The following is a 72,089-nucleotide window of genomic DNA, read 5'->3' on the forward strand; positions in this document are numbered from 1 at the left end:
ATATATATATATATATATATAATATATATAATATATAAGCAATAAACAAGCTCCAGTTTGTTTCTTCAGCGGAATTCAGGCACCACAAGATTTGCGGTTTCGTAACTTGAGATAAATACGTCAATCCATCAGCACTTGCTTCGAACGCACGTGGTCCAATTACAAAACCGTCTTATTAATATTATGACCTGTTTAATTAACTGACCAGTGACACGCATTTTATATGACCTCGACCTTTTCTAGTAATTAATCACGTGATGTACATGTCAGCCAATCTGGAAAGAATCGCCATTAGTGATGACGTCATTATTGACATTTAGAAATTTCTTGTCTGTAAACCTTATTATTAAACTTTAATACTAAAACTTTCAATTGGGTGCTGGCTAACATTTTACATCGGGCTTTTTTTAAAAGGAAACTTGGAAATTAAAAAAATTGATTTGTTATAATATAGAAAAGGATGTTATTTGTATATTCTGGAAATGATAATATATTGCGTTTGAAACGATAAAAATGCAAAGTCGAGATAACTTACTGGGGGAGCATGCACATCAACACAACGCTTTTATCATAAGCAACCACATAAACAACATAAACAAGCAATTATATATTTCATGCTGCTGATTGATGTCACAGTGTAGAACATTCAACTCAGTTTCATCGAATAACATCAGAAGATGAACAATAACATAACATTCTTACAACAACAACAATCCAACAACATAACATCCCAACAACAACATTCCAACAACAAAAACATTCCAACAACAACAACATTTCAACATAAACAATTTTCCAATAACAACATTCTAACAATAACAACATTTCAACAATAACAACATTCCAACAACAACAACAATATTCCAACAACAACAACAATATTCCAACAACAACGATTCTGCATTGGATGTATATAGAGCTGGATGAATTAACTATCCATTTAATTTTATTTTTGCACTTCAACTAATTTGTACATTTAATAATCTTCTGAGCCAATAAAATCTTTACACATTTGACAACTGTATGCATCGTACCATATATGTGTGTATATTGTTTCTAGATATGCATTTGTTCTAGTAATTAACTCAGAAATTTGTAGTGAAAAAACAACTAAACAGACTTGAAAGTTTTTTAATTTGCTACTTTACAACAACAGTCATGAAATGAAAGAGAAGGGTCATGCAAATTTATTCATTTTTTAATTTAGAATTTTTGGGAATTAGAAGATTCTAACGCTAAACGCTAAAATAATATCAATAATAACAAATATTCAAATAATAATATCAACAGTTCAATATTAAATTGAATAACATTTTGCTATAATAAGAGCAATAGGAGGAGCTATAATAATAATAATAACAACAACAACAATAATAATAACAATAATAATAACAATGATAATAATAAAGAAGATGATGAAATTTATTATATGAAAGAATGTTTTCAATAGCGGTTTCGATAAATTTGAAATTCAAAATAGTTATTTACTTTGATTTTTTCATTGTTTGAGCAGCCGTATACTGCTAACTGGTTCTGCAACTAGACTAGTCCAAGTCTAATCTCAGGTATCTCAACAGTGGGAATGAAAATTATTTCAAAATGTCGACAACGCTGTATGCAGTTAACCTCTTGGTTGATGTGGTTGATGATGTTGCGCTCGTGTTTGTGGATGTAGCGTGCGATGTGTGGTCTGAGGTGGCTTTAGTTGCTGACGAGGTTGTAGCAGTAGTATCAGTAGTATTTGGTTCGTCATAATCAGCAGCCTCGCTATAGTCGCTTTTATCATCTTCGTCACATTCATTGTCATCGTCTCTATCGTCATTATCTTTCTTTGGACTGGTGAGTGGATGATGTTGCTGGTGTTGTTGGTGTTGAGACAGATTCAACATGTTGCATCGCCACCAGAGCAACATGTTGTGGAGTTGTTGTTGTTGTTTTTTCCTTCCGTCAGTGCTACAATCCTCATCATGATCATCATCGTCATCACCATTATCATTACCATCACCACGTGTGCTACGATCATCACTATCATCCTGATCAGCGTTTTTAGTCAATGTTGAAAATTTGCTGCTGATGGAATTTTGAACGGCCACCGAATTTGAAAATGGAGGCAAGTTCAAGTTGGTGATGATGAACATGCTTTTCAACTTGTTCATCGCTTCAACTGCCAGATGAAGTTGCTGCTGTTGTTGCTGCTGATGTTGTTGATGTTGCTGATGTTGTTGATGATGATGTTGTGAGTGGTGATGAGGAAGAAGATGATGAGCAAAAGGAAAAGATTTTAAAAAATGGTGCTGACGTTGCTGATTTTGTTGTTGCAGTTGAAACGTTTGCTGATTTTGTTGTTGATGATGCTGGTGTTGATGGTGTTGTTGGTGATGTTGAAATAAAAGTTCACAATGACGTATGAGCTCTTGTTTTTGTTGTCTCTGCTGCTGTTGAATATTTGAAGCTTCTAAAAGGGTCAAGTTGTTGGCGGCGAGGCCGTTGCGAACGTACGGATGATAATGAGGGTAGAATGTTTTCTTGTTTCGAAGTTCGAGATCAAATTGTGGTCCAACTTTGTAGTGGTCGGCAAGATCTTCGTTGGTTTTTTTAATCTTTTCATACGGTTGACTTGCCAGCAAGTTGTGTCGTTGTTGATACCTCAACTGTCGTTGAAATTTAACGATGTTGTTGTTGCTCGCGTGACCATCAACCGCAATGTTTTTGTTGTTGTGGCAGTTGTCGTCTTTGCATTTATTTTTATTGTGACTGTTGATCATTGTGAAGTATGCGTCATTTAAAAATTCATTATTAGATAAACAAGAATTGTGGAGCGACAATTTGCTAGAATGTTGATGTTGTTGTTTGGGCGGTTCATGTGGGAATTGTTGCTGCCCTTGAATGGGTTGCTTGGAATCGTACATCTGAGCGCTGATGACCCCTTCGCAAAAACGTTTGTGTTTGCCCAACGATGTGTTCGTTGAGAAGATCTGTCCACACTCGTAGCATTTAATTTGCTGTCTGCAATCAGCGTGCATGCGTTTGTGACGGCAGAGGTTGGAGAACTGCGTGTAAGCTTTGTGGCAGACTTCGCATTGGAATGGTTTAACGCTGCTGTGAATATGCTGATGTTGCTTCAAACCGCTGGAAGTTGCAAAAGATTTTCCACATTGTTGACATTGATGCGATCTGTTGCCGTTGCTTGGGCCACTGTTGTTGTTGTTGCTGTTGTTAATGTGAGTGTGGTTGTTTAAGTTGTGGCTGATGTTTCTAATAACGTTGGATGTGTTGTGATGGCTATCGTGCATCAGCCTCAAGTGGCGTTGCAAGTTGCTGGGGTCAGAAAAATGTTTGTCGCAACTGTTGCAGCACAGTTTTGTGAACTTTTCTTTGTTGCTGCTGTTGTTGTTGTTATGGTTGTTGCTGTTATGGTTGTTATTGTTGTTACAAGCGGTTAATGAATCGGTGGGTAATGATTCTAATCTCAATTTTTTAAAGTCTGGGTGATCGTCTGAATTTGGAGCATGAGACTTCTTGCTGGCGTGCTTGCTACTGTTCATAGCATTTGTGACGATGTTTTCGATGGAATATTCGCTATCGAAAGTTTTTTTAGAAAGAACATCCATCTTTACCTCACTCACACCTGCTCAGATTAATTTTGTGATCTAACAGTTATTTATCTATGTTTATGTTTGTGTTTGTGTAAAATGAAAAAACATTGCGCTATTAAATAACTAAATAAAAATATATCAAAAAATTTTGTAATTTTTTAATTAAACGGTTTTTATCAAATTAAAAAAATCGGTAATACAAATTTATTTTTTTTCTCTCTCTCTCTTTTTTTCTCTTTCTTTTACACACACACACACACACACGCACGCACACACTCACACACACAAACACACACACTTGTTTTTAACGCACTTATTATAAACGGAGAAACTTAGATTATTTTCATGACCACTTACGATCAGCCTTGTTTATAAATCACAGCAGAGTATTTGTACATTTAGAAAAATGGTTCAAAGATGAAAAGTACAGTTAAGAATTTAAACATTCTCAACGACAGTAGCTCGAGTTGAGTAAAAGTTGCATTACAAACTACAATCGATACAGAGATTTGAAACTATTTGAATGGGCTAAATGTTTTCGTGATATCTTTAAAAGATATTTGTATATTGACAAGAGTAGTTGAGTACTCGAGTACATGGAGGGTATGAAAAGACACGGAAGTATTGAATGAATGAATGAATGAATGAATGAATGAATGAATGAATGAATGAATGAATGAATGAATGAATGAATGAATGAATGAATGAATGAATGAATGAATGAATGAATGAATGAATGAATGAATGAATGAATGAATGAATGAATGAATGAATGAATGAATGAATGAATGAATGAATGAATGAATGAATGAATGAATCAATCAATCAATCAATCAATCAATCAATCAATCAATCAATCAATCAATCAATCAATCAATCAATCAATCAATCAATCAATCAATCAATCAATCAATCAATCAATCAATCAATCAATCAATCAATCAATCAATCAATCAATCAATGAACGAACAAACGAACGAACGAATAAATGAATGAACGAACAAATATTATCACCATAATCATTAATTTATAAACAAATGTTTAATTATTTTGTTTAGATTTTCAATTTCGAAATTGTTGATAGTTTGCATATCATATTTTATAATTATGAAAATGTCTGTTTAATAAATAGATGTGTATACATTTTAAAATAGAATGATCAGGTGGGTGAGAGAATGGTGGAAGGAGAGTGCGGTGACGCAACGAAACAAGATGGCTGACCGGTCATCGGTGACGTAACGAAACAAGATGGCTGACCAGCCAACGAGCAAGATCAAAGATTGTTAGAAATGGACAATCAAAAAATCACAATTGAAGCAAGCCAATCAAACAAAATTTTAAGCCTTCCAACTCATTCAACAACTGGCCAGCTCTACAAACAAATGCTTATTGTTATTGAAACCATCAAGAAAGGATTTTCTGCAATTAACTCAACAGAAAGATCAGCGTTTTTAGACATTCACATCACAATGAGCATCAAGGACATTCTCAATGCTATTGAATTGAAATTAATATTTGTCGCGTTGTTTTAGTTGTTAATATCAATTCTAAACATTATATTTGCGATTTTGAACAGCAGTCGTTATCATCATTATCATCATCGTACATAGCGTTATCATTATAGTTGACATAACCTTCATCATAATTACTTTAATCACGCTATAACTAACTTTCAATAAAACCATCACAACAACCAAACAAAATAACAACAACAGCAACAAATCATTAACAAAACAACAGCAAATATCCACAACGGCAAATAATTATTACACACATCAACAACAACAAAATATTCATCTATAAATAATATAATTTAGACTGCATGCACGTGCGTGTGTTGTTGTTCTTGTTTATATTCACTCCAGTGAAATTGATATGATGAAAGTGACAACAACCCTTTGATACAAACAAACATAATTATGCATCTTGAGTAAGTTTAATATCATAGTTACCTTAACACAATGGGCAAATGTCATTGTTCACAAGATACAATGATATATATTTAGATACTCAACTGAACAACGTTACTGTTTACACAATACAATGATATAAATTTAGACACAGTAGCGAGTAAATAGAATTGTTCATGTGATACAATGATACAAGTTTAGATACATTATTTCATGAACAGTCTGTGCAATGTTTTCATTTTTTTCACTTATAATACATCACACAACAAAATAGTTTTATGACTTTAAAAATTTTCTTAAAAACCTTCAACGTTGAATAAAGTACTTGCAACACCGTTTTGTTTTCATTATTATTACCATTTTTATTATTATTATAAAATATGTTGACATTTTTATTTTTCTAATAAATTTACAGAAAGCACGAAAAAAACTTCCTAACCTCACAAGCGTTTGCTTTTGAATTCAAAAATAGCAACTGGAGTTCAGTTATAAACCTCTAGTTTAAAATTCACGATATCTTTATTAATATTAGGTGCATAGATTTCTGTGATTGCTATAGAGATTTTTAATGAATAGAATTGATCGCAAAATGTTGAAAATGTCGCACTGAATGCCACACTTTTATATATTGACATGGACACCATACACCGTAGACAACAAATTCTTTGGTTGAAAATCCTTCGACCAATAACAACACGCTATCATATCTTATCCAACCAATCATCTTGCTTCTTTTACTGCGCTATCTGTTAGCAACAATTTCATTGGTTGATTTTGCGTTATTGATAATTCAGACAGCCAATCGTTCGATTCGCATTTTAAATGGAAAACAACGTTCCGTAGAAAGAATTAGGTGTGAAAATATTGTGGAAAAGTGGCGAGTACCGCTAAAAAGTACAAAGATTGATCATAAACAGATGAAAATATTTTTATATTAATGTTATCATTCAGGAAAATAATTTATTGATACTCTGTGTAGAGCACAAATGTTTATTATTTCTTGCAAGATAAATGTTAACATGTGGCTCATTTTAAACATCTGCAGTGCATTCTTTCAACGTAGCCATATCTGCATGCATTTATGATCGCAAATAGTTCATGTTCTTTAAGCCATTCTTCAAAAATCCCCACAACTTGCATACAATGATCATTTGAATGCAACAAACATTGAAAGTATCTGATGAGAGAAATTATGACAGACAGATGTTCTATCCTTCCTCCTCCTGAAACTTTCTAAAGGATCTTAAATGTTCCAACCAAGAACCGAACATGGAAACTTTGTTTCACTTGTTCACCACACAGCTTTTGACTAGTTCATAAATTTACTGTCAATTTTGTTTGAAATTAAAAGAGATGAACAAAAACAAATAAAAGGAAATGTTTGTGAACCTGCTTCTGTTTAACGCCATCAATGTGCACTCTATAAGCTACTTGTGAACCAGTGAACGAATTTCTACAAACAAATATGAATATTGACTGTTTATTTTTATGAACAATGGCCCATCAGAAGTTAATAAATAATTTGCGGGCCACATTTCATCTAGCGGATCGAGTTTCATAATTCTTATTCATACCTTCTGCAGCAAGCATACTTCTTTTATGTACAATACACTCTACAATAATATGCATGTACAACACAAAAAAACAACATACATGCAAAACACACAACAACAAACACGCACAACTCTCAACAACAACGTACATGCACATGCAATCATGAAAAGCAACAACATACGTAGGCAGGACAACATCACAACAACATTCATGCACAACATTAACATTAATATGTATCTATAACATTAACATGCATGTATAACATTAGCAAATATGCATAACATTAATATTCATGCAGATTTACAATAACAACAACATGCATGCATGCATGCACAATGCACATGGACAACGGCCAGCGGCAAATTCAGATGAAGGATGATTTACAAAATTCAAAAGTTGAGGATCTTCTTTGGCTGCAACCGTCTAATTTAGAAGAAAAAAAAACTAAATAATGACGTTCAATATTTTCTTCGTTTACACAGAACTTTCAATATTTTCTTCTTTCACCAGCAACAACAGCAACGACGACAAAAACAACAGCAACAACAACAACGACAAAGACAAGAGAATGAAGAAAACTGATGATGTGACTAAAGCAAGATGTATGTCACCCCCAAAGAACCACCACAATGTTGAAGGGCAAACAGTTGCTGGTCATCTCAACAATGTTGAAGAACAAACAGTTGCTGGTTATCTCAACAATGTTGAAAAACAAACAGTTGCTGGTCATCTCAACAAACAGACCTGCACATGATGATAGAAAATTATTGCGGCAAACATTTCGATACTATAAAAGACAGGCTCAACAGGTTAAAGGAGGGTTAAATTAAATATTGAAATGAAGCAATTTGTCGAATGAATTTATAAAACGCGATAAAAAGATGGGAATTTTAAAGAAAAAAATAATTAGGAAATTTACTTTGTTTTAAAATTAAACATCACTATAATCTGCTTCCTACATTGTTTTCTTTTCTCTCAAATACATCAGTTAATTTCAAAATTTTTGCTTCTAATGTCACTTTTCTTTCACACACACACACGCACACACATACGCACACACACACGCACACACATACGCACACACGCACACATACACAGCACATAAATAGAAACACATATGAAAGAATTGTATTATATAAGAGTGTAGTCACCTAAACACAAACAAACGATGATGATAATTGAGTACTGTGATTGGGAAGGCATGAAGCATGGACCACTATGATTAAACGTTTTGTGTATGTGTGTGCGTGTGTGCTTGTTTGTATGAGTGTGTGTTGTGTGTGTGTGTGTGTAGTGTGTGTGTAGCTATACGGGCATTTATATGTATTCGTATCTTTATTCGTGTCTCTTTATTTACAACATTGTGTCATATTATTATTGCATACTAACGCATTGTCTTATTAGTTAAAATTTCGACTGGCCTTAAATGAAATCTCACTGTGAAGTTTATTTTTATTTATTTTTCAATAAAATCTTTTCAATCTAAATGCTATTTATAAAAAACATTTAAATATTTTGTTCATAAACCCACACGCACACGCATGCACGCACGCAAATAATAAACAAACATATTGTTGTACGTGTTATTGCGAGAAATGACACACACACGCGCGCACAAGCAAACATGTAGGTGTACGTGTTATTGCGAAACACACCACACACACACACACACACACACACACACACATACACTCACACATACACACACACTCACACATACCAGTCAGTTAGTTGCTTGGTTAGTTAATAGTAATTAGCTCCACCACTGCACGGTCTGCTTGTTAGAGGCAATGCTGCGGGCTGCTAGATGGATACACATAAATGTATGACCATCAACATATTCTTCTCACACACACACACACGCACACGCACACACACATAACCCTATATATATATATATATATATATACATAAAAATATATAATATCTATAACAACAAAATTCGTGTGTATTTGACTAAGGAGAAGTAGGATATGGGTTCATTTCATTTCTTGGATGGTGTTTGTAATCTTTATATGTTAGTTTGTGTGTCGGTTTATTGCAGTTCAGTTTACAACTAATCATGTGTTGTCAGTTTGCTTGTATGCTTGTTTTTTTGTTTTGTTTGTATGTATGTATGTATGTATGCTTGTTTGTTTGTATGTATGTATACTTGTTTGTTTGTATGTATGTATGTATGTATGTATGTATGTATGTATGTATGTATGTATGTATGTATGTATGTATGTATGTATGTATGTATGTATGTATGTATGCTTGTTTGTTTGTTTGTTTGTATGTATGTATACTTGTTTATTTGTTTGTATGTATGTATGCTTGTTTGTTTGATTGTTAGTTTGTATTTTTGTTATTGACAAGTTTTATAAATATCTTCAAGAAAGAATGCATTTACAAATGCATCGGTCTGTTTATGATCATAAGAAAAAATTGGTCTGTTGAATATATGCAAGATAAGATACACGATAAGATACACGATAAGATACACGAAAAGACACACGATAAGATACATAGTAACGTACATGATAGCATGATACCATGGATACGTGCTTATAAATGATATTTGTATATGGAATAAGAGAAAAAGATGAATCTTTGAATGAAAGTTATCACCCTGTACTACACATTAACAACCCATTATTGGAAGATGAGAGTGGGAGTTGTTTGAAGTTTCATCCGAGGAATATGCCAGCAAATGTGTGGCACTGTGGTCTTGTGCTGTCTGCCTGCATTCGCAAAGATTAAACATTATGTCTCCGAGCTATTTGACGATCCGATCCATTAGCACCTCGTAAGAATCATGCAAACATCATTAGCAGATACATAGATATATTTATACATAATGACATAGATACATGGATACTAGGGATATCTAAATACATGGATGTACAAATTTGAGGGTATGGATACACAAATACCTGGTCGTATATTATTGAATATATGGTATATATATATATATATATATATATATATATATATATATATAATATTCAAACTTATATTGCGCCAATTGTAATTCAGAATTAATATTGGCACACATTAAATCATTTTCGTTAGATTACTTTGAAATAAATTCTTGGACATATACGTCTTCAACTTCTTATTAAATTCTGCAAGTGTCAAAGCAGGTTGTCTTACATCATTTGGCAAACTGTTCCAAAATGTCGGTCCAGCAGCTTCAAAATCTTTTCCAGCTGTTTCCAAATCAATCTTCTTAACATGTAGAATGTTCATGCTTGGTGGCCTTAAACTGTGATGAGACGAATCGTTGAAGCTCTCTTACATTTATTTGCTAAGTAATCAGGTGCAAGATTGTGCAAAACTAAAACCCCAAATTTGAACAAAATTCTTTCTTTGACAGGAAGCCAGTGCAGAGACTTCAAATTGGAGAAACATGATCAAATTTTATTTCACTCATGATTAGTTTAGCCGCCTGGTTTTGTACAACTTTCTTCAATGTTATTCTGAAGCCTGGACAACACCTGAAACACATTGCCTGCAAACTTACCTGCACCAACGCATCATACACGTGACATCTGATAGGCGAAAATCTCTTGTTCTCGAACCCAGCCTCTGCAACAGCAACAGCAAAATTCTTATTTTAAAATGACATGCAATGAAATGAAGCGCCACCTTCTTTCTTCAAAGTCAGCTTTCGATTCAACGACATCACTTCTGTTGATCATCCAGTTGCTGTTGAAGAACTAACTCACTGTACCCTACGTGTTTCGGCCATGAAAAATTATCCCTGGTAATTACATCAGAAGGCTTACATTCACACAGTTTGTGTTTGTGTTTGATTGTCTATGTGTGTGTGTGTGTGTGTGTGTGTGTGTGTGTGTGTGTGTGTGTGTGTGAGTGTAAATTTGTGTGTGTGTGTGCAAGTGTCTGGTTAAATAAAATTATAAAAATATGAGCAACGTTTCAGTGCAGCTACGTATTAGAGAAAGAAAATCACAGGCTGGTTTCCACTTTAAATTGCCTCGACCTTTGTGAGTCACTCCTGCCTACCGCTTTCCAGGCCAACCTGCCCAGGTGCATGAATGTAGCAGAAGGCCTGGAGGAAAGAACCGTGCGTGGTCATGAATAACATTCATGATACGCAACTTCCACTACATAGACTGCAGTTGTGTCAGCTTACATGCTAGCTGACGTCCGGTGGTCTTCCTGAAATTTTATATGCGTGAACATGCATCTATTCACTGATCGTCACATTCTTCGATGTGCGTTTCGCAATTTCACTATTGTTATTATGTGTCGGTGATATGTTAACGAAGCTGGGAAGGCTTTGAGGTGATGTTGCATCTTTGAGTTGATGTTGTGTGTTGTTGAGTTGATGTTGTGTGTTGTTGAGTTGATATTGTGTGTTGTTGAGTTGATGTTGTGTGTTGTTGAGTTGATATTGTGTGTTGTTGAGTTGATGTTGTGTGTTGTTGAGTTGATGTTGTGTCTTGTTGAGTTGATGTTGTGTCTTGTTGAGTTGATGTTGTGTCTTGTTGAGTTGATGTTGTGTGCTGTTGAGTTGATGTTGTGTCTTGTTGATGTTGTGTGTTGTTGAGTTGATGTTGCGTGCTGTTGAGTTGATGTTGCGTGTTGTTGAGTTGATGTTGCGTGCTGTTGAGTTGATGTTGCGTGCTGTTGAGTTGATGTTGCGTGTTGTTGAGTTGATGTTGCGTGCTGTTGAGTTGATGTTGCGTGTTGTTGAGTTGATGTTGCGTGCTGTTGAGTTGATGTTGTGTTGATGTTAGGTAGTTACTCATTTTTTATTATAGCCATGTTGTCGTGTTGTTATAGTTAACATTTTATTTATAAAAATTGTCTTATGCAATCTGCTGCAGAATTGTCTGGTTGATGTTTGTGGTTTGAAACTGTGCGTCTGATATTTGTTGTTTGAACACATTGTGAAGCCAACGAATGAAAGTTGATCTTATATGGTTGATTAGGTTTTATTAAAACTTTAAAATTTCACACTAGTGTTTTTTTGGTTGTTTGGACGTTTCATTGTCAATTGTCGCTATAACACCAGGCAGTTCACTCCATTGATTCACATTTTATTAAGAATGAACGTTGCAATTTCTCAATCGTGACACATTAATGCATGATCACACACACCTCCAAATCTTTGAACATGTCAACCGCTCAAATGTTTTTTTTCAAAAACTGCTACATATGATTGCATACGTAAGTACACATACTTTTTGCGTACATAAGTACATATTATGTGTTACTGCACAAGTACTCGCGTACAATCGCACAAGCAATTAAGTACGTATGTGCGTGTTGTCACACCAGCACTTTTTAATAACATGAACTGCTTGCTGGCGATGCTGTCAATCAGATTAAAGACACTACGGAAATCTTATTTTCTATAACAAATGCAATATTTATGCAGTATACATTTGTAATTATTTCATTTAAAGTTAAAAAAATGTTGCGTCTAATGTTATTTACTCCATTTATAACTACAAGTAAAAGAATTAAAAACTTGATTGAAAACCAAAATTAAATTAGAAAATGCTTGTAGAACTATAGCTGAATAACGTGCATGTGTTGTTTGAGACCCACGCCGTCACGACATCACATTACAAACAAGGATTTAATCAGAAATTAATGCGAAGTGGTTTCATTCGAAAAAGGAAGTTGACGAATTTTCTTTGCTTATTCCATGCTTCTCAGTTCGATGTTGTCTGGAGACTACAAAAAAAGTAATATAAATCTCAACCCTAACAAAACATCCGTCGGGGAGCTTCAGCCCAAAGTCTCCATGCTATCTTGCTGCTATCTCCATGCTATCTCCATGCTATCTCCATGCTATCTCGCTGCTGCAATATAAACATGAAACGTAAAATAAATTAACATCATTCAAACGATTTTTCAAAAAGGCAATAAATCTAATGTAACAACAATTGAAAAAACATTCCTTCTCATATATATATATATATATATATATATATATATTTGTTGGTAATAGACCATAATTTTTACAATATTCTATAAATTCTACCGAATGTTTGGCGTTAATATGTTTGTAGTTCGTTTTTTCGATTTTTCTCACTAAAGTTTTTTGGTGAACGTTTAGTTTATTAAAATTCAAAATAAACTTATTTTTCGAATTCATGCTGCAAATATGCATTTATAAATTCTTTCCGGCATAAGTTTAGTTTATTCTTGACAATGCAATCAACATCACAGTGATCCCATTGATTCAACAATTCAGTTAGTTGATTCGACAAGTCTTGAACTACCTTCTGTTTAACTTCTAATTCTCGAGAGAGATGAAGCAGTTGCTGCTCGCGATCTTGTTCGATTGTTAGATTACGCCGGTTGGTCGCAGAACTTCGAGTAAATATATATATTTGAGCATCCGGCCGCATACACGACGTATTAATTCTATCATTAAAAATGCTGAAAATTATTTGCCTATAAATTTGCAAGTTCATCAGCATCATTTCAAAATCAAGCTTACGTATTTTGTTTATATTTCTCAACAAAAATCAAATTAAACATTTACTCGTGTAGATTATTATTAAAAAGCAAGAGTCAGTCAGTTTTTTAGCGAGCTAGCAGGCAGGCAGGCATCGTTTATTCACATGTTAGAAAAACATCACGTATGTCGCAGCGCGTTAAAATTGGTGCAATTAAAAAAACACGAGTCATTCTTAATTGCTAATTTCTCACTATTTTTTGTTCTTCTGACCTCACGCTTCAACAGTATACAACAACAAACAGCGACAAACAACAACAATTACAAACAACACGAACACACCCAACAGCACAACAAAGAGTTTATTGATTGATATTAACTTCAGAAAGAAGTGTTACCTTCTGAAGCGCAACATCACAAAAAGCTTCAGCACTAACTACACTGTCACTACAAACAACATTTCCGTGTCGTATTTGATTGCGATTTAAACTTTCTACCAACTCAGTCAAGCTTGCTCGAATTCGCGCGTTTAATTAATGTAAAAATTGAAAACCTCAAAAGATTAACTACAGCCGTTAATTTTTATCAACGCTTGATAATTATACTTTGGTAAAATAAATATTAATTAAAATAATAATTATAGGGATGGTGCTACAAAAGAATTGTTTCAACAGGCGTGGGGACGACGCTTGAATAAATTATGTGGTAATAACTAATAATAATAATTCTTCTTTGTCACTATTTACGATGCTAGTTTTTATTACTTCTTTGTTTTCGTTGTTGGTTAAGCGCCGGGTTGAAAGTGAGGTTGTCATTTTTTGTTGTATATTTATTTTTGGTTTATTGATGTCAATTAGGACTGCTTCTGCAATTTTAAGATGCGTGTAGTTGCTGTTCTGGTATATTACTTTGGTGTTGCTGTCGAGGATTTCACGGCTAATTGTATCAATCACAAGAAGAATATGATGCTATCGATGAAGAAAAGAATACCAAAGAAGATGACCAGCCAATAAAGAAACCTGACACCTAATTCGCATCAAAGTTCAATTTTACAACACCAAAGTTAATTTTTACAACGACAAAGTCAATATTTTCCTATATATACAGCAAGTAGCACTGATGATGATTCATTCGGAATCGAAATATGGCCTTATTTGCAGCATGAATTCGAAAAATAAGTTTATTTTGAATTTTAATAAACTAAACGTTCACCAAAAAACTTCAGTGAGAAAAATCGAAAAAACGAACTACAAACATATTAACGCCAAACATTCGGTAGAATTTATAGAATATTGTAAAAATATATATATATATATATATATATATATAATTGTTGTGTGTGTGTGTTTGGTGTGGTGTGTGTTAAAAAATATGAATCTAAAATACTAGTCGTGTTTGGTGTATGTGTATGTGTTGTCCTGTCTCGTGTTTGGGTTTATTGTTTTGTGTATATTTATGCTGGGTATTTTTCGGTAAATAATTCTAAATTATTTTGTTTGCCTAAAAGTTTTTGGGCAGTATTTGTCTTTATGCTACCATTTAGGGCAAATTATTATATTGTTATTTTTGATTCAAAAGAATGTTCTCTTATTGTTTGAGAAATGCTTAGCATTTTGTTGTTGCTTGTTGGTGTGTGTTTGTGTGTTTTATATTTTGTGGTGTATGAAAATATTGTTGTTGTCATTTGTGATACCCATGTTGTGTCGTTTTAATTTCGGAATGTGTATTTGTATCAATCTTGTTGTTTTGCTTGTGTGTGTGTTTTTATATGTGCGTGTGATGTGTGTATGTGTGTGGTATGATGATATTGTATTGTTTGTGTGCATGTATGCAATGTTTTGATGCTTGTGAGTTTGTGAATTTTGAGTAGTTTATTTATTATTTATTCTTTATTATTATTAGTTATTACCACATAATTTATTCAAGCGTCGTCCTCACGCCTGTTGAAACAATTCTTTTGTAGCACCATCCCTATAATTATTATTTTAATTAATATTTATTTTACCAAAGTATAATTATCAAGCGTTGATAAAAATTAACGGCTGTAGTTAATCTTTTGAGGTTTTCAATTTTTACATTAATTAAACGCGCGAATTCGAGCAAGCTTGACTGAGTTGGTAGAAAGTTTAAATCGCAATCAAATGCGACACGGAAATGTTGTTTGTAGTGACAGTGTAGTTAGTGCTGAAGCTTTTTGTGATGTGACAAACAAACAACAACAATAGCCGGTTATAAACAACACACACCATCGAAAACGATCGTATATTCCTATCAATATCGTTGAACTCGTGTGAAAGAAAGCAATACATTTGATGCTGGGTTGTCGGGGTTGATATCAAAGGAAGGTTAAGTACATTAACAAATTTAAGGTCATTAATTAATTGCGGTATTATGTATCGCATTGTTCTTCTGATTTTAAATTGTTTCAACCGATTGTTTTAGCTGTGGAAATATTATTATTCTGCCGAGGAAATATCTGTAATAATTCAAAAATTGAAAAGGATTTATTTAAGATATTTAAATTCTAAATGAGTGAATCGCAATTAATTTTTATCAGCAGATAACACAATATATCAATAAACCAGGAAAAACACAGAAACGCATTCTCCACACCAGCCATGCAATAGGCAAGAAAATTTATAAAATACGACGTTTTCAAAAACTTTAATGAAAATAAGGATGTTTAAGTTTTCTTTTATCAATCCTTTCATGGGCATCCGGAAGTGTTAAATATTTTCTCTACTAAAATACTGAAAAACATTCAAAACTTGAGATATGCTAAAAATGTCGAAATTGGTCATTGTGATTTTTTGGAAGTTACAAAATTCTACGATGAATTGAGCAAGTCACATATTAAGATTAAGACAAGGTGCCTGTGTTACATATTTTTTAATGATCGAGAATATCGTCGCCACTTTGTTTCAACTTGATAAAAATTTACTACTATTGGCTTGCAATGCAATTGACAGAAGACACGTATTTTTGAGAAGATTCGTCAAACGTTTCTACGGAGTATAATTTGCATGTCAGTAAAATTCGTAAAGTTAAAACATCAATTAATTTATAAAAAAAAATTAAATATTTTCTTAAAAAAAGTGTTATACGAATTCAAAGCATTGGCATGCATCTCCACTCATTGAAGCGTTCTCTCGTTACTCTGCGACCATCTTTTGTTCTCCTTTCGTTTCAGCTCCTTCAATGTCAGCAACTGCTTTGTGTACTTCATGGCAGTTTCAATTTCATTGTAATCTGATAAGACAAAATGCTTTGTGCATTTTCGGAAATTAATTAAAAAGACTTGTGATTAAAAATTTTCAAAAATGTTTTTTTTACTAAATTTTCCATTTTTAGGACAGGAAATGACTTTAGCAGGTTTATACAACGTATACAAAATTATCATGCGAGATGTGTAAATTAGACGTTAATCAGCCGTAAATTAGTCGCACACAAGCAAAAACATAAACACAAAAATCCCATTCGCGCGCGCGCACACTCGTACATTCACACATGTGTGTGTGTATATATGTGTATTAATAGAATACTCAAAAAAAGCTTTGGTAACGTGTTGCGAGGAAATGTGTCTAAATGTCTAAATGGAGTTGAGTGGCCTGTTCAGGAAGTTGTTGCACTGCTGTTACGAAGATGCTTTCATGTTTATGTTGTTGTGTTGTTGCTTCATGTCCGTTACTGGTTGTGTTTTGTTTGTGTTGTTGTAATGGATTTCAAAAAGAAAAATATTTAAGGTCCAATCATTTACCATTTAATTTAATTTAATTAATTTTTACTTTGATTGATTTCGTTAAAAAATTTAGATAATATGGCAGCGATGTAACCATGGTGTCGGCCCCTCAAAAAATTCCGACTACGACTCCCGACTCGGGATTTTTTATGCAAAAGTTGAAAAATTGTTCTTGCACTCGGAACCCGGAGTCGAGAGCCGGAGTCGGATATTTTTACCCGTGCCGAAATTTTTTGGACGGTGTAAGGGTTCGTTCTTTAACTTTTATTATTAATTCAAAATCGCAACAAGAACAAGTACGTTGTAACAATTTCTCTATTACAACGTAAAATACAGTTTGTAATGTAAGGCAATTAACAATAATTAATAACCGACGTTATGAGTCAATATCTCTAATTATTTAATTATAACGTTTTAGAGTCAATATCTCTGTATATATATATATAATTCACAATTCGTCGGTTCACGAATTTACCACTTCACGAATTCGCCAATTTTTCCTTCTGTTCGCAAATTCGCCAATTAGCCTGTTCCAGCACTAATTCTGATATCACACGTAATATTACAAAGTTCGAGTCTTCACGTCTCACGTAATATACTTCCGAGACTCCACGATAACTCTCGCGACTGTACCTTCCCAGCGCTTTTATAGACGTTTGGCCGCTATCACTCCCATGGTCAGAAATTGCGACAAGTTATTAATAATTATTTGACCTTGAAGGACAGTTAAAATATTTTTAACCAATTTTTTTTAAACACTTTCTAACTTGCAATCACCACGGCCACGAGATATTATTCACTTGTTTTCTGGTTATATATTTAAATCGTTAAATCAGTTAAAAACTGAACGGTGTCCAAACACGGCGTTGCAAACTGTTCCAAACATGTCATTCGGTTCTCTAACAGCATGAATTGCTTTGTGAAGCACTGTTGTGTATTGGTGTCTATTAAATTTGTTTAAATGTTTTAAAAATATTTTTTGCTGTTGGCTCTTATGTTGCCAATTATTAATACGAAAAATTTTGTCGTATTTATAAATACAAATATGTCGTATATTCATTATTTTTATTTATTATATTCTTATGTATTTTTTTTTCATTCTTTTAATATATTTTTCATATATTTATTCACTTATTTATTTATTTCTATATACGCAGCTTAGGGAACGGAGAAAATGAGGCAATTAATAAGATGCGGACGACATCATCAACAGACACCCAGCGGTGAATGCTTGCATGCTAGATTAGATAGAAATCCTATTCGTTTACATTAACGCATTCCAGTTTACATCGAGACACAGCTTCGATGAAAATTTTTATTTTTGTTGGGTTCTGAAAAAAATGAACATGCTCTTATCACTTTTCAAACTCACACGCATGCAGGTGCGTGAATACATCCTCAGGCAATATATGTATATAATTTTTAGTAATATCTGAATATATTTTAGCTCCTAGTATTTCTTTCATTGTCACAAAAAGCCACCAAACAGCACAATTACATTCAATTGCATGCATGTTACTGAACGCATTCATCGAGTGAGATGTTTGTGCGCAATCAAAAAATAAGCACAAAGTCCTTGTCGACTCCATCTTCATTACAACTTCCTAATGAAATGCATCCATCAAAGCATCTTGTCCTCCTGCCAGACACAAGAACTGGCGCGCAAGCTATCAGTCAGTCGGGTAAGTAAATATCGAGCTTATCACAACTTCATCACTCCATTCTCTATAAATTATTATCAGCAAACTTACATCTTAAAAGTTATCATCTTAAATTACTTTATAAATTCATCCTCATCAACGCCGCAAATATAAATGATATATTTTATATTAGCTTATAAATTTACTATTGTTGACATTTTTGTTTTAAAATCACTTATCAGGGCTATGGGTGGTTTTAATTTAATTATTTTGTATTGAAATATAACTTCATCTAAAAATTTTTTGAAAACCAAAATCCATTCCACTGAAATGTTGATTATGGTAGTGATAGAAGACATAGAAGACATCAGCCAGTCAGCCATTCAGCATAGGTACATCACATCACACCCGCCACTTCTCTCCACTCACCAACTCGCCATCTTCAACAAATCGAATTAGTGTTGCGACAAAAACTAAAAAGATGCAACCACACGGAGGGTGAGCGAGAAATAATTGATTGAATTAAAATTGAAAGCAAAAATTAATCGATGACCATAGAACACTTAATAGAAAGTGGTAACTATATTAAGTGTCCACGTTCTCAAAAATTCCGCGTCCGTGATTGATCGACCGCACTCGTGCTCTTCAGGTCTTCGGATTAAATTTTTTTTTGAAACATGATTTTGAATCTGAGTGTTTGTTTAATTATCCCTTAACTGAATTGTATTCACAAACATGCGATGTATATGTACGTAAATATATTTGCGTTTAATATTTAATAGGCTATGTTGTGGTGCGCAGAGAAATAACTATATAATTATTATTTCAAAATAAATTATTACAAAATAATTCAGTAACAGTTAAAAATAACCCCCAAATTTAATTAAAGACTCGTAGTAGGAAGAAAATTTAAGTTTAATCAAGCCTCAAATTTTTCGTTTAATTGAAATATATGAAGACAAATTTTCAGTGGCAGCTGCAGTGATAACGTTTGATAAGAGTTTAATTATTTTGCTTCCTAGCTCGGATGAGCTCTTCTCAATAAGGCCTTTCTTTTAAATCTTCATATATTGCTTTTAGATCTCCGTTTCCTTAATCTAGTCTATTTTCCATTTGCAATCAAACATCATCACCAGGAACTAAGCATCATCCTCACCAACATAATGGCTGGATGTATTGCGGTAGAGTAGTAGTAATAGTTGTTGTAGTTGTTATTGTCTTAGTACTATTACTAAGTAGCAGTAATAGCTGTAGTAAAGTAATATTAGTAGTGACGACTGTAATAATAGAAATAGCATTTTAGAATTGTGGAAGCGAAATTATGGTTGTAATGTTCGCATGATGTTGTTGCACCTTCAGTGTAAATATTTGCAAATGTTGTAAATTAAGTACAAGAAAATTAGGAAATAATTATAAAAACAAGTATCACCATGCATACATTCGTGATGCATCCTCAAAGGATTCTCATTTTTAACAAATACGATTAATGTAGCCAATGGAACTTACGATTGCTTGTTCTAAGAATAGATGCAAAAATGTTATTTTATACAAGTTTGTGGATATATCTGCTAAAAATGTATATATAGAAAATATATATTAATGTATGTATTCCAAGTATATGACATTAACCATATTAACTATTGATTAAAAAAGAACGTATGTAAAAAAATTAAAATGGTTTCTCTAACATGAATTTAGTTTGGAGACTTGTTTATTTCGCCACTAAATTAGAACGATGTTTTTCGACATATGGCGGTTCGGGGATTTACTTTTCTCGTTTTTTTCCTCAGATGTGATTCCTAATTTATGATTTATTAACATTCCAGATCTCATTTAATCTCATTTCTTTTTCTTTTTAATAATTAATGTGATAATTAAATTGAAGTGCTTATTTTACGTCTTATATTTTATATTATAATAATATAAATTATAATTTAATTTTAATAATAATATATATATTTAATATATAATCATATATATATATATATATATATATATTTATTATAAATAATTTAATAATTTTTAATAATTTTTTATTTATTTTATTAAATTATACCTAAAATATAAGATAGACTGATAAAATATAAGATATATATATATATATTATAAATAATTTAATAATTTTTAATAATTTTTTATTTATTTTATTAAATTATACCTAAAATATAAGATAGACTATTTATGATGAATTGAATTCATTTTGCAAATTTTAATTGTTGATAAAAAATAAATTAAATTAATTTGTTTTTTGGTAATATTTTTAAATTAATATTTTTAAATTAATAAATAACTTTTTTTATTTAATTAAACATTCATTTTACTTTGCTAGTAAGTCTTAATCTTACTCTAATAAAATATTTTAAATTTCAATTACTTTTTTTTAATCAATAACTATTTAATTTTTTTATATTTATATTTTAATTCATTTATAAATTATAGAAATATATAGAATAGAGTGATTAAATTAAAATCTAATCATTAGATTAGTCATTATTAATGATTACTTAAATTATATTAGATTATTAGAAGATTAGTTTTAAAATTAATAATTTTTTTATTATTTATGATTATGTTAATCTGATCTGTGATTCTTAAGGTTATTTGTAATAAATTTAATTTCTTTAATTAAAATAATACTAATGTAGTTTATGAAATGAAGATTCATGATCAGATCACTTAATATATTATTATAAACTATAAAGAAATGATAATGAAACTTTTTTGCCAAATCGTAGATACAAAAAGCAACCTTTATTTGTGTGTATCAGATCAAACAAAATAAAGATTATACACCATATTTTAATAAATAAAATTATAAAATAAGTTATAAAATTGTAAGTTTTTTGAAAGCACTTGATATGTTTGTATGTGCCTTGAAATATGCTGTCACAGCATTTTTGTTACTCGGAGTTGCTCCACTCTACTCAATGATCTGGTTCCTGTTAAGAATTCTTACATATTTCATTGAGGAGAAGTACTATGATGTCACCAACAACTTCCTTTATGGAACATATCAGAAGTACCTCGTGTTTTTCTTTGAAGTTGTGGCAGGGGCCAAGGTATGTCTGCATTTAACTGGGTTGTAATGTAAATTTTTATTTTATTAATGTATAGTATCATTTGATTAGATTTGAAAATCTTAATGTGAATTTTTCATTTTTATTTAAGCTAGTTTTGTATGGAGACCACAAAGAGATTTTCAACCGTAAAGAAAATGTTGTGTATTTCAGTAATCATCAATGCCTTCGTTAGTATAAGAGATAATTTCATTCATTTTTTTAATCTTTGAAAGTGACTACTGACTTCATCGATGATTTTTAATTCATAATCTCAGTTGACTGGGTAGTGATGGCAATGCTAGCTGAAAGAGCTTCTGCTTCAAATAGAACGAGGTTCATTTTGAAAGATTCACTTAAATACATTCCAATGTATGGCTTTCATTTTAAAAAGGTTGATAATTGCTTGTTTTTTAGTTGTTTTGCTTTTGTATTCTTCTCTTCTGTTTTGGAGAATGTTATGAATCTGAAACTAATTTAAATGACGTCCATTGTATTGCCAGCTATCTATTTTTATAATGGGGGTTTGATGAACTTTCAGCACGGATACATCTATGTGAAGAGAGGAGGACAGTTTGACTCTGAACAATATGTTACTCAGCTGGATAAGTTCAACCGTCAAGATAATCCTGTCAGTAGAATTATTTGCATTTTGGCTTGGCTCATCTCAAATTTATTTTCATCTTAGTATTTGAATGTTTTTTTTATTAGTGAAGTGTCTAAGAAAAACATTATCTTTTTACAAGAAAATTTTTAAAACTTCAATTTGGCGCAGAAATACCAAGCTAGATCATTGAATTTTATTGTACTTGCATGAATAATTTTTTTCCTCATGTATCATTTTTTTTTTAATTCCACTATGTTTGTTTCCCTCTCTCTCTCTCTCTTTCTATTTCTTGATATGGCTGTAGTTGGTTTATTTTCTTGTGTTGTATCTTCAATGGACATTCATTTTTTTATCTTTTTAATATAAGTGTAACAGAAAATGCTACTAACAGTTGTCAATAGTAAATTTATTTCAATTTTTAAATGTTTATCTATAAAAATTTTTTTCACTTAATATTAAATAATTGATTAAATTCAGTTTTGGTTAGTGATATATCCAGAAGGTCACAGATTAAATCCAGGCAATCCTCAGGCTATCCGGAAAGCTCAGCAGTACACATTAGATCACAGTGAGCAGTATTTTATTTAATTATTGCTGAGCTGTTACTTTGCTAAGTTTTCTTACATTGTAACGTCCTACCTCGGGAAACCGGGTCTCTGGATGCAAAATAAAGATTGATTGATTGATTGATTCTTACATTATTAATGTTCCCAAACTTATCAAATTTCATGCATATCAGTAGCTTTTTCTTTGATACATTTAAACTTATTTCCCATTATTTTATGGTAATACTGGATGGCTTAATTTTAATTTATGATTTTGTTACCTTCTGTTTTGTAATTTTCAAATTTAAAAATTTTTCATGGATTAAAACGTTGATAAAACAGATCTTCCAGCATTTAAACATTTATTGACACCACGTTTGAAAGCTTTTTCACTTTGTGTTGATGTTTTGAAGAAAAAGATTGATGCAATTTACGACGTAACAATTGCATTTTCGTCTACTCTTTCCCATACAACAACTGAAACTCAATTCATAACCAACAGACTTCCATCTCCTTCCTATCTCGGTTACTCATTGTTTAACATTCTTTATTTGTCTGCTCAATTGGTTTATCTGATGTATTAGTATAAATGTTCTATCATTTTTTAGAAACAAGGGTCATAAAATTTATAAAATATCTATTTATAACTAAACAGATTTATTTAAAGGAGATATGACCATACACATTCATATGAAGCGCATTGAGTTCTCACAAGTCCCGGTAACTAGCGAATCCTTCAAGAACTGGATTTTTGAAAGATTTAAAATTAAAGATAGGTTTGTATATGTACAAGTTTGTCTTTGTGCTTTTTTTGTTAACTGGAGCATTATGTACATGTGCAATAAATTATTGGTTTTAATCTGCTGAGTATGTTATATTTTTGCATTACAGCTTGCTGTCCAATTTTTATTCCGATGATGAGAAAACGAGAGGAACGTTCGGGGAAGGTGGCGTGGAATCTACCCCTGGCCTCGCCTTCCTGTTACCATACGCTATTGCCTACGTATCTATCCTTACGTTGTGCTTTACTTCTTATTACATTTTCTATTTATATATTTTGTCCAGTTGTATTGATTTTTTTGTCACCCTGGCTTTGTCCTGTTTTTTGTAATTAGTTTTTAAAATCTTTTTTGTCATCCTTTCACTCTTAATTTGTTACAGCTTTCATTTCCATGCAGTGTGACTTTTTTTATGGCATGCCTCAGCAATCCATTAAGAATTTTGCTTGTTATCTACAGTACAGTTATTGTTTGCAATATCAGTTAATTTATGATTTTACTTTAGAAACGTAGCCTCAATAAACTAATGATGAATGATGGCATATTTTTCTTCAGTATTGCAATTTCAAAAACATAGTCTTCAAGCCACTTTTATGTTTGCGATGTTCAACCAAGTCTGTAATCTTTATAATATAAGTGCTTTATATATAGGCTTAAATACATTGAGTGATAATTTTGTTTGACGTAATTGATGACAGCATGTGAGCCCACCTTCCAACCATCTCACGCTTAATATGAATGCTTTTAAGATGCATTTATTACTTTATACAGTATCAAATATTTATTGAAATTCTAGATAAAAACTTAATTTATTAAGGAAAGGAAATCTGTTTAAAGCTTGTGATTTAATTGTTAACGATGTTGTTAAACTTTTAATTTCCTGTAAAAACATGTTTGAAAAATCTCGTCCTTATCTGATTTGCTTTTTCATGGCTTAGATCTTGATTTCGTTGATCATTACTTTTAAAAATCTGTTAATTGATTTTTATAGTTATCAATACAGTTTGGAAGGAAAGGAAATTTGATTTTTTTTTATGTAAAAAACCAATTGAGAATTTTCTGTAGACGCTTCTGGTACCAGCAATAAAATTTCTGGCGAAAGTCGATCGTTCGATCAAAATTCTCATGCAACGCTATTACCATGGCATTTTTACTTCCTACAGGCTCTAGCGTATAGCCCTATACAGACAAATTTTTTTAAACCGCCACTGTCCAAACCTGCAAAACGCCAAAGTTCGCAATCGGTTTAGTCCGCAACGTTCCTATCCGCTCAAGTTCGCCAGCTTTTAATCCGAATCCGCCAGCATTTTTATAAAAAACTATTTTTTACGATTTTAGCTTTGATTGTGGAATTGGATTGGAAAAATATAACACTATTAGACTATTTGCTCACCATCAATATGCAACAGTTTGCCACTCATCATCCGTCAACAATCATCAATAGAAACGTTTAAAAAGCGATTGAAGCAGCATCTGTTTGAACAGGCCTTTGGTGGCCGTGCTGACACTTGTTTATCCGGGCGCCTCTGACGCCATGCATAGGGCGCTCATAAATGGCATTATTATTATTATATTTGCAAGCGTGTCGTGCGGTTCAATCTACCCCGTTCACCGGGTATATTGATCCAAACATCTGGGCATGTTGAACCAGTATTTAATGACTGATTTAAGCAATTTTTTGCTATACAGAAATATTATAAAATAAAAAATTTATTAATTAACATTAACAATAACGGCCAGAGTGATCACGTTCTTGCAAAACAATAGCACCAACTTGAAACATTTCTGACAATCCTGCAAGGACGATGTACCATAGTAATTAATTCCTGTTTTGTCAATGTTTTGCACATATAGCCTGAGGTCCAAACTTATAACGTTCATAGACTGCTGACAAGTTATCAAAAAATGAGGACAAATTTGATCTATTGATGCTTATTGTCCGAACAGTAGGTATCGCCTCAGGTTCTCTGACTGAGAGGTTTGTCTTCATAAATCCAGAAAACCAATCAGCTTCAAGTGTTTTACCAAGCAAACATGCTTCGTCATCAGTAGAAACAATTTTTTGACTGTCTGTATGTAACCAACACTGAAACTTGTCAACGCAGAATTCTGAGCATTGTTGTATTTCTTACAATATCTAAGCAATGTCGCTCGGACAAACACTCAGACACAAACACTCATTCCACCTCTAGGGCCTTTTCTCGGCAATGGATTTAGACAACTTGACGGAGGGCCAAAATTAAGCTAGCGGCGACCTATTTTTTGCTTTTTACGTCGATTTTCGGTCGATTTTCTACTTAAGCAATGTTTTCTTGTAAAAACTGATGTTTTACTGAGTTTTATTAAAAATATCGCTCACAACGTTTTCATACAGTTTTTTGCAGTCTGACAACTGACAATTTTGATTTATCCTGCTTCAAAAATAAGCACACTTTTACATGTTGGACTTATATAAATACGGTTCAACATGTCTCAACCGTGGTCATCCTAGCATTTCAACTGTAGCCTCATTAAAATGTTATCAAGACGTGAAATGAAGTACGAACTGTTTTACTGGATAAAACTACAAAAATATGTATAGTAAAACTATTTATTCTTTTGCAATCATATTTTTGGAACAATCACGTCATCGACTGAAAATTACTCGAAAACGGCAAAATCACGTAAGCGACATTGACAATTCGCCGACATAAATATGGCAGATTAACTCAGCTAGTTCTATATGCATTAATGGTTGGAATTAGAAAACGCGAACCGATATTTTTTATGAATGAGCAAATTTACCCAATTGGTTCAACCTACCGGTCTCCACCATTATGTTAATGAAAGGAGTGTTATCAAAAAGTAGTTTTTTGATAAATTGATATTGAATGTAATGTTTTAGCAACGTTAAATTGTAAATAAAACAATTTAGAATTTAAATATGGCCAAATAAAAAAATAACTAAATTAATAAATATTCCTACCGATAGATGCGGCTTGAGATCTATGACGTTACCAGACCACCGAATAATTTTTTTATCCAAGCGTTTTTCGCGTGACGCCTTTTGAAATTCATTTCATCATTCACACCACGCCTTTTACTTAGTTTATGCAATTTAAATGAAACAGTTAATAAATGTTTAAAAAGTGATTTATTTATTTGCTGTTTATATATGAAACAATTGTAGGAATTTAGGAAATGATGTTAAATAACACTTTGCAAATGACGTCACCATAGAATAGAAGTGTCTTTTTCTTAAAAAACAGAACTTATTTAAAATAATGGCGGTAAAACGGTACGAATGCTTATTAACTATATTCCGTCATATGCTCCAGCCAGAGCCTGATAGGTCATTTTGAGTGTTAACAGGAGATGTGTACTGATTGTAAGGTTTGCGGTACTTTTTAAAACTTACAACAAACCATATATATAGAATATATCGTGTATATACTCTATATATACGCAAAAACACAAGTTTTTTGACCATTTGAATAGAATTAGGTACATTAATAAAAAAATTTAGTTTAAGGTTAAAGTTTTTAAAGTTTATGCATCTAACGCTCTAATCTCCGGTTTGACCATTTTGTACATGCATTCTGTTTTGTAATTAATTTGTTTTAATAAATCTAAACACTCTATTACTATTCCTCTTATTATCTTACTTGATTCTAAAACTCTTGATGTTTCTCACAAGTTTCGTAGTCTAGGCTTTATCTTTGATTCTACTGTCTTTATTTTATAAGATTAATGTTGCTAGAAGTTCTTACTTTCATCTACGTAGAATAAAAAATTTTTACCTTTTCTTGACGATCCTACTCTTCTCCTTCTCGTTACTTCGATTAGTCGAATCTAGGATTGATTATTTTAGCTTGCTCTACTATGGTCTTCCTGATTCTACACTCTATCCTTTAAGTAAAGCTTTTAACTCTGCTGCTCGTCTAGTCGCTCGTGCCCCTTTCTTTTCTCATTTATCTCCATATCTTGTTCTCTTGCGTTGGCTACCTATAAAATATAGAATAATTTTTAAAATTTGAAACATTTATGTCTAAGTCTCAATCTAAATTATTTCCTATGTACTTATCAGATATATTAATTGAACCAAAACGCCCCGGTTTACGATCGTCTTCTTGTTCTCACTTTTCTTAGCTTGTGTTAAACACTCTTGCTAAATCTGCATTTATTTTTTCTGGCCCTTTTCTCTGGAAATCTCTACCTCCTTCTCTGACTACTTCTTCATCACTTAAAAAATTCTCGAGACCAATCTGTTTGTAAAATTCATTAAAGAACGCTGTTGAATATTGCGGAAATAACGCTTTATAAACTAATTGTTTGATTGATTGATTGATTTTTTCTTATCCATCAATCATTTGTAAACGATATCTTATCTCGTTTTTAAACGAAATAAATAGCGCTAATAAATTTTTTATTATTGATTGAATGTCAAACATCTAACTTTATTCAACTATAGTTTTGTTTATTTTATAAACTGCAATGGGGGTTCTTACTCTCACCCCTTTCTTTAACTCTTGACTTGTGATAGGTGCTTGTTTCTAATAAAAAGATATAATGAACTATTATTTTTATTATATTGGTTTTTTTATTATTCACGCTAATTTTATACCGTTTAATTTGTGCAAAGTCGTGAACGTACGTAAATATGAAGATGAAAAGTTGACTCAGTTCTTGGTGGATAGAAATTTGTCAGCTATTTTTGTGGGTGCAGAAAATCTCATAGCCAAATTAGATTTTAATTTGAATAAAACTGCTGATGAATTTATTCTAACTAAGGAGGTATTTAATCAGATATGCTCTCACGAAGCCTGTTCGTTGATGGATTTTTGCGGTCACATAGCTGATGACAGGAAGGATGTGGTGGGCAATGATAGCGACGATGAACTCCTACTAAAACTTAAAAAACCTCAGCTGCTGCGACCTATTTTTAGTGATGGAAATTTTGTATTCATATGTGGATTTTTTAATACTTGTATCATAACTAATGTCAATTTGAAATATAGAAACGCACTTTGCAATGTTTCATCTATGGTTCGTGCCGATGCAAATACAACTTACATATTTTTTCCATCAAATGATGTTGCAGGGGGATTGATTTTAGTGACGTCATCATCAACTAGAGATTTATTGCTATCAATAGATACTACTTCATTTGACATTTTAAATGAGCGACATCTTGTTAGAAGTAGTAATACTAAATTATTTTACAACAGAATTATATATTCTTTTGTACGTGGTAGTTATTTATATAACATAGTCAACGATGGTAGTGGTCGTAATGGTAATAGTTCGTATGTTTTGTGGGCCTGCTTGAATAACAAAGGTTCTACAGTTATGATGCCTCTTCAGTGTTCCGTAGGTAATTCTACTTTGAAATTGGTTGACTCTGTGGTTCATGATGGTGATGATATCTATGCCATGTTTGAACACTCTCGTGTATGCCATGTAACTGTTAATGACATCCAACTGAAGGTTGAAGAAGCTCTTAGAAGTTGTTTCCAAAAAGGAGGAGAGGGGTTCACTGAGTTAAATTTTTTTGACGTTTCATCTGGGAAAAAATGTGTTGGTGATGAAACGGTAAATTGGATTATTTTTTCAAATGTAAAACATTTATTTGAATTAATCCATCATTTACTTAACAGCATTCTACTTTGGATTCCTATTGTGATTTGACTCAATCAGTATACAGCACCAATAACATTACAATGACCCATGTTGGTGATGCTGAATGTTTCAGTAAAGTGGTGACACCTTCGATGTCAGTTGGTTCTAAAATAGTAATGTACCATGAAGGGCTGTTCATTCTCTGTCCAGATGACACCATAAAAAAAGTATTTTTTGGTGTTTTTTGAATATTTTAAATATGGAAATAATTTTTTTTACTAAAAATTTATATCTGAAGATTGCTCGTTGAATAAAAATTTATTAGAATTTTTTTCATCTAGTTATGAAAATAGAAAAGAAATGAAAGATGCTTTTCAATTATTTATAGCTTCCTTAATGGGAAACATAAAATGTTGGAAACTGTTATTTTGTGCCACATTATATTTTAAAACTTTTCTACTATTAAAGATATATTTTTTTCATAATTAAAATTGTTGAATATTGTGGAATAGTAATTATTTTTTCTTTCAATTTCAAATGCTAAAATGGTTAATCTTTAATATATTAAATGTATCTCTCTCTATATTAACTTGCATATCTCCCTTGAAATATTATCAACATCGCTAGGCTTTATATGTACATGTGATATGTATGTGATGTTTGTTTTGCATATTTTACACTTTTTAAAAAGTGAGACTTACATTGAACAGTTTAAAATTAGTCTGTGAGTGTGTGTGTGTCTGTTTGTACGTGTGCGTGTGTGTATGTGGTGTATGTAGTTGTTTGTTTGTGTTGGTTGTGTGTTTAGGATATTTAAAATGATTGATTATGAATACATTCAATCTTTTATATAATTAATAAAAAGGTTAAAAAAATTTGTTTCTTCTTTCAACGTTTCCAAATGTTTAATTATTTATTCTTTTAATGACAGCTTTATATAATTGAAACTTAACACATACTATGGAGCTAATAATTGAATAAAGTTTAACTGGATGTCCTAAAGTGCACTGCTAATCTGTCCTATTATAACATATTTCTGCTTTACTAATCAAATTTTCAATTCAAATTTTCAACATTTACACTGATCCACCCAACAAACAGTTCACGATTTCCACAGAAAATGAAGTTTTCAGGAAAAAAGCACTGATGCCATCTTTGGAAATTATTGACTATGCTCACAAACATTTTCCATCTAAATTGGAATCAAACATCATTCAGGTGCAATCTGGTCTCAATGATGAAATTTTAATCCTCTCCGCAAACAGTGTAAGCATTCAAGTTTCTTGCTACTTTCTGATTATTTTTAATTGACAAAAGATTTTTGTCAAGAGATTATTTGTGCAAATAAATAAAATTAAGTTGAATAATGAGCTGATATCAGTTTTAAGAAAATAAAAAATGTAAAATAAATAAAATAAAAAAAAAGAATATAAAAAAGTTAGATGTCACAAGCTGTGATCTGTTAAGTTTAAAATGAGTTTGACAAGATTGAAGGTAATAACTAACACGTAATTTTTGTATGTTTGCCTCTTCTCTTTCTTTTATAATATTAACTTTTTGCTTGTTGTTCCCTGCTGAGCCTGAGTAGGGCTTTAAACTTCTGAAAACATGAAAATGGTTCAAGGTTTTTTTTCTCATATAACCGAATAATTCATATTTGATGATAAAATTGAACAGTTGGTTTCAATGAAAATTGAATGTGCCCAATATACCTCGTGTGAGAAATGCGTCCAGGTGTCGTCATGTGCTTGGTGCTTCAACAAAAATATGTGAGTTGGCAACTATCAATCATTTTGTTGTGTCTGATGATAAATTACATCAACACTAGCCATCAGCTATAATAATTAGGTAGGTTATTATTGTTGCTGTTGATGATGGTAATTAAAATTATTGCAGTTGTAAGATATTGTTAAGCTCTCTAATTACATTCTGGCATAATTAATTTGCACGTGCAATTATTGATGATGATTTGAAGGTTGGTGGTGATTAATATTCATTGATTCATTGCCTCTTCTACACAGCTGTTCATTAGAAAAAGAATGCTCATCATCGGTTCTAAGAAGAGGTCTGGATCATTCGGATGATGTTCTGAAAGGAGTCGATCCATCCGTGCGTTTGTCAACCTTGCCTGCATCTGAAACGTTGCCAACATTTTTGTGGCTCACGACATGCATCACAGTTTTAAGCACACTTCCTGACGCAATAGCCGTTCAGTCGGCCCATAACACCTCTGTCAGTAATTAATCACATTTTCTAATTTTACCTGCTCTAGTTGTTTCATTGCTAAATGGTTTTCTTTAATAATAAGTTTTGAAGTTTTTGTCACATCGTTCAATTTAATTTTTTAAGCTCTCAATTTAAAGTTAGCTGTTCTGTAAAATTCTGTTTTCTTGTTTAAAAATTAGCTATAGTCGTTAATTATGATGAACCTACAACCATGATTGGAATAACTATCATAAAGATTTTTGTTACACTGCAGAATACACTGTAAACGGGAATATATTAATTGATCTCAAACAGTTCAAACTTGAAGTGTCACATTTGCCTGCCTTGGATAGTGCTTTGGAATGTGCAGTTGAAAGTAATGATATTTTTGTCAAACCAGTTGCCGTGCCAGCTGAAGTCAGAAGAGATGCTCATGGAAAAATTTTTGTTCACTGTTCCAACTTCTCTCATCTGCCTACTGAATTCATCAACAGAGATGATATTAGTCTGTTCTTCGTTTGTTTTATAACATTACAACTAATTTTAGCATACAAATTTATAGTAAATTGAATAACATTATTTTATTTTAATCAGCATTAAGATTGTTTATAATTAATTATTCACATTGAAGCAATAAAATTGAACAGTGGTAGGTGTGATGAAGGTTGTACTCTTGTATAGTAACATTCACCTGGCTTCTTCTGAAGTTTCACTGTTTGAATGCAACAAATTCAAAAGGTCTGTCATATCAGTTAATATTATAAATTTACTTACATAATTTTTTTATAACAAAAAGTGAAGATGTTTATTATGCTAAGCAGTTGTTCCAAGTGTTACTCCACGAATGCCTGCATCTGGTGTCCACAGATGCATATGTGCCTTATGAAAGCTGAAGCCATTCAAGTTTGTCCTCACTACACATCATCACCATCAGTGGTTTGAATGTTATGCTTCTATATTTTTTTTTTATAACAATATAAAATTAATGTTTCCGCCATCTTTGTGTTTAATATTTCAGAATTCCATCTTGTTCAAATGTCCGTTATTGTTGGGCAAATATAACATTAAGCCAAAAATTGACTCCTCCCACCTGCTTGAGCAACCTTGCTCCCAGCAAGAACTTCAACAATTTCGTTATCTCATTCCTGCTAGCACCAACACAACCATCGAAATATATGCCAGCTATCTTAAGGTTTGCTCCGTTTTTTCATCATTCCCATTTAAATTATTAAATAAACATACAGATGGATATGGCACATTCTACTCCAAGATATTCTTGAACTCATTATTTTTTTAAATTAAGTGATAATGAATTGCTATGTTAAAAGTTAGTTTTCTTTTTCTTTTGCAGGATTTTCAAATAAAAGAAGGCCTGCACTGCATGATAGGTGCATTCACCTTCCCTGCGTTAGTTTCCCAACCTCTGAAAAACACGGACATGCCCGCAACGACAACTACAACAGCACGTAGTGCCAATTTTGAGGGTGCACTTCTTCCCCCACCTGCTATGTCCACCGCCAGCAAGATGCCAGATGATCCTACTTTAACGAGTGACGACGTTTGGAAAATTACCTGTCACGTTCTGGTAACTTCAAAAACGCATCTAATTTGTTTTTATTTTTTGTGTAATTTTTCATTTATTTGCAATTATTAAAATTACATTCAAAAATTATTTTTTCTTTAATATTTTTTATCTGTAATAATTTTATTGCTCAACTGATGATTGCTGAACAAATTAGAAAAGGCAGTGGAGTAGCAGTTTTGTGTTTTATTTACCATTTACATTTTTTAAATTTTCCATCCTCAAACTTTTTTTGGCCGTGTAACAAGTTTATTCAGCTTTTGTATTTCGGAACCAAAGATCATTTGTAAACAAAAAATTAGTTACAGAATTATATGGAAGTTAAATCAGCATTCATTGATGAATGAATAAATTTTATAAATAAAGTTTAAAATTGTTTGTTGATAGATCATGAAAGAATCTGTCCCCAAGGCGTTGAATGAAATGGCTGTGAACATAGCCTGGGGAAAGCATGTCATTGAAAACCCTCAAATATTGACAGGTACTTCCAACCGTTTCATGATAAACTGAACATTAAGTTTCCTAATGTTATTTATTGAAATTATTTACGCTCTATAATTATTTATGTTTCTATCTGGCGTTATCTAGTGTTGAATATATTTCTCGATATGATTTTGAAGTGTCAATTAAATAAGTTGGGAATATTGTTCTTGTACATTAAAAGTGTTGTATAATAATTTTGTGATCAGATAGCAGAATTCTACGTAAGCAAATACTCTGCTTAATGGGTTGGATAATATCGGTTAATGATAATGATTAATGTTTGTTAATTTGAGCCACAAAGTAATGTAATGATTAAAGCAGTGGCTGATTGTCGGGGATGGGTTTTTTATATTCTATTTAATAGGACGCTCATTGACAATGTTATTTAATAATAAATTTATGTGTTTAACATAACATAAGAATATAAATTGAAATTATGTTAAAAATAGCATATCAGAATAATTCACTTCACGTTGAATTCCTCGTCATACTTATTCATCTTTATATAGCATACGCTTATTCATTCTTTTATGACACAAACGCATTTGTCTTTTTTTTTGCACACATACTTGTCAATGTTTTTGTAACACACATCATTCAACAAGTTGACATACATTAATAATATTTGACAGCTGAAGTTTATAACTGTCGTGCCCTAGCTGATTCATGTGGTGAATGTTTATTGCTGGATCGCAGGTTCAATTGCGTGTTTTGTGATAATTCATTCTGCACTCACCAATGTCCTGTTCATTACGTCCATGGGACTTCAAGTTTTTGTACCAATCCTCTTATTAATTCGGTGAACAATTTATCTTTTCATTTTTTAATTTTTTCAGAAGAATAAATAATTTGTTCGCCATAGATAAAGTTTTGTTAATATTCTGCTTTTTCGAAATAAAACATAGTTGGAACCTCCCGGTGCACCTTTGAACAGTGTTGGCACTGTCTTGACCCTAAACGGAATCAATTTACCGTTTCAGCTGTTGGACTCGTATGTCAAAGTTGGTGAAAAGTTTTGCAACTACTCAAAACAAACCAGTGATTTGTTTCTGCCAGCAAAAAGGTTTTTCATTGTAAAGTATTTTTTCCACTGCAAACAATTCGCTTATTTAATTTTTTTTTAAATATCAAGTTTTTGTTTGTTTATTTTTTAGTTTGTTCGGCGTTCATTCGTTTGTTTGTTTCAAGCAGAATATTTAAAAACACTCTTTTAATTAGGCTTTTTGTAATGCTAGTTATTTTTTTGCTTTTATTTTCAAAAAAACATTAAAAAAGTGTTTACAGCAATAAATATTATATTAATGTTGTAAAAGTGCGGTAAAATTAAAAACATACATACCATTTAAACCAATAAAATCAAATAAAACAAACCCGTCAAAGGCCAGAAATAAAAACGAGCAGTCAACACGCGCCATAATGCACAAGCAAAAATAGATTGTCGATTAGAAAAACTAAAAACCTAAATTGGATGTCAGCATCCCGTAAAACGCACCCGAAATCGATCCCGCAATGGCACTACTCAATACCGGCCACCTACGTTTCTAGGAAAACAGACGACGCCTTTATCATTCAATCTCTCAATATATCACTGATTCGTTAACTTGATACACTTATGCTACACTCAGATGAAAACACGAACATAGGCCATAGAGCCATTCATAATCTCGATAAAGGTTTGCTTTAGACAAACCTACACCGAGCTTCTTGTGCTCGAAGCATCAGGCCTTCTTCATTTAACGGGAAGAAGAACGAAACGCCTCATTGTAAGGGAGCTCATCACTCATGCACTGCACACATTCAAACTGTACACATGCATATGCAAATACATACATGCGTAGTTCTTTTTACTTTTTTTTAAATTAGACCTGGTTATTGTCTTCTCTACCGAACATGTTTGCGTACATTATTTGAAATAAAAAAAGTGTTCAAGTTTTATTTAATTTTATTAATTTTTTCAAAGTGAAAGTTATGTCTTAGAAAATGAATAAAATATCAAAAAATAGGATCAGCTGCATTGTAGAGCCGTCATCAGTTGACTCTTCAGTTCCCGTAACTTTAGCCTCCAAATATTCTGTCAAATCTTCAGTCAACTTCGTTTTCAAGGTTCTCACTTTTTAAATTTATCCAAAAGATATAATTGAGTTTAATAGAAAGATTTTTTGTCACAAAGAATCCAGATCTGCTGAGCTTGCACCCAGTCAAGGGGCCCAGGTCAGGTAACACTTCAGTCACGGTTTACGGCAACCTTCTACATTATGGAAGTTCTGCTTTTGTCAAGATCAACAAGAAGAAAGTGGATGTCGTTTGGTCAGTTCATATTTACTGTTCACGGATGTATATATAATATATAATTATCCTGATAATTACCCCGACTCACTGGTTGTTTTGCCATTTGTATCTTTAGAATTGATATTGATTGATAATGGCCTTTTGTAATTGAAAAACTTCAATTGAAATCATTTATTCAACTAGGCGAAATGCTACCGAGCTGAAATTTCTGACGCCACCGAACGATGCAACGGCACAGGTGAATGTGGACGTTTTCATTGATGGCGTCATGTTGCTCAAGTCAACTGAATTTGTGAAATACAACTACCTAGACGATCCCAGCGTCAACACCATCGATCCCCAGTTTTCTTTACTAAGGTTAACAGCCGAGAAATGTTATATAAGCGAAATGCTACCAGGCTTAAATTTTTGACGCCAACAAAGAATGCAACAGCCCAAGCATTTCGCTACATGAATTTTTTAAACCATTAAATATTTATTACCTATTGTCAAACAGCGGGGGCAACATTGTGGTCATCAGGGGCTCAAATTTGAAAATTGTACAGCACCCGCAGTTCCTTGTGCACCTCAATGATTCCCACTACGTCTCTGCGGTCAGTTTATGTTTTCTGATGAGTTTATTGGCGTTAAATTAGTTTTTTTTATTTTATAGAATTTAATTTTTGCGAATGATTGCACAGGGCTGCAAAATAACTCACACCAGCAGCTTTTTGGAGTGCTTCACACCCGATCTCAGCGGTTATGACATAAAACTACCGGCTAACTTGCACTGTGGCCTCATCATGGATGGTGTCAAACCCTTAATCAAGTTAGACAGGATGATTCAATATGCTCAAGATCCCATCATCACATTCTTTCATGATAAACCTTTTGTTTACGACAAACAAAGAAACCATATTTTGTATATCGATGTTAGTAAAGTTTTAATTTATTTAATTAAGTAACATTTTGATACCATGCATTATTACTGAGATATGTTGAGTTGGTTTTTCAATGCTTCTTTTTTAGGGTCACACAGTTTCTGACGAAATGTCATTGGTCATTAGGCTCAGTGTTACTTAATGAGCTTTATTTGTTATATATAAGAATTCTTAGTTAAATTGAAACCAAACGGTTATTTAATTTATTTATGCGTAAAAGTTTAATTAGATACCTTTCTTCCTCGCGTGTACAGGGTGAAAATTTGTCTGTGCTGCATTCGTTCACTGACCTCATCATCGAAGTCGGTGGTGCCCCATGCATTGCACACAAGTTTATCAATGATTCATGCATCATGTGCTCCTTACCAGATGAAAGCAAAATCGTGCTAGATGAACATGAAAATGCCGAAGTTGTTGTAAGTATCAATGAAAGATTTGTTGTGTGTGTGTGCGCGCGTGTGTGTGCGTGTGTGACTTACAAAACTATTATATGTGCTTTAATTTTTAATCATTAATTTTGTTTTGAATTTGCCTTTTGTCCACTACGGTAGTCTTAGTGCAGTTCTGCATTTAAGATGTTATTCTGTATTGATTAAAAATTATGAGAATAAAAAACAATCTTTCCCGAACTGAATGAAAATGCTCCTTGGTGATGCAGTCAGAACTAATCTCGTCTGATGGTAATAACAAAAACTAATAATATTATCAAAAGCGTTCTAATGAATGAATGAATGAATAAATGGTGACTGTTAAATTTGCTGTTCACATGATGGCAGGTCACCCTGGGCAATTACAAAAGATTTTTGGGAAATGTAGTATACAGGAGCAAAGTGCAGTCGCATTTGTTGATGATCATCGTCATCACTTTGGCTGTCATCACCACGTTGGTGGTCGTCATCATTCTACTCATTTGCTACTTCAGGAGAAGGAGGAACAGATTGAAGAAGTAAGATGTTGTATGATTTCGTTAGTAATAAAGGAGGAAGAAATGATAATAATATAAGAACTAATAAATCAAATGATTGATTGGTTGGTTGGTTGGTTGGTTGGTTGGTTGGTTGGTTGGTTGGTTGGTTGGTTGGTTGGTTGATTTATTGATCAACTGATCTATTAAATAATTGATTATACATTCAAAAACTTTGATGAAAATTTGAGCAAGTAAGAAACGTTACGTACATAACTTAATGTAAGGAGACAAATACAGATAAGATAAGAAAATTTACTAGCTTTAAATGCCCAGGCTCTCTGTGGAAAGTCGCTTTTTTAATTTTTTCACATTTACATTTGAAAATTGTTTTATTTTTCTGTTTACAGCAAGAAGAGAACTTTTCTCTTGAAGCCAGCAGACACCTCCACCACCCATGTCCCACTATCAGAAATCTCGACTCCACCGAACAGCCGTTATCTGCCTTTCACACCTCCACATCATACGGCGTTGGATACATTTGCCAATGGCCAGAGCATATGTGACAATAAAGGTATCCGTCCATCGTTTCATTCATCCATCCATCTATATATCTATCTATCTGTTTTTCTGTTTCTGTCTGTCTGTCTACCTGTCTGTCTAAGAAAGGTATTCTTATCTATTAATCTCTGTCTGTCTGTCTATCTATGTCTAAAAAAGGTATTCTTATCGATTTTCAAATTGAATATTTTTCTGATTTATGTTCAATAGGATAAATAGCTTTTTTAGTTTTTACCTCGTTAACGTTTTCTGCCTATTGCTCACATGCAGATGATGCTACGTATTTGAACGAAGTTTTGAATCGAATGGAGAGTGTCAGACTAAGGAATGTTGCACGGAATGTTTGCATAGATCTCCAACAAGTCCAACTGCTCCATCTTATTGGGAGGGGTTTGTTTCAATATAACCTTATGCGATTCTTTGTGGCTTCCTAATAAATTACAACCATGCTTTGTAGCTAGCTCGTTATGACCTTCTAATGGAAGATGTTTTTGTTGTGCCATTGCATGATACGTCATCATTATATTTTTCGTGCTTGCAATTCTATAGGTAACGGTTGTTTTGTTTTACAGGTTGTTTCACCAGAGTTCACTTAGCAAATATGAAATCTCCAATAGCGAATGGATGTGAAGGTCAAACAGTTTGTGTCAAGGTCATTGAGGGTCGGTAGTCTTTTAAATGTACTGATCGCTTTTTTCATAGACGTGCTCGAAATTTTATTGTGATAATAGAAATTAAATATTTTTTTAAAATTAAATATTTTATGTAAGTAATTTTTAACAATGTCAGTTAAATTTTTGATGATTAACAGAAGAGAATTTGAGCGAGAAGATGATCGACACCATTGTCCGCGATTCATCCATCATGAACAACTTCAGACATGAACATGTTCTTGTCGTCATGGCAATCTGTGTAGGGTTCCGAAAAGAACCGTGGATTGTACTACCCTATATGAGCAATGGAGATCTTAGATCGTATATTAAAGACAAATCTAAGGTCACTTGTAGATTTGTACGCATAGGAAGTATGGTGTGAAGTTAACGCATTGATTGATTTGTTATAATGGCAGAACAATTGCTTGGTAATAATATAGGCTTCATATTTATCCGTTACTGTAGTCAATCTTAGTCACCTGTTTGGAATTTTTTGCTAATTTATCGTCTCAGTCAGGAACTGCTTATAAACAAATAATCCATTTTCAATTGTAAACACTTGATATAACTTTTGTTGAGTTCAGCTGAAGATTTGTACTTGCTTACGTTGGTGTTTGAATTGTTGTAATCTTCAATCATTGGCATAAAATTAAACAACAACGTTGCAGAACTTTACAGCTCGACAATTGTTGCAGTTGGCTCAACAAGTGGCTGGAGGAATGGCATACTTATCAAATTTAAACTTTGTACACAGGGAACTTGCGGCCAGAAATTGTTTGTAAGTATTTTATTTTTGTTTGTTTTAATTATCAGAGGTCTTACTCTTTAATTCATCACTATGACTTTATTTTTATTTATAATTTTGTAGGCTTTAAATCGTGAACTAATTTTATTTTAGGAACATAATAAATTAAAATTGGTTGCTAGGGTGATTCCACGACATATGTATATATTTTATTTAATATTTTCCAGTAGTTTTAATTCAGATGATATCACTGCTAGACTGCTAAATTTTACATATTTCATGTTTGTAATATATGAAAAATGCCATTATTTTTTATTAAGATATGAATCGTTGATGAATGCATTAATAATCCATGAATGAATGTTAGTGATTAATGGTTACTAATGAATTAATCAACTCTAACACAACGATACCTTTTTAAGGCTGGATGAAAATCTCACAGTGAAAGTTTCCGATTTTGGACTGACCACTGAACTTCATGAAATAGAATATTTCTCAAACAACGCTTCTAAATTTGTTCGTCTGCCAATAAAATGGATGGCAATTGAAAGCCTTGAAAACTTCTTGTTCACAACGAAATCCGACGTGGTTTGTGTTATTTTTATATGAGGGACTGTCAGGAAGATGTTATGTTATGCCTTGTAGAAAGTCTTATGGTCTCATCATATTAATATAAAAATTTCTAGTTTAAAAAAGTTTTAGCGTTTTAAAGCTTTTATGGATCCTATAATAAATTTTATAAAAGTTTTAAAAGTATTTTATAAAAGATTTAAAGTTTTAGCGTTTTAAAGCTTTTATGGATCCTATAATAAATTTTATACTGGACGCTGTGTTTTTTGGGCACATTCTTTCGTCCATTCTCTTAAATTTTTGTAATCGCAGCTTCATCAGCGCTTCAGTCTGAAAATGATTCTTCTAAAATCTAAATCGTCATTTTTTGATTTAATAGAGAATTCGTGGTAATTTTTTAAGCATCATGCCAATAATTTGATTGTTTCGTTGTTTTTATTGATCGATAGTTTTAAAAATTTGAATGTTTGATTTATTTATAATTCTGCTCGTTTCATTATTGTTTGTATTTCTTTCAATTATCTCTAAAGTGGTCGTATGGTGTTCTTTTGTGGGAGTTGATGACACGCGGGGTTGTTCCCTACCCTGATTTACCTCCTCAACAAATCACCTCATTCTTAAATTCTGGAAAAAGACTCAAAAAGCCTAAATACTGTCCGCCAAACGTGTTAGTATATATTATTTTTCAAGTGATGTGTCCTGTAGAAAATTGATTGCTTTACACTTTATTCAGTTTAAACTTATTAGCTAATAGTTCTTTCTTATTATTTGTAGACTATTTTATTTTTTACAAACTTTTACAAACGACAACTTTGTTTCTATTTTGAATATTTGAGCTAGATGGTTTTGATAAAGATTCATTCATGTCAAAAATAAATTTTCTTGAAAACGTTAGTATGATAAACCAGTTAACGTTACTAATTAATTAAACACATTATTTGGACTGTTTCTACTCAAGGACGTAATTTTTTATGACAGGTATGCCATGATGAACGATTGCTGGCTCGAAATTCCTGAACGGCGACCAACATTTACGGATCTGGTTAACAGGTTGGAGGTCTTGTTGAATCCTCCGAAAAGGAGGCGGGTCAGCCAGAAGGAAGATGATGAGCCTCTCTACATTAATGCGCGTGATAATCTTTCCCCTTCATTGTGATACCCAGTTTAGGTTTACAAATTTCGGAAAAATTTTCATAACATTTTATTATTCTTTTATATTTTGCACGTAGTCATTGTCACAATACCCCTTACTTTGATTGATGCTACTTTTAATATTTCAATAACACTCATATCACACTAATTGTTTGCTTTTGGTTCGTTTGCGTAAAAAAATTATGAATTTTTATTGTCAATTGTCGATTGATTGATTGAATTTACATCCAATTTTACATGTGGCTGAACCAACTTTTTCAACTGAATTGGTTACATTATTTTTTATTTAAATGTAATATGTTCTACAACATACCTTTGAATTTTTTCCAAAAAAATTTACAAATTAGATTTATTATTTTTGGTCAAGTTTTTTGTATTGCATCATATTTTTATGTTTTGATTATTGAAACTTTTCAATTTGATGTATAAATATCTATTTACGTTCATTTCGTTTTTTTATGGATGATTTTTATTTTACTTGCTCTTAAAAATTGTGCCAACATTTATTGGTTATTAGTTAAAATGAAATTGCATTGTTATATTATTAATACGTTTATAATTTTATATTTGTGTATAATGAATGTTTGTGAACAACTGTATATTTTTGGAGCCTGGCACCTACATTTTCCCAGTATCATGTCGTTAAGTGCGTGTACCAATTAAAGCCGAAATCATAAATTAACATTAACAATAATAATCATAATCCGAAAAATATTTTCGTTTTGCCATTAGTTAACTTTTATTATTTACATTGCTAGAAATCATATAATTTTTTTTTGTAATGCACAAATGCCTCGCTCAAGGTTGTAATTTACAATTTTCTTTTAATTTGTAATTTACAATGTTTAACCTCATAAGAGAAAACATCGTTTTGGTTTAAATTTTATACTCCACTGTTCATTACAGTGTATTCAGAATCTTTCATATTATTAATTTGAAAATGCGAAATCAAATCTTGCGTTGCGAAATATTATTAAGTGTAAGTGAGCTACTTAGTAAAGTATGTATTATATGTGCGCTTATGTATGTTCATCATGCCTATTTGTCCTTATTTAATATTATATTTAAGCTATAAATTTATTTATATGCTATAAATATATACAAATTATATATATATACATACATATATATATATATATATATATATATATACATTTATTTATTTATTCAAGTTAGAGATTAACAGATTGTTTGGCAAGAAGTTGAAATGTGACATCGGCCATTTGAAGAGCCAGTTAACCGAAATTTAGAAAGCCAGCTTTTGAGCACTTTATGTAAAAATTAAAATGTTTAAAATAATTTATTTCAATCGTCTCGTATTTATGTTTCAAAATTTTCCGTATTAGCTTTAAATTTTGTATTCGACTTCGGGCCGAATAATGAATAAACTTTGGTGCATCTCTAATATATATATATATATATTGATAACACTTGAAACACTAGGTGCTTGCAGAAATGCCTTCATAAGCATATTGGAGGTTTTTTTTTACATTGATCGTTTACGCTAATTAAATAAAAATTATGTTGACGAAAAATATTTTCAGTGCAGTATTCATTTATATGCATGGCTGTTTTATTTTTAAATATTTTTGTAATTAATAATTTGAATGTAATTTAAGTTTTTAAAATTTATTTTTATACAAATATTTTGTTGTTTATTTTTATAAAAAAAGTTGTCATTATGTCCAAGAGTTCTTAATGAATGTTAACTAACTTAACAGTATTTTTCGTAATTATTTTGTGAAAGCTGAAAGCTGTTAGTGGTTTTTTAAGTCTTTGAATGGTGATGGTTGTTTTGAAGACGTTGGCTTTGACTTAATGATTTGTTTGGTTTCTGGACGTGATGGTTCACCTCTTGGTTTGTGTGAAGGTGTATCTACTTTGGTCAAACCTGCTTGGTACTCTGGATGAAGGCGATTGTTGCTAGAGGCTTGTACCAACTTTGACGAACTTTTTGAAGGTATTTTAAGGACTGGTTTTGTTTTTTTAGGTAATATTTGTGGTTTCTCTTTCGTTTTTGACGCTGGAATCGGTGATGTCACCGTTGACGACTGTGATTGTGTCGGAGTTGTAGGTTTCACTTTTGATGGTTTCAGTGTTGCGTCAGGTCTGCTTGAATTAGAATAAATGACGGATGTATAACAAAGCCGATCACTATTACCCTGATTTTTGCTGTCATGACTATGATCGAATTTGTCTTTATCATTGTTACCATTCAGGCCATTCACTTGGTCTATATTACTCGTGTGAACGATTTGGGAAGTGTCAGTATTGCTGATATAAACATTCTCGTACATTCTAAGTTTGTTGGAATCCTTTACAGCAACCTTCTCATGTATTGTCGATTGATCGTTTATTATTTGCACATTTTCGTAAGTATAGCTTCTATTTGTTGTCGAATGTTCGATATGTTCAACTAAAATTTCTTTGGGTGATAAAAATCGTTCATTGTTTTATTGAGTAAGGTAAGTTTCAACGTAAATTTTCTAACCTTCGTAACCTCTGATGCCGTCAATCAACCTGTGTCTCACGGATCTACTCAGTGATGATATGTAGTCGTCCCACTCATCAACGCCTCCTGCTCGTAATCTTGAGGCCAACTTCACTGTTATGTCAGACGTGCATGGCAAAATTTTAAGTTGCGATTGGTCAATCCATCCTATCAATAAAAAAAACAACACTCTAGATCTTAAACATTTTAAAATTTATGAATTTTAGTTAAAATAATCATATCGTTTTCTATGGTGCACCCACACAGGAACACGGTTATCTTTTTTAGTTTCTACACAGTTCTGCAGCTCATATTTTATACAATATCAGGCTACACATGAATTTCCTGCTATGCGAGTAATGACTTTTATTTCATTCTAGTTTATATTTTATCTCTGAAAAGACACATTTTTGCACACTTCTCGTCATCTTTACCTTTCTTTTGTTTAATATTTTGATATTGTGTAAAATGTAAGAGTTGAGGTGTTTCTCATAAATGATAAATACTCAAAATACTTCAAAATTAAAATTGTTAAACAACAAACCAGCACTGATTGAGCTACAAACAACATAGGTTGAAGAAACTAATTGTTTCAGAATAATTTCACGGCCAGCCAGAATGTCATCTTTTTCAACGGCGTTGACGTTATTTATCATGACTATTACTTCATCAGAAGGTTTGCGTGTAGAAAAAACGTCTTCCAAATTAATTTCTGTGCCATCAACTTTTCTTCTAATTTGTAATTTTGATTCACGTGAGATGCTAAACAGATCCTTTGTTTTGAGATCTTGCAGTAGCACTCGCTGCTCAATGCCTGATTGATGGAGCATCAAACACTAAATTTTTGGGTGTTATTAATGTCAACTTCAAAATTTGAATAATTGAGTAGAAAACATGTTAATTTGTTCTTTTTTAATTAAATTGATTTTTGTGCTTTTAATATTTTTTAAAAATTCTTTTTAATTTTAAGAATTAAGGGATAAATGGCTGTGACACCGCAATAAAATAGGTTACGTTCGAATCAGATAGGTACGCCTAATGATTGAGCAGTGTCTTAATAGGACGGATGTATGCCAAAGTATACATGAGTATTATATGCTCGTCTGATGGTTTGGTCCGATTCTTATTTTTAATAATTTTCAGGTTAGGCTAAATTTTTTTAGCAGACGATTTGGACAAGCTTTTCACGTTATCTTTCGTTAAAATAAGACTAAATGTTGAATAAATGCTACCAAACGTGAATAAATAATTGGATAAACAAATAAATATACAGGCCATCTATATATGGTAACCAACAGTGATGATAAATAATAGAAAACCTGTCCACTTTGGATGTTTTTCCATGGCTTAACATTCATAACTTTGATAATAACAGGAAAAGGAGTAGAACGCGATACCAGCTCTTCAAGACTGATAATTTCATCACACCATTCAATTCGATCGAATGTTGGCAAATTAACTGAGTCAACCTGTTTTATTTTATGATAATAACAAATAATTCAATTGTGGTCAATAAGTAAATAAGTAATGAAATGAAAAAAAAAAAAAATCATTAGAGACGACATCAGTATTCGATAGTTATATCAATCAACCAACACATGATCAATCGTAAACAGATCGAAAATATCAATGGGACTTGGACTAACAAACCTGATCAGGAACGTCGGCGACCATTCCTTCAAATCCCTTCCTCGTCTTGGGAGTTTTATTAACTTTTACACATTTTTTACCTGCCTTAATTATTCCAAAAAAGGATATGTTTCCATTGGAGTTTAATTGTTTTTTGTTTTTAATCAATAAAATGTTGCTACTGGCGTCATCATCGTCACTGTTTCTGTTGGGACTGAATGGTGGTTCGTGTATTTTAGATTGATAACAGAATTCCCTATTTATTGTTGTCATTTTATTCAATTGATTTGTTTATAACAGCTAGCAAACACAAATAAATAAATTAACAGTAACAAAACAGGCCATAACATAGGTAAATCATATTGCGATAGTTATAAATTAATGTAGTAAACTACAAATAACTATCTTATGATATATGTGATATATATATATACAAATGTACACACACACACACACACACACACACACATATATATATATATATATATATATATATATATATATATATATATACATTGTATGAGTAATACAAATTTTGAAAATGACACTATGATTGAAACAGTAAAAATGTTAGTATAACTATATATATATATATATATATATATATATATATATATACATATACATATATAGCGATTTAAATGCGTGACAGCGAGCAAACCTGTATAATGAAAGACAGGTACCAAATGAATGCCAATATAGTTTATAATGAATATACGTGACGAGAAAGAGAAATTAGAAGGCAAACCGACTGACACAAACAAACAAACAAACACACACACACAAACAAACAAACACACACCTTGGGATTTTTGGATGATTAGACGACACACTTGAAATCTTACATTATTCAATGCACGTTGCACGTTCTTACAATATACAATGTTGATTTTCATTGAGTCTCATAGATGAATGCCCGTTTGGATAAAATAAATAATTGTCATGGCTCATTGATTCAGAATTTGATTAGAAGCCTAACTACATTTAAATATTCAAAATTATTGTATTAAACTTTAAACATAATTTATATTCAGTTATCTAAAACACGTACAACTATTGAAAAAATTAATTAAGAGATTTATTTTACGTGCGCAAGAACACATTTAAAGCTTCTGTGTAACGAGTTTTCATTGTTTCTCCTCGATGAAGAGGATCATCTGATGAAGGAGTATTTGCAGACGTTTAAAGTTTAAATTGCCATTATTTGTTTTTAAATGGACCCGGATAAAAAGTTCGACTTCGTGCGTCCTCCTGAATGTCCAGTCTTTGAACCTGATGCAGAGGAATTTAGCAATTTTGAAGAGTACATAGAGAAGATCAAACCTCTGGCTGTTCAATATGGACTGTGCAGAATCAAATCTCCCCCAGTATGATTTCGTTTTCTTGTTCTTCATAATTATATTAATATTAATAATTAATTGATTTCAAATTAAAATATAGTCTTGGAAACCGCCATTTGTTGCTGATCCCCATAAGTTCAAATTCACTCCAAGAGTTCAACGATTGAATGAAATTGAGGTTTTTTAAATTTAAAAATTTTTAAAAAAAGCTTTTAAATTTAATTTAGGAAATTAACATTTAGAGATTAAATAAACTGTCATGCCACTGTGTTTTAATTTGTTTGTACTTATATAACATAGTCTGCAAAACATATGGTTTTTGAAAAATATAATTTGGGATTTAGCTTTTTATTAAAAATTAAATAAAATGATAAGGGTATTACTGTATTATTAGCTGATAATGATACCCATCCAATGTCCAATCCAATGTAATGCTGTAAAGCAAGTAATGTTAAAAAGGGTTTAATCAACTTGTTTACCATTTCCTTATCCTAACCCTGACACTAATCAATCCAAAATGTATATTAAATATAAATACCATTTCAAACATGAAATCATTTTCTATTTATAAAAAATTTAACTTACAATACTTTTTATTTTTCTAAAATAGCTTAAAAAGGAATGTTAGTTAACAAACGTTTGCTAGCTTTCTACAAGTTTTAATCAAGGCTTGACACGCAGGATTCAAATGTTTTCTCTAGTCTAAAGACAGTCTGTGCAATGAAAAACTTGAACAACAGTAAAAGAAAATTTAGTTTTTAGATGGTTATTTAGTTTTTGAAGTGATAAATAGTTAATAATGAAAGTTAATAGAATAGTAACAGTAGGATTATTATGAACTCTTGAAGTTTTTATAATTATATGAGATAAAAAAAGGAAGCAATTTTTATTAAATATTTTCTTTAAAAAAAATGAAAAAGCTTAATAAGAGAAAAAATAAGTTAGAGAAAAGGATGTTTTAAATAGATTTTCATTTTAAACATAGTAGTGCAGTACATTGTGTAGAACCAGTTGTTATGTTCTAGCTAAATCATATACTTCATTATTTCTTCTATAATGTTCACATTTTTCCTTTCATAATTTTCAAATTCTGTAACTCGCTAGGTTTGTAGGCTGTCCATGATTTAGTGGCAAATAAATTGTACTGGCTTTAACAAACTTTTTTTGTGTTTTTTATTTAATTCATTTGAGTGTTATTTTAAAGAATATTTAAATCAGCTGGACTGTTTGCTAAGGGTTTGCCTGTCATTTTTTCTATGTTGATCCTTTTTCTGAAATTATTTTCAACAAAAGATTGTTTTCTACTCTCTAACTCATTTATTTATTTATTCATAATTTCATTTTTGTGTTTTGGTTATGTTTAAGTAATATTATTTTTAAATATTCAATTACTAGGCCAACACAAGAGTGAAATGGATGTTTATGTCAAATTTGGATAAATTTTGGAGTTTACAGGTAGTAAATTTTTATTGTTTGCAATTTTTTAGTTTTTCTAAAATTATCTGTTTGTTGTATTGATTTTATGCATAAAGAAGTCCGCATATCAAGTTTTAGTTTATTTAGTCAAAATGTATATGTTATTTGATTTCTTTCCAAATACATGGGATTTAAATTATCAAGTTTGAGGTGTTATTTATTTCACTGAACAAATTAAACTACCTAGTTGACAATGATAAGTGATAAACTAAAACATAAGTTACTAAATAATATCTTTATCACCTTCTATTATTCTCTTATATTTCCACTTCTCATGTACTGCAATGCAATTTGGGGTAACAGTCCAAATTGTCTCATAAACCTTTTGCAAAAAACCCAAAATTATTTCATAAGAACTTTATACAAATTAAATAGACTCGACTCGACCAAATCTTTTTATCATTTAAATAAAATCATAAACATAAAACAAATATATATAGTCCAATTAACATCCCTTTTTTTTAAAAATTGTCATGACTAATCATTTTCCATTTTTCAAGAATATAATTTTAAACTTTTTAAATTCAAATCCTTATTCATTAAGAAGAAATTTTGACTATCAATTACCAATCTGGCACACCAAAACTTATAAAAACAATTCTATACCTTTTGGTATTAAAGTTTGAAGTAATTTACCATCAAATCTAATTCGCTCTCATTTGAAAATATTTGCTAAAAGCATTAGGCAATTATTATTAGATGGTTACTTTGACATTTGTTTAAAATAATGATAAATAATAATTCCAATATGATTGTACCACTTGTATATTGAATGCCTATTTGTATGTATGTGTGTGTTTGTTTGTGTGTGTGTGTTTGTTTGTTTGTGTGTGTGTGTGTGTGTGTGCAGATGCCGATATATATGTATAGCTGTTTTGTGAGTGTGTGTGTGTTGTTTGTGTGTAAGAGCGTGTATGTATGTGCCTACATCATTATAACTTTTATTGTCAATTAAGTTTATTAATACACACATGTAAAACAATTTAATTAATTTACCATTCACTTGTGAGTAATAAAACCTTTCATTTTATTTAATGTTAGTATATCCTGGATAATTTATTCATTTTTATTTTACGTTATCCTTATGATGATGATAATCTTGTCCAGGGTGGTCCACTACAAAAATTTATTTTTTCTTCCGGGTCTCCTGTTCTCAAATTTTGTCTGTTCTGTTTGGATCAAATATATTGAATCGAATAAATTAATTTACAAATCCACTATCTGATTGGAATTGTTCTCAATTAAGTTGCAATAATCATCATTGAAGCTATCTTTGATGTTATTTATTAGTTTTGAAATATTTTGTATACTGCATTATTTCCCAAAGTTACATTTTAGAAAAAAATAAAAACTTGCGAATCATATTATGTTATTATTTTAATTTGAACATCACATTTGTGTGTATAATTAAACACACGTGCTCACACACCATGTGTATATTATTTATGTTGTCATTATATCATTTTTTTATCTTTATATAAGGGCTTCAAATTCAAGAATCCAACCATTGATGGAAAGTATCTGGACTTCTTTAAACTCAAGAAAGTAATCCTGCCCAATTTCATTTTATTTTATACATATATATTTAAATCATATTTGATTTAGGATCAAGTTTGAATTCACTTAAATTCATGAAATTTTAGAAATGTTAAAACTGTGCTTAAAAGTTTTAATTGTAATTTTAACCAATTGTTTTAATTTGTTTGCCAATCCTCATTCATACACCTGGATGATGAATCCAAGGTGATTGAGTTATGTGTTGTACAAATCACATCTAATGACCTTTGCATTACCATATGCATGTCATAAGTGCCATATAATATTATTTAAAGTGATATGAGAAATGTGAAAACATTTTTTTATTTGAATGCAAATCAGTTAAGCTTATATATATAAAAAAATAAAAAAAATAAAAAATATATATAAAAGCCTATATATATATAAAAAATAAAAAAATAAAGTTAAGCCTTGATGACCTTCAAGTATTAACATTTTGAAGAAATTATGTTTTTTTGATAAAATAAATGAAATATGTTGCAGACTGTGGATGAAGTAGGAGGATTTGAAACAATATGCACAAAAAATTTATGGATTGTTGTGGCCAAAAAGTTGGAGCTTTCAGGAAAGAAGGTAAGATCTATTTTGTTTGCCTAGTACTAGAAATGATGTATTTTTGATGGTTTATTTTAAATAATATATTTTCATTAAAACATAATAATGCTTCTTATTAAATGATATATGAAATATAATTTTTTATTCCAGGCACCTAGTTTGCTGAAAAGCCATTATGAAAAATATTTATATCCTTATGACATTTTCCAAGCTGGCATCCACAACCAGGTTTTTTACTATCTTTTTTCTCTGACAATTGCCTCTCAGAGCTGCTTAAAATATTTTTTTTGCTTGCTTAGTTTCAAATTAATGTTTGGTTCTAGAATGGCTTACCATAGCATGTGACTTGTAAACATTTTCATGCTAGCTTTGCATCATCTGCTGGAGATGTATAATATTTATCTATAAGTTTCACTCAGACACTTTTTGAACTATGCAAGTCATCAGCAGCAAAACAAGACAAATTTCATCTTATTTCTGACTTGTCAATTTTGTTATTAATATTTATCAACATTTAGTCAGAAACATCACTGATATTTTTTAATAATTTTTTTCAAACACTCATTAGTGTAAAAAGAGTGGTAATGGGTTGAAACATTCACTGGCAGAGGAGGATAAGACAAATGAAGATGACATTCCACGTAAGCGAAACAAAGTAATTTTATTTTTACTTATTCAGCTCAACTTCTATGTCTGTCATTTCTAATATATTTTTCAATATCTTAATCTTACAAATGATTCTAAAATTAATCTCTCGTGTTTTAATATATCAATATATCAATGCTTCCTGTTTTAATTAATTTTTTATATATAATCAGAATCTAATGATTAATCAATTTGTTAAATATTTTCATTAGAAATCTCAAAATTCAAGAAGTCAAAACAAGGATTACAAATGTCAAAGTTGTGAGAGAGGTGATGACGATGATGTGTTACTGCTATGTGATGGATGTGATGAGGCCTACCATACATTCTGCCTGATACCACCCCTCAGTAAAATTCCTCCAGGTGATTGGCTTTGTCCCCGCTGTGTGGCTAAGGTTCGTATTCTGTGTTGACTTTCATTTTTATAAAAATACTTATATGGATTTACTTATTTGTGGCAGGAATGTAACCAGTCACCAGCAACATATGGCTTTGAGCAGGCAGACCTTGAATACTCGTTGGATTCATTCACGAAAATGGCTGATGATTTTAAACGAAAATATTTTGACATGGATCCTAAAGTTTGTGTGTTTTTTTTCATATGACAAGCTGTGACTTATTTAATTTGGATACTTATTTTTGATAATAGTTAGTGCCTTGTGAAATTGTGGAGAAAGAGTTCTGGCGCATACTATCTGCAGGAGATAATGTTGTTGTGAATTATGGAGCAGATAATCCTGCCAATGTTTGTGGAAGCGGTTTTCCGATTTCTTCAAGTCCAGAAAACAACGAGGTAAATTCAAATTTTTCCTCTGTAAATCCCACTTGATTATTTTATTTTATTTTATTTAGGAATACGTGAAATCAAGTTGGAACTTAAATAATCTATCCATCTTACCGACATCTACATTGCGCTTCATTGAAGAGGAAGTATCTGGAATGAAGGTATTTCAATTATTAATGTATGCTTTTGCAAAGACTGCATGAAATAATTATTTTTAATTAAAAGCGAATGTTTTTGTATTATATTTTTTTACTGTTGAATATTTTGTAAAAAGATGTTTATTTCTAACCTGTTCTTTACATTTTTATTGTAGTTGATTGATTGTATATTATTAAATTATTTGATAGGTGCCTTGGTGCTATGTGGGAATGGTGTTTTCATGTTTTTCTTGGCACACTGAGGATCACTATTCTTACTCTGTGAATTATATGCATTGGTAATTATTTTCTCTAAGGACATTCAGACTAAACTTTACATTTTTATACTTTAAACTTTATATTTTTATTTCAACGATAAAAAAGAAATGAAAAATCTGCCAATTAGTTCAAAATTCTTTAAATGTTTGACAGGGGTGAGCCAAAGACTTGGTATGGTGTTGGAGGTGCAGATGCGTGCAAGTTGGAAGAATGCATGTTGCATCATGTTCCTGAATTATTCAAGTATTCGCCTGACCTCATGCACCAACTGACGACACTCCTCTCACCATCCATTCTCATGTCCTTTGGTGTACCTGTTAGTTTTGTATTACACATTGGTAGATGATATTGCATAACAACAAATTTATTAAATATTATGTTCGTAATATTAATAACAAATGCATTTATTAATTATAAGGGGAATGGTTATATTAACTTATTAATTTTATCATAAATAATATATTTGTTAAATGTTTTGCTTACAGATAACTCGCACGGATCAGTATCCAGGTGATTTTATAATCACCTTCCCGAGGGCCTACCATGCTGGCTTCAATCAGGGCATCAACTTTGCTGAGGCCGTCAACTACTGTCCTGCTGACTGGGTCTGATGAACATTTTCATGTTTAGTTCTTTTATAAAATCGAACCTGCATAATGCATTCAGCTTTCTGTATTTAAATTTTAAATAATTTTCTAAAAATGCAAAAATCAATTAACTTTGAAACATGTTATTTTTTGTAGATAAAATTGGGTCGACTTTCTGTTATTGAATATAAGAATGTCAAACGAGCCTGTGTATTTTCTTTGGACGAATTATTTTGCAAAATGTCCCTGCACTTAAATGAACTCCAAATAGACTTAATTAGAATTCTTTTGGAAGATCTTCAAGCTGTATTCAATTTTGAAAGCAAAATGTTAGAGAGAGCAGAGCTAAGTGTTAGTATATTTGTATTTAATTTGCTTCTTTGTCTCAGTTTGTATTGTTCACATTCAATCTTGATGTGGAGATTTAAAATTAACATTTAATTATTCATTGTTAATATTGATGATCAGTAAACAATCATTTATAATAAATTATAAAATGTCGGATTCTAGCAATCAAAAATTGAAACATGTCTTTTAAATTGTATTTTAATGATACAAATTCTAAGATTTATTTTAATTTTGCACTAATATTATTAGTATATGTACATTCGTGTTCAATTATCTGTAGCAGCACTTTCTGGATGCTTTGATGATTTATCAAATTAAAAACATGGCAGGGATTGTTAGCTTTTGTTGTTCCATTTTTGTATCGCTTTTGGTATAATTATTCCATTTGAGTGAAGATGTATAATTAAAACACCCTCTTAAATGTAACGATAGCAAATAATTCAACAATCTTTTAGGGGATATCGAAAAAAGAAAAATTAATATTTGAAGATCTGTGCGACGATGAGAGAGTTTGTTGTATATGTCAAACAACTTGCTTTCTTCATGCTGTCGTGTGTGACTGCTCAGGTGAGTTTTTTTCTCTGTCCATTTTATTATTAATGCCTTTGCCTATTTTTAACGTGTACTTTAGAACTGTACCAAATATAATTACATTGAATATATAATAGGAACAAAATGTACAAACAAACCACAAAATTATCATCAGATTTGTTTGGTCTTGAGGAAGATAGACAATGAACAATCTGAATAATTTCTAAATAATTGTATTAGAATAATAACATGGTAACATTTCTGAACGCAATGATGCATAATTATATTTATAGACACAAATACACTTACACTACAACTATGACATTCTTTGTTATCTTTTATCATATCGTGATAATCAGGCAACATTAATTCTTATCATTTTTACTAAGTCATTTACTAGTCACATAATAATTAATTACTTTATTTATTCGTTTATTTTTAATCATTATTTTATTTTCCATACTTCTCATGCTTAAACATTCTTACTCGTTACGTTGTTTCTTTTTTTGTCATCATTTCGTACTATTGCCTTGCATGTTGTAATAGTTTCTGCATCTGTACTTGTCAGATTTTGATTTTTTTTTAAAACAATAAAAAAATGATATCAGGTTTTTATGCATTCAATTTCTGGATTATATTTTTTCAGTTTTTTTTTAACTTATCAATTGCAGTATTGTTTTGTCACATTACTTGATTACCGCATTCACTTCTTTTTCTCTTCAACTTTTAGCACTAACATGACAAGAAGGTTTTTAGCCAGAAATTAATATTTAGTTATGTTGTGCATGTTTTTTGCGTGAAAAACTTACAATTCCTAGCAAAAATTAAGTACCCAGTCGTGCGTTACTTGAACAAGACTCCATCACCTTTTCCAGAGCGTCAAACCACATAATGAAAAATGCTTGAAAGATATGTTGGCCGTCGTTAGTGATGCAGCTACAGTTGTCCAGATTTTTAACAAATTTAAATGGCCTGCTGCTCTTTTGTCCTGCATGACCTACATGATCATTATCTTGAGTATCAGCGGCGAAATATTTGGTTTTAGTTGATACAGACGTTCAATGCTTAATTAGCGAATTCATTGGTGTTGGAAATCTTAGTAGTGTATAATGCTGTAGAAGAAGAAAAATGAAGGTGACAAATTAATGTTTAGATGTCTGAAGGCATCAACCTGGTTAAACGAAGTTACAAAATTTGGAGATAACTAATTTTTGACTTTTTAGGACGTTTTAAGAAAAAGTCTCAACATGGGAATAGAAACTGTTCATCCAAAATGAACTGCTCCATTTTTTAACTTTCAAATCTATATTTGATATGTCGTTTGTAAAATGCTATCAATAAGCTGTTTATTCAATTTAAATGTACACTAATATTTATGCTATTATCCCAAAAATATCTGTTAGGAGTCATGTCATGTTTGGAACACTCAGCGGACATGTGTGGTTGTAGTAACAACCATAAAAAAGTTCTCTATCGGTTTGATAGTCAGGAAAGGAATGGAATATTGGAGAAGTTGAGAAAGAGAGCCGAAAGATGGGATGGTTGGAAGAAGCAGGTGGATAAATTGGTTGGAAAAGACAACAAACCAGGTTACAACAATCCTATTTATTAGTTCATAAAAAAATAATTTTAACTTCATTACATGCCGTCAAAAATAGTTTATTTTATAATTTCTTTATTATATAACATATTTAAAATAAATACTTAAATACATTTCCAGTTTTATGTGTTTATTGATCTTTCATCATTGCATTTTATTTACATTAATTCATGTTCGGCTGTGGTTCTTAGCTGAAGGTGACTTGGTGATGGTTATATTTTAAGCTTAATTTCTAAACAAAGTAGTGTTAACTATTAAAAAATATTAATATGCAGCTCTGAGTGATTTAGAGAAATTGTTGGAAATGCACAGTCAAGCAAAATTTCCGGAGACAGAAACATCAAGACATTTGACAAAAGTTATGGATGAATGCAAACGTGTGGTTGATGAAGTTAGGAAAATAATGCCAGAAGAAGTCTCGGCTGTTGTACACACTAGGTTCAATGTTTTATTTAATTAATATCTTTTAAGCTGGCATGTTCTACCATAAACACTGAGAAGTTGTATTTGAAAGTTATTTTTTAAGGAGCTTTTGAATATAGATTTTAAGAGCATCGATTAACATCAATTAATTTTCTATTAATGGTTAATCATGTTCAATGGTTTAAACAAAAATAATAAGTGTTTACCATTTTTTTTTATGATGTTTTGATAAAACTAGATTGAGCTGTGAGAGTAATTATTTATTTTTTGACCGCAACCTTTTCAACAGAAGTAAGAAGCCAAAGTTAAATTCTGAGTTGAATGTCAGACCTACGTTGTGTACATTAATGACGTTAAAGGAGAAACTGGAGTCATTAGCGTGCATACCTGAGCCCGAGTTTGACTATGTTAATTCAACCATTCAGTCAGCTAATAATTTCATATCAGATTACAACAAAAACTTCAACGTTAATGAAATTGGCCCATTATCAAAGAAGGCCCTGTGTGAATTAATTAAAACTGGATCAAAAATTAACATCTGCCTAGAAGAAAATGATGCTTTGTTAAAAGTAATGCATTGATTTTGTTTGTTTATTTTCAATTTTATTGAGGATATTATGTGTAGCTAGAAATTTTATATGCTGTCAGTACTGTTGGTATGCACATGCTGCGAATAATTAATTGTTTTTGCGATTGTAGTTTTAATAAATAAATAAACGAATAATTTGTTTGGAGTTCCTTTTTAATCTAGTTATGAATCTGATAAACAATTCTCTCCACAGTTGTTTTTCTTTGCTTGAAAGATTTTAGAAAATTAATTTTCGTGTGAATTTTAAATTTAATCTTAAACTATTTAATAATCAAAAGTTGTTCTGAATTGTTAAACAACTTTCCACCAGATTTCTAATCAGTTTGAATGGGTAGATGATGTTGAAAACTGTTTGGCGAACTGCCCAGAACTTTCTGAATTGAATGAACTCGTAGAAAGAGGAAGCTCCTTGGTTGACCAGACTTCTCCTCAATATTTCATAGATGAATTCTCTACGTTGAAGCAGTTGTCTGAGGAATGTGCCGAGCTGGAGGATAGGTCGCACCAGATCATTTCATTAGTCACTGGTTCATTCATTAAGACACAAAAGTTAGTAGACATAATAAAATTTAATAGAAATAATGACAAATTTTCTTAAAACCTGATCAAAATTTGTAATCTTTTATTTACACATGAATAAACTTGTTAAAAAAATAAACTTTTTGCTTTTTAATTCTAGAAGTCGAGAGACTTTTACGACATCCGTGCTACAGGACATTATTGAAAAAGCCAAAAAACTGAAGTACAAATCAAATATTATTGAAAGTATAGAGGATATTTATCTGAAAGTTAAGGAGTGGGAAGTTTCTATAGAGCAATTAATTGTAAGTATAATAATTGTGTTTTCTTAAATTTAATAAGATTTCATCTGTTTATTCGTTGGATGTTTACTGTTTATTTGTAATTTTTCTCTTAACAGTTTATGCAGCTGCAACAAATGAATTTTATTAGTTATATATGTTAAGAATTCAGTTTTAAACTTGATTCTAACTTTTTTTCATTTTATTCAGTCATAATTATTATTTCTATCTATTTTATTTTCTATATATTTAAATTTATTTTCATAAGTCCCGTCCACACAAAATGCACTTGCATGAACTTCATGACGTCATAAAAAAAGTGGAATTGATGCCAATTGATCCAAATCTTATAGACAATTTGAAATGCATGCTTCAGCATTGTATGGACTGGCTCGATGAATGGAATGACGTTATATGTTCCATCAAGCCTACTTCTTATTCCCTCATTAATGTTTGTTTTGTTTGTTTGTTCGTTCGTTCATTCGTTTGTTTGTTCATACGGTTGATTGCTTATTTATTTAATACATTTTGAATGATGTTTGTGTATCTTATAATTTTAAAATGCTTTTGTATTTATTTATTTATTTATTATAATTTTAATTCAAATCATGTTTCCATTGTTTTAATTTTTTTTATTAAAATTTTTTGATTCACGAAGATTACAGTTATAATTATGTTACCATGCCATTAATATTATATTTATTAAAGAAGTTAATCAAACTTCATGATTACCAAGAAAAGAACTCAGGGATGCTGACCTGTAAGGCTGTAAGTTTTCCTTCAAAAATTTACAGATTATTGTTCATAAAAATTTTTATAGTTTTATATTAAATCAATAGAATGGTTATTATTTGAACAGATTTCACTAGAATTACTACAAAACATTCATTATTTGTAGCTATTATTTGTTTCACATTTAGAATTGTTGCGTGTCTGTGTCTCTTTTAAAATACTTCACTTTTAAATATTTCTTTAAAATCATATGTAACAGTTTTTTTAAGTTTGATCAAAAAGTCTTTATTTAAAATGTAGTAAAGTGCCTTTGTGGATAAATATTTTAACTAACTTTAATTAAACAATTATCTCAAATTGTTTTCTGTTATTTAGTTATTTTTTCTTAGAAGTCAATATAATGGTTTTAATTTTATACCCTTCTGCAGGATCAAGATATAGATGCTAGCGAATGCCTAGTAGCCATTAAAAATATTAGGAAGTACAATATCAAAATGGCCTCACAACAACATCAGATGATCTGTTCTGTCTGCGAAAATCCTGTAAATAGTGAAAATGCTGAAAATTCAACAAGTGGTCACATTGCTGCCTGCATTATTTGCAACTCTGTTTTGCATGGTATGCTGCCATTATTTCCGTGCTACGCTATTTTGTTCTGTCGAAATATCTTATAAAATTAAAAGACTGCTTGGAGTGGATATGCAGCTCCAAAGCATAATTTTAATCAGTGTTGAAATTCAAGTGAAATTATTATTTTTTACGAATTGTGTGGTCAACATGTACGTGTGTTATGTTATATATGGTAAATTAATGGCTTTTTTTTTAAGGCCAACAAATTAAAGATAGATGGTCGGAATATATCAAGGATCTGTTCACAGATAAAAACACGTATACAAAGGAGGTGTTACAGGCTTTAAAAAAAAGAAAAGTAGTCAATGAGGAAGAAACGGAAATAACATTGGAGGAAGTAATAAAAGCAATAAAGAAAATGAGGAACAACAAGAGCACAGGGAAAGACGGAATTCCCATAGAGCTGATCAAAGCGGGAGGACCAATTGTATGTAATGAGATTCACAAAATCTGCCAAGAAATCTGGGACAGTGGAAAATGGCCAGAAGATTGGTGTAAATCAATCTTGATCATGTTGCCAAAAAAAGGAGACCTGAAAGACTGCAACAACTACAGATCAATAGCACTGATCCCTCATATGTGCAAGATCATGCTGACGATCTTGAAAGAACGATTGGAGAAAGACATAGAGCAGCATTTAGAAGAGGAGCAGGTAGGTTTCAGAAAGGACAGAAGTACAGTCCAGCAAATCCTGATGTTGAGACTATTGTTGGAAGAGGCAGGAAGCAGAGGTCAAACAACTTTTCATTGTTTTGTGGATTTTAAGAAGGCGTTTGATTCAGTCTGGCACGAAGGTTTGTGGGCAGCTTTGGAAAGTATGGGAGTGTCAACAAAAATGGTAAGGGTGCTGAAAGGGTTTTATGAGGAGTCAACAATGGCGGTAAAGGTAGGTACAGAGCTGGGAGACTGGATCAAAGCGAGCATAGGAAGTAGACAAGGAGATTCAATATCACCATTACTGTTCTTAGCACTGTTGGAAAGAGCCTTGGAAAAAATGAAGAATGCAGATATTGAGGGAATCGACATTGGAGGCAGAGTGATAAGGGACCTCAGGTTTGCAGATGATATAGATCTGCTAGCATCTAGTGCAGAGGGTCTACAGAAACTGATCGAGTTGACGTACGATGGTTGAAGAAACCATGGACTACACATCAACAGCAGTAAGACAAAGATAATGATTTCGGAAGCAGGTGGAAACAATGTTGAATTCCAGATAGGAACAGAAAAGCTCGAACAAGTGAACCAATTTATATATCTGGGCAGCCTCATAACTGATGACAATAATTGTTCGAAAGAAATTGATAGAAGAATAGCAATCGCGAGAGGAATGTTTGCATCTTTGAAAGTAATATTGAAAAACGGTAATGTATCTACAAAAACAAAGGTAAAGATCGTAGAAGCGTGTGTGTTTTCTTCATTGATGTATGCATGTGAGGCTTGGACGTTGAAGAAAAGAGACAAAGACAAACTGGAAGCATTCGAGATGCATTCTTATAGAAAGTTGCTGGGAATCAGTTGGAGACAAAAGATAAGAAACGATGCCATAAGAAAACAACTTGGAAGACAAAAACTGTGCATGAAAGTGTCAAGGAAAGAAAGCTGGGTATCTTTGGGCACATCTGCAGAATGACAGACGACAGACTGATCAAAAAAGTACTGATGAGAAAGAGGGACTGGTAGAAAAAAGCTGGAAGACCTGTGAGGAAGTGGATGGATGATATCACGGAATGGACGGGGGTTGGAACATTGAGCTCAATGAAGATGGCGAGGGAAAGAAAAGGATTTTGGAGAAATAGAAGAATACCATCGGCCTCAACGGTCCCTTAAGGGATTACAGAGGATCATTGAATGAATGAAATGAATGGCTTTTTTTACGTTTGATCTGATTAATATTTAGATTAAGATAGCTCTTAAGACATGAAAAACAGGCAAACTTTATTTCAACCATCTTAGTTATTCAGGAAGAAGCAAAATAGATTTTTACGATTTTTTTTAGCTTGAATGATATAATGGACAACTTGCAGACTGACTTTTGACAAATGCGACTAAACGCTGATGGCTTTGATGATATGTGTCTGCGCGTGTGTGCGTATGTATGTATGTATGTATATATTGCCACTTGTGTTTATTTGTTATAAATTCAGATAAATGTCTCAGGGATTGGTTAACTTCTAATACTGCATTAAATGGATGTCCATCATGCCAACCAGCTGGAAATCATACTGATTTGCTTACATTGAAAAAATTGGTAGATAAATATAGAAGTCTTAAAATGTGTTTGTGGCAAGGTGAGATGTTGGTGTCATTGATCAACCACATTGACATTTGGGAAGAATCAGTTCGGTCTTTCATCAACAGTGATGACATGATTGCACTCATCACATCCATCATTCCACTAACGAAGTATGTTTTTTTTATATTTTGTTTTTCTTGATAAATTTTTTTAACAATTTTATGGTTGTTGTTTCATAACATATTTGACACAGAAGTTCAACCTTTTATCTTAGATCAGATCGATTCAACAAAGTCATCTTTTTTTAATTTGTTTATGTTTTTACACATTGTATCTATTGCTGAATGATTTAACTCATTTCAATTTTTTCAATCTTCTGTGTATCTCATTGTAAAACTATTTCTTCTTTTCGATTATTCTAACATTCTTTGCTATGTTAATTGAAGTGTTTGACTTCCTGACCAATCTCAGTCTGCAGTTGCAGATGCCGTTCATCGTATCAACGTGCTCTGGTAAATGAGTTGTAGAGTAGTTACAAAATATCTGTATATATATACAAAGCATATGTACTTTGGTATGCAACGTTTCATCATTTCTTTTATTTTTGGTGGTTTATTTTCATTTTTTCTTATTGATGGTTTTGTAATTCTGCTATTATAAAGCAAATTCACTTTGTTAATAAAGTCACATTGTATAATAATTAAACTGAAATACAAAAAGCGATTTTATTTAGTTTTAATAAAAATTTATTAAAGTTGATAAAAAAATTATTAAAACTAGTTAGCAGATAAATTTTTTAACTCAAAAAACTGTATGATAAGTGTCGATGAGTGTTGAACAGGTGCAAATAGTTAATAAACAAATTTTTTAAATTAATAAACGCAGATTGAAGTTTATTTGTTACTAATTACAATATGCAACACAGTATATGTTACAATATTACTATATATTTTTTTGTTCTAGGAACAGCAAGAATGTTGATATGGTGATGTCAGTTGTTCTTTCGTCATTTAATCAAGATTTCTCTTCGTTGTCAACACTGTCGTTAACATCGTTCGTCACAACATATGAAAAATTAATTGACCTTCTGTTGAATGGCTTTATCACAGATATCAATACGCAGACCACTTGTGTTCTGTCATGCTTGACATATTGCATTCAGGTTAATTTCAAGTTTTAATTTTATTTATTATTATTATTAATCGCATTCAAGATTTCATAGATTTTTTCTTGTGACCTAATTATTGACTCGATTTATTGACTCGGGTTGTTGAAAAAGAGGTGCTTAAGTCGCTTCTGGAATACATCATGACTAATCTTAATGTTACTATTCAGTTTGACGGATATGTCATTCCAAATTTTTTGCATGATAAACGAAAAACATTTTTCAAAAATGAGTAGAGATTTGAATAGCGGAAGTCAAATCATTCTAATTTGTCTACAAGCAAAGGACAATAGATTTGACAATAATATTTTTGTCTTTAGCTGCTACTTTTAATATGCTAACATGTATATCATATACGTGTGTGTGTGACCTGTGTATGTGAGGTGTCTGATTTGCTTATCTGATACTTATGCGTGTGACCAGTGTGTCGAAGCCCAATGAAAAATATCGTTTTCCAAGCTTTTTTTAAGAACATTTAAGATGTTCAAATGGCCAATTGAAGTTTCATATTCCACAGTGGTTTATCGTTGTTACAGAAAGGTTTTCATCTTTTGTTTTACAGGTCACATATGGGATGAAAATAAAAGATAAATGGAAGTTGTCGGTTTCATCTTTGCAATCATCATCACCCATATCATCTTTGTCCACCTCACCTACTTCATCATCTTCTTCAAGTAAAATAACTAAAGAGAAAAAAATCAAAAATGAAAGGAAAGTTAAGAAGAATCATATTGAAAGTTGTTCTCTTGGTTCAGCCTGTCAATTGCCTTCAAGTAATATTTTATAATTATAATTATCTAATGGGTTTTTGAAAATTTTAAAGATATACTTTTTTTTAATTTGTTGGGATACATTTAAAATTTTTCCGTTTTTTTGTCATAAAGTTCATAAAAATTTAAAGATATTTTAAAGGTCTTATAAAAATATTATCGCCAACTTTTAAAATTCAGCGTTGATTAACATTTCAATTTTATTAGTGATCTTAGTGAATTGAGAAAATTGTACTGCTTTGGAACGGTACATTTTGAACATCTCTAAGACCATTAAATTACGTATAAGAATAGAACTATCCTACTTGACCTGAACCTTGACCTAGAAGCGCTTTCGTCATTATATTGCATTTTGACTGTTGCGGATACTATCTCGAGGTTCCATGCAAAGTTATACTAAATGAGTGACGTCAATGTTTCCAGGAAACTTTATAACGGGTAGAATACACTAGGGCAATACCAGCATAAAGTGACATAACCTGAACATTTTCAATTTTCCTTGCATACCAGATACCATAAGAATGTGATGCCGCCTATTGTTATTCTGATTTAGCAGTCAACCGTAGCGAGCGTTTTTGGCACAACTTATTTACTAATTATCTGTCTCTGTATGGCGTAATAAAAAAGTATTAATTTGTAGCACGCTTATTGAGTGAAAACGCTAACAGTTCTGAAGTGAAATATTTTGGTCTAAAACGTCTGATGAGAGGAACAATTACGATGTTATCTACTTACACTTGCACATTTTTTAATAATTAAATTTTATTTCAGGTAGAAAAGTTGACTGGGTTCAATGTGATTTATGTGATCTTTGGTACCACACTATATGCTTAAAGTTGTCAATAAATGAAATAGATGTTGATGGTGTGTTTGTTTGCCCAATGTGTGAGACATCTTCACTAACTGTTCGAGAAGCTTCCTCTAGTCCGTCTCATAGCCCGCTGGTGGCTTTGTAATTCATTTCCATTTAAGATTTTGTCATGCGTATTTTTTAACTGATTTTTTGTTTTTATTTGATACCGAATAATTATGTATGTTGACATAAATTGTGAATAAACCAGTTTGTCTTGAATGATTAATCATTCTCATAATCAATGTGAAAGCCTAAAATGTTTGTTCTATGCTAAATTAAGTACCGCTCTTGTCTTCGGTTTAACATGTAATTGGGAGAATAAAATGAGGCAATTCTATTTTAAATTTCAGATGAGTATCGCTTATATAATTGATTTATAAGGGTTATCGTTAGAAACATGTAGTCATATTAAAAGGGCAAATGAAGGGATATTAATACCATACATAAATCGTAATACTATATATATATATATATATATATATATATATGCAGGCAATGAATACGATTTATCTTTAGGAAAATCGAAAAATTAAATAGCTAACTGACGCGGAACTTGCAGTGATTTTCATCAATAATATATATATATATATATCGGTATACGGTATATACTCATAACTAGAATATACAGTTAATACTAATGGGAGTCGCAAATGGTTCCTGGTCAAAGTTAAACTTATTTCCTAAACCAAAATTTTATAAATAAAATAGAAAAAGTATAAAAGAGCCAACACCACTTTTATATTTTTAATCCTTTTAATCGAAGAAAGTGTACCATTTTACTTTTACTATTTAGCTCTTTTGGTAATTCAAGCAAGTTGTTGCTTTTCAACTGTTTGTTATTTTATATGAAAGTAAATTTTGTTTGTCCTTCTCGGTACTGGGTCGTCGATGTCACTGATCGCTTCCGTTGCTTCAATATGCAGTTAGTACTTTTTGTATTCAATGTGCAGTTCGAGTTAGCAGGAGTGTTAGGCTTAAAAGTCCATGACATGCTGTTAGTTGTAGTGTGTGGTCTCAGTGCATACTACAACCCTGGTTGTTACACACTACCACAGTGGTAAAATATAAATTACATTTAGTTAAAATGAATCTTAATGTGTTTCCTTTTACATAGTCAGTAGTACAGGCAGTGTTTTGAATTTAATTTATTTATTTTAAGATTGCTCATGCAATGTATTCCTGTATTAAATCTGAGATCTACTCACATGCAAAATATTTATAATTTTTAGATTAGATTTTTCTCTGCCTGTCTATTCAATATCTATCTATCTGATATTGGGCTGACTCAACTCTAAACCTCTCTAAAGTCTCTCCGAGTCTGAATTTTTTTGAGAGCTCAGAGTCAGATTTTTTGTAGAGGCCGGAGTCTAAGTCAAATTTTTTTATCCGACTCTGGAAAATGTTATTTATTTTTTAAGATATTTAATTTTTTTTCCGAAAATTTTTTTTAAGATGTGTTTTTTAGAGGATAATTATATGTAGCAATAAGCACTCATCTTTAATACTGAAAATAAATGCTAATAATAATCGTGAATAAAATCATAATTTTTTTAGTATGTTATTAAACATAAAAATAAAGTAACTTTACTAAGAAAACATATACACTGACTGATTTTAATTGTTTGTTTAAAGTATTTTTCCTTTAGTAGAGATAATAAGGTGAAACTATAATGCAAAAGTTGAAAAGTTTTTCTGGAATTTGGAACCTGGAGTCAGGAATTAAGAACAAAAATTTTTATCCGGAGTTGTATTTTTTTGAAGGACCGAAGTTGGAGTTAAATATTTTTGATCTAACTCCAACACACTTAAAAATTCAGATTAATAAAGTGCAGAATAATTTCAAAATTAATTTGGTATTAAATTATATTTTTGTAACCTTTTGCACTATCAAGCCTACAGATTGGTTTGCTCATTAATTTTTTCGAATAATCTTAATCTTTGTTAACCTTCTCAGGGTCATTTACCAAGTTAAATGTTGTCAACCCAATAAATAATGCTTGGAACACCAACAAAAAATTCCTATCAACAGTATCTGCTGTTAATTTCAAAGAGTTAGTTTCATTTAAATGTTATTAGAATAAAGCAATATTTTCACAGTCAAAAAACACAAAAATAATAAAAATGTGAAACTGCTGAAAGTTGTTGAAACAAATTTGACAAAAGTGTTTTTTTTTCATTTTTGTTTTTGCTCTTTGTTAAAATTTGTCTTGGACTTCTGCATCACTTTCTCTATTGGCACACAAAAATCATTTCAGCAAATTGGCTAGGCATTTTAGTGTAGACAGACCCAACATCATGCCAATTGTATGTCATTTGTGTTGGAATTATATTTCCTATGCTAGCCAATAATTCATTCACTCCTTTTCTCATACTATCTATTTCAGAAATTTTGGATAAGCCATTTGTAAATCAACAAAATCATGCTACAAAACTTTTAGTTAACCATAATGGTTTTTTCTCTAAGTATCCCAATAAAAATAGCAACAATTGTCTTCTAAAATAGAACAAGCATTGCTGTTTTTTGTTTTCCATAGTTTTTATAAATTATCCTAGCTAATAAATCATATGATAATTGGCACAGCTTAGTAAATCATTCCCTCTGGTAAAATAGGAACCTTTAAGCTTTTCTACTAGTTTTTTAGGGTAGTTTTTTCTTGAGTACTTTATGACCAACCTGTCAATTTTCAAGAACTTCATTCATTGTGTTTTAGTCTTACCGTTTCCAATCGAAAATTATTTATTATTCTGAGACTACAAAATAGACACTTGTAAAATTATACTTTAAATTATTTACAGGTTACTGACTCCCAGTGGAACATCAAATAAACAAATAGTTCGAACCAGGGTCATGTTCAACCATATGCATGGTAAGCCAGAAAGTGTGCAAGATGTTGTTGATAGATTTTATAGATTGTATAACGGATTATGGATTCGTCCAAGGGCTGGCAGAAACAAAAAAAAGTGGAAAAAATCGTTAAGAAGGTTGCACAGACTAAAACAACATGTATTTTGTAATAGGACACAGTGTCGCATGCTTGATAAGGTTAGTTGTAGTTTATAAAGCTAGAATTGAACACAAATTTTTCTAAAATATATTGTATTTCAGATGGTAAATGTAGAGTACAAAGTGCCACACTACCCAGTTAACGACCCATATGAGGTCTACCACCGTAAATCTAACCTACCAGATTACAGATATATTCCACCAAAATATTTTCCATAATTAGTTTAATCATATATAAATTGAAAAATTGTTTTTGAACTTTATCAATATAATCAATGGGAATAGTTCATAGTTATTAAAAAATGTCCTAAATTTTTAAGAAAGAAGTGGAAAGAATGAGATTATCTATCGAATATATTCTGCAAGGAGTCACATGATGGTGTTTTTGAATTCACGGCGTGTTCATACATCCTCCTGTCTTGATAGGCTCTTGCTTGCCACATCATACTGTCTTCTATTTATAGCGTTTATTATTGTTAATTTGTTAATAACAAAGCTGTTAAAGCCACAGTATTTAATGTTTTTGCTATTATAAATGAATTTTTTACTAACTGTACATCTTTTCTCTATGACAATTAGACCTGAGATTATCAATATAATCTTCTTCTACTTCTTTTTCCAATTTATTGATATCACCTTTAAAAGATTCTGCAAAATCTTTCTTGACATAGTACAAAACATGCAGGTTATGTGTCTTTCTTACTTCAGAGTATTTTCTGCAAGTATATAATTAATGCATTAGTGTTATTGTAGATGTTCCTATAAATGTTCAGTCAAAAAAGCAAGTCTCAATTCTGAATGCTATAAAACCACCAAACAATTATAATGTTATCATTACTAATGGTATCATTAACTTCGTCACTAGTTTCGTTAACAACAAAATCGTTACATCAACTTTGCTATCAACTAGTCAGAATTTTGCAGCAAACAGTGAAATTCAGCCGCACAATGTCACATGGCAAACCCATTATTATCGAACAAAACATTTTGTCAATCTATTAAACTATTTACGACTGACTCACTGGGTCTGAGATAGGTTGTACGTGGGATCTCCTGATAAGAATGCAGTAAGAACCGAAATAAGGAGGAGGAACAAAATCGGACCAAGCTGGACCAACATAGCTGACCTTGACTAGATCACAAAATAAAAAATCATTTTAAATATTTACCATATTAGTTTGGTGGATCGAACCTGATTTTGATCAGTATGAGCGTGACGATAATGACTTCTTCTATAAGTACGAGTGCTGACTGAATAATTAATTAAAAATAAAATTGAGCTGAATGTGAATGCATTTATTGTCAGAATATTACAACAGATTTAAAACAGAAAACGTGCCACTGACCGTTGTTGAATGCTCCACCAAAAAACATATTAAACAGTTCTTCAGCTGATATGTCACCTGAATGATTAAAATATCATATTTAATAAAAGAGATGAAAATATTGTCTTATTCCATATGGCATTGTGCATTTGTGGGTTTCACCATATGAGAATCATAATTTTGGGTTTGTTAAAGTGTTTAAAGTAACAATAAAATATAAAAATGCGTTCATTGGCATCTCGTATTTCACCTTCATATTCATGAGCATGACGCGCATCTTCTGATTTCTCCTCGTTACCAAATTGATCATATCGTTTCCGTTTAGTGGGGTCACTTAGCACAGAAAATGCATTGGAAATAGCTGTTTGATTACAAAATGTTTGATTTCTTTAAGTAAAGTGAAATTGTGAATGTCCTGTTTTTCATAACATAATTTTTTCAACTTTTACGTCACTGACTAGAGTTAACTGAATTATTAACATATAATTTAATAATATTAATTTTTGTTATTAGTAATAATACGCTCTGTGGCCTAGAGCATGGTGTGAATTAATAAGCTTTGTGGTCTAAGGAGCAGTGTCAATTAATTTGTGCGTCCTTGATACAATTTTATTTAAGAGTCTACATTGTTATAATGTATAAAAATGTTATTTCTCAAGTGTGGTGTCATAATGATTGCTCAACGTTTAATGGCGCAAATTGCCTGAGCTAGTCATATCTAATTTTATAAAATATGTAATATGTGTACCTAAATATCGTAATTATTTGTTAATTTATTTATTTATTTATTTATTTATTTATTTATTTATTATATAAAAATCAAACCTTTAAAAGCTTCTGTAGCACCAGGCGCATGGTTTTTATCAGGATGAAATTTCAGAGCCAATTTTTTGTATGCTTTTTTCAGTTCATCATCATTGCAGTCTCGCTGCAGTCCCAACATTTCATAATAATCTTTACAGCTTCTTATGCTAATAATGTTTATCAAGGCATATTTAAAATGGTCAGGTTGATATTCAACAATGACTATGATATCGATGCCACTCACACCATTAACCTCATTTACTTATTTTTGTGATATTTTTTGAAGTTCTTTAACATGTTCAAGTCAAGGAAGGCATGGCGACCTTGGTGTTATCTATATTTTATTTTCTATCTTTCGGACCTGAATGCTCGAAAGATACAAAACAAGAATAGAAAATGTCGATGACGCCATACCCTAACTCTTTAATGCTAACTCTTAGTAACACTTCTAAAAAAAATAACTTAACCCCTGTTACATAACAAAATTTTTCCTAAATAAAAATTAATTTTGTTTTGAAAATTTACGCTGAGTATATGATAGCCATTGAGATGTTTGACTCGGCGAGCATTTGAACCACCGAGCCATCTCGCCAGCCAGCATGCGACAACTTACGTCGTCTACCCATTTACCAACCTCGAAAGGATGGACGGCTGGGTTGACCGGGGGTCGGCTACCCGGATGAATCTGTAGAAACTGCAGAATTCGAACCCGGGTCATGGGAGTGGTAGACGGATACGCTAACCACTCGGCCATGAGACCCCTTATGTTGAACCTTCAGACACTCCTTTAATACTCTGCAACAAAATCTTAAAACTCATGCTCCTGGAGCATTAATAATAATACTCAAACAACCCAAACTTTATGTGTTCTTTATTTCTCAACTTGAAAAATCATTTCAGTCTCATTTTGCTGGTACTAAAAAAATATTCTATAACTGAATGATAGGCTGTCCTACGTATTAAAGCTGGAATAGTTTGATAATCTTGGATACAATAAAATGTGTCTCAAGTGACTTAATCTAACTATGTTGAACCATAAAGAGGAAAAACAAATCATGATAAAATGTGAATATAACAGAATGTTGAAAATATGTCCATAGTATAATATGCAACCTTTTAACAGCATCCATCTGTTCCTCAGTGTATCTGTGCCTGGTGTTTTCATTATTTTCTGAAGAAGAAGGTCTCTTCTGTCTTGATCGACCTTCGGTTCCATGAGCACCGGGGGCTGTTGTATTCTCCCGGTCATTCATATCACCATCGTTTTGAAATGATAGTTTTTGAATGTAATCTGAAAAAAAGAACTTTCGATAGAAAAAAAAGAAAAATCATCTATATTGGGACTAAAAAGGTAAAAACAAGCAGCTATTTAGATTAAATAACTGACATGAAATGAGTGAATGTAATTATGAAAAAAATAATAAAATAAAAAGTAATTCATGTTCACCAATCTAAATTTTGAATTAGATTGACTATATATACTACATCTACTTGAAAAAGATCTCAATTGTAAATCAGAACATGTGACTACATGCTGTATTTTTGATATGCAATTAAATTAATCAACCTAAATTTCAAACTAATCCTTATTTGATCTTTATTGACATAGTTAATTTTGCACATACAAAAACTTAATATTTTACATTGACGATGATTTATATTTTATTTTCAACATTCACATTTTTTTAAATAATTTTACTGTCAGATTATAAATAAAACTTAATTCAATTTAAAATGTTTAAACTTTAAAACAACAAGGCATTCGTTTTTGTATTTTAATTTTAAATTATTCAATATGTAATTTTTTTGGATGTTATGACAATAAAATTTTACACAGAAAATTTGCTTCTGGGTAAACTTTTTCTATTTTTGCATTTTTTACTAAGTCTTATTTAAATTAAAACAGTAAAATAATGGTGTGATAATTTTGAAGTTTTGCATTTGCATTGGATCAGATTGACATTATTATTCATTTTTTAGCGATTAGCCACACACCCTTTAGTTTAATTAAATTAAAGTTTAAGTAGCCTGTTTAAATTGGTTTTATTAACTTTGGAAAATTAATTAATTCTAATTAGTAATTAGTTTTTAAATTTAAATAAAAAAGTGAGCTAAATCTGTTTTACAAATAAACAAACATATATTATAAATTATAATAGTTAGTATCTATAATAAATAAAATAATTGAAGGTAATGTCTGAATGTAGAATTGTAAATCCAATATTTCTATAATAAATAATTTATTATTCAGTGTGAAAATGTCAAAATTCAGTGTGAAAAATCCAAAAATTGCAATCGAAAAATAAGTATAAGACTGAACAGTCGACACTCGACAGTCTCATTAGATTAATTAATTAAATAAATTCATTTACTGCTACTCAGACTACTACTACTCAAATCTCAAAGCAAGCACCTTTGGTTCTCTGAGTCGGATATAGTTTTTCAGCTTTATAAAAATATTTTAATGCCTCCTTGTTGTTGCCTTTTTTGTAGTATGCGAGCGCAATGTGAAAACATCTTTCAGCCTCATCCCTGTTGCTCTCCATCGATCATCAAATCGAAATATCAACAATTGAAATAATTAAAGCCTCTGCATAAATATAAACAACCAAAAGATTACAAAAACAACAACTAGTGAAAGAAGCCCATATGACAGCCCTTAGAAACATATATGCATTATTATTATTATTAGAAAATTTATATAGCGCATTTTAATAATACTCAAAGGTAATATTACTTTCATACAGTTTTAATCCATTATCGACTATCCAACCATTGAGTTCATTAAAACAAGTATATCAACTAGCTCCTCGAAAGTGAAAACCAAAGAACTTGATCAAATAAATTGCAAGTCATTGGCAAACGCATGATATTTGAAGTTATATTTCTCAATGATTGGAAAAACATCAGCAAAAACAGAAGTGGTCTTAGAACGATCCCTGAAGAACTCCTGACACGGCAACTTCGAAATCTGACAAAACATTGTTGAAAAACTGCGTCCTACTAGTTAAATGAAATTTGAACCACGAGACTACCGTCCCAGAGACACTAAAAAAAGATATTTTTGCTTACGTATTAGTAAGGACTGATCAACGCAATCGAAGTCTGCGCTCATATCTAGCAAAGCCAAAAGAGAGACACTCTTTACATTCATTTACCCAAAAATTTCAGGTTATACATCCATCAAAGCCGTTTCCGTAGAATGGTGCCATCTATAACCAGACGAAAGTTGGAATCATACCTATGGCTATTCAAATAAGTTATGAACTGCACAGGAAAATGCGCTCTGATAA

At 31.4% G+C, this 72,089-nt stretch overlaps 7 protein-coding genes across 7 annotated transcripts; 4 read left to right on the top strand and 3 right to left on the bottom strand.

The window, feature by feature from the left end:
* Positions 1-2,936: 2,936 nt before the first annotated feature.
* Positions 2,937-3,182, bottom strand: HELRODRAFT_137678 (hypothetical protein; the record flags this gene model as incomplete). The annotated part of the gene is made up of 1 exon (XM_009015877.1): positions 2,937-3,182. A coding segment is annotated over one exon (246 nt), but the record flags the coding sequence as incomplete, so codon positions are not given.
* An 18,536-nt stretch (positions 3,183-21,718) lies between these two features.
* Positions 21,719-23,935, top strand: HELRODRAFT_75793 (hypothetical protein; the record flags this gene model as incomplete). Its single annotated transcript, XM_009015878.1, has 7 exons — positions 21,719-21,919; positions 22,029-22,107; positions 22,195-22,310; positions 22,458-22,547; positions 23,001-23,091; positions 23,411-23,593; positions 23,724-23,935. 7 exons carry the CDS (start codon positions 21,719-21,721, stop codon positions 23,933-23,935), a joined length of 972 nt encoding a protein of 323 aa, XP_009014126.1.
* Positions 23,936-39,220: 15,285 nt separating this feature from the next.
* On the top strand, positions 39,221-41,978 carry HELRODRAFT_110475 (hypothetical protein; the record flags this gene model as incomplete). The annotated part of the gene is made up of 5 exons (XM_009015879.1): positions 39,221-39,385; positions 39,711-39,820; positions 40,210-40,375; positions 40,888-41,024; positions 41,336-41,978. 5 exons carry the CDS (start codon positions 39,221-39,223, stop codon positions 41,511-41,513), a joined length of 756 nt encoding a protein of 251 aa, XP_009014127.1. The 3' UTR covers positions 41,514-41,978.
* A 1,288-nt stretch (positions 41,979-43,266) lies between these two features.
* HELRODRAFT_170057 (hypothetical protein) lies at positions 43,267-45,902 on the bottom strand (the record flags this gene model as incomplete). The annotated part of the gene is made up of 5 exons (XM_009015880.1): positions 43,267-43,934; positions 44,001-44,168; positions 44,545-44,836; positions 45,320-45,469; positions 45,651-45,902. The coding sequence occupies 5 exons, from the start codon at positions 45,900-45,902 to the stop codon at positions 43,267-43,269; spliced, it is 1,530 nt and encodes a 509-aa protein (XP_009014128.1).
* Positions 45,903-46,843: 941 nt separating this feature from the next.
* HELRODRAFT_75856 (hypothetical protein) lies at positions 46,844-54,002 on the top strand (the record flags this gene model as incomplete). The annotated part of the gene is made up of 17 exons (XM_009015881.1): positions 46,844-46,996; positions 47,070-47,147; positions 48,365-48,424; positions 49,928-49,990; positions 50,486-50,575; positions 50,708-50,868; positions 50,967-51,041; positions 51,137-51,248; positions 51,415-51,597; positions 51,664-51,783; positions 51,852-51,995; positions 52,055-52,147; positions 52,334-52,422; positions 52,556-52,718; positions 52,888-53,007; positions 53,146-53,340; positions 53,793-54,002. 17 exons carry the CDS (start codon positions 46,844-46,846, stop codon positions 54,000-54,002), a joined length of 2,109 nt encoding a protein of 702 aa, XP_009014129.1.
* Positions 54,003-60,914: 6,912 nt separating this feature from the next.
* HELRODRAFT_170059 (hypothetical protein) lies at positions 60,915-63,766 on the top strand (the record flags this gene model as incomplete). The annotated part of the gene is made up of 4 exons (XM_009015882.1): positions 60,915-61,045; positions 61,839-62,037; positions 62,603-62,813; positions 63,582-63,766. The coding sequence occupies 4 exons, from the start codon at positions 60,915-60,917 to the stop codon at positions 63,764-63,766; spliced, it is 726 nt and encodes a 241-aa protein (XP_009014130.1).
* A 2,984-nt stretch (positions 63,767-66,750) lies between these two features.
* Positions 66,751-71,363, bottom strand: HELRODRAFT_110480 (hypothetical protein). The gene is made up of 9 exons (XM_009015883.1): positions 71,210-71,363; positions 69,910-70,087; positions 68,818-68,963; positions 68,243-68,353; positions 68,014-68,070; positions 67,860-67,918; positions 67,690-67,799; positions 67,220-67,383; positions 66,751-67,121 (listed from the first exon to the last, which is right to left on the bottom strand). Exons 1-9 carry the CDS (start codon positions 71,340-71,342, stop codon positions 67,009-67,011), a joined length of 1,071 nt encoding a protein of 356 aa, XP_009014131.1. The 5' UTR covers positions 71,343-71,363; the 3' UTR covers positions 66,751-67,008.
* Between the last annotated feature and the right edge of the window lie 726 nt (positions 71,364-72,089).

The sequence above is a fragment of the Helobdella robusta genome (assembly GCF_000326865.2).
Source record: "Helobdella robusta unplaced genomic scaffold HELROscaffold_17, whole genome shotgun sequence".
In the NCBI taxonomy this organism is placed as follows: Eukaryota; Metazoa; Annelida; class Clitellata; order Rhynchobdellida; family Glossiphoniidae; genus Helobdella; species Helobdella robusta.

Excerpts from the sequence above, each read along its gene's own strand:
- HELRODRAFT_110480 (XM_009015883.1), bottom strand. The coding sequence starts at position 71,342 with ATGGAGAGCAACAGGGATGAGGCTGAAAGATGTTTTCACATTGCGCTC. Across the intron at positions 68,071-68,242 it reads TCATGCTCATGAATATGAAG|GTGACATATCAGCTGAAGAA; the intron begins GTGAAATACGAG and ends TTAATCATTCAG. Across the intron at positions 67,800-67,859 it reads CTCATACTGATCAAAATCAG|TCAAGGTCAGCTATGTTGGT; the intron begins GTTCGATCCACC and ends TTTGTGATCTAG.